This window comes from Fukomys damarensis, unplaced genomic scaffold (genome assembly GCF_012274545.1).
Source record: "Fukomys damarensis isolate Sample0158 unplaced genomic scaffold, DMR_v1.0_HiC HiC_scaffold_18, whole genome shotgun sequence".
In the NCBI taxonomy this organism is placed as follows: domain Eukaryota; kingdom Metazoa; phylum Chordata; class Mammalia; order Rodentia; family Bathyergidae; genus Fukomys; species Fukomys damarensis.
This window is the reverse complement of record NW_022900930.1, coordinates 51,188,115-51,260,203: the sequence shown is the minus strand read 5'-3', so window position 1 is coordinate 51,260,203 and position 72,089 is coordinate 51,188,115. Positions and strand designations below refer to the sequence as shown.

Sequence of the window (72,089 nt, the reverse complement as noted above, 5' to 3'; positions counted from 1 at the left end):
TCTCAGCCCCAGATCGTTGAGCTGGAGCCAGGGCAGAAGCTGGCCACCCAGAAGGACCAAGGCAGGACATTGATCCCTCTCTAACTTCCGGGGAGGGCAGCGGGGCTGGATGAGCTGCTGACCAACAGCAAAGCACCATCATCACAGCCCCACAATGAGGTCCCCACTGAAAGGTGGGCTTCCAGGGCTCCCAGTAGGTGAACATTTGGAGGAAGGCTCTACAGCTTCCAGCCCCTTCCCGCCGTCAGGCTGTTCATCTGTATCTCTTCAGCGTCCTTCATAACTGGTGAGCAAAAGTCAGCAGGCTCAGTGGTCCGGGTCCTGTTCCCTCATCCTCTGATTCAACCAACTGCATGCTGAAAATATTTGAAAAGTTACATCTGCTCTGAAAATAAGCAGACTTTATTTTTTTGCCATTATTCCCTAAATAATACAGTATAACAGTAATTTCTACAGCTTTTGCATTGTTAGGCATTACTCATAATGTAGAGTCGATTTAAAGCATGTGGGAGGAGGAGCACAGGTTATATGCAAATGCTGCACCACTTTACATGAGGGGTTTGAGCTTCTGCAGATTTTGCAATCCCCAGGAGACCCCAAAGCAAACCCCTTGTGAATACTAACGGAGGACTATGAAACATTTCTCTGAATTCCGGGAACCTCTCAGGCAGATTGATCTAACCGGGGGCCTCTAATCAATAGAAAAAAGCAGGTGACGACTTGTGACTTGTGGCTGGAATCTAAAGTGGGGGCTGGTCTTGGGGAAAGAGCCTCAGCCTTGGCAATTGTGTCAGTTACTTTTCTCTCATTGCTGAGACAAAATACCAAAGTTAAAGGAGGAAAGGTTTATTTGGCTTACAGTCTGTAGAGGTTCAGTCCATAACTGGCTGACTCCAAAGCAGGAATGGCAGACGGGCCTCGCAGAGGAGACGCAACATGGCACCCACAAGGTAGCAAAGGCAGCACGAGACCAGTGTCTCTTTCCTCCTTTTATCCTATTCAGACTACCAGGATTAGGGCCATGCCAAACCAGTCACTCACATGGAGTAGTTTACTGATTACACACCCTTAACCCCAGCATCACACAGTCCAGATTTAGCAACCTTCAACGAAGGCTGCATGAGACTTTGGGGCCACAATAGCAGCTGACACAACCTCCAGGGAGGACAGTAGTGTCAGAATGGAACTGAATTAGAAAACACCTAGCTGGATCCCACTGGAGAACTGCTTGGTGTTCACAGAGGAAAATCCCCACATGTCAGGGCCAGTAGTGTAGTGTGCAATGTTGTGAGTGTAGAGGGCTTCCTGTCTACACTGTCACTCGGTCCTGTCCAAGACGCCCCTGGGGTGCTTATGGATCCATCCCCAGCGGCTGTTGGTGGCTGAGACAAACTCCACTGAATGCTACTCCTCACTGAAATGATCTCAAGAGCAGCTTCATGATGGACCTGTTGCCCTTGGTCACATTTCTTTCAAACCCATCTGCATGCAACTGCCAGGAGAACATTTCCCAAACATTATTCACATTGTACCATTTTCAGCCCAGACCCTGCCCACAAGTCCCCATGTCCACCAGTATTGAAATTTGAGTTTCCTTCAACTGCCCCACACCCTGAGCCCCGTTCAGTGGGAATGAGCCAGGAGGACATGCGCTCCTTTGATGCTCCTCCTGGGTTGTTAGGGCCCCATCGCTGTGGATGACCTAAGCCAGCAGTGCCTCCCAAGGCGTTCTCCCCAGAGCACCTGCCTGCACTGCCTTTGTAGGAAAGGACTGAATCCTTCCTTCCCCTCTTTTGTGCCGCATTCACCAGTAAGACTGTGTCCTCGCATCCCAGTGTCTAGCATTTGAGCGGCCTCACAAGCCCTGGCAGGTGACTGGGGGGGGCAGTACCTTTGTGCAGGTCCTTGAGCTTCTGTGAGAAAGATGACAGAAGGAGAGACTGGTGCTTTCTGTGCATCCAGGTAAACTATGACTTTCTGTAAATGCAGCCCAGACGGAAGTCTGACTGCTGAGTAACTGAAACCCTGTCTTATGTCAACTGCAGCTTCTTAAGGGTTGCTCCTAATAAAATCACGAGGGAACTCACTGGTCTACCACTTTACCTTAGAATCTTAGGTTTTGCTAATTGAGAAAATTATTCAGTATCCCTTCCTGCCCAAATACTAGCAGTAGCTTATTGGATGTTTTATAGAGGTTGGTACGGTTCTAAGTATTTTTCTAGCAGTGCATTTAATCTTCACTAGAAATACTATGATTATCATATGTTGTTTTTGTCAGCAACCACCCTTCGCGGAACAGGGTTCAGGGGGCCCGGACTGGGAGGGTAAGGCCCGGAATCACCACGCAGACTCTGGGGAGGTTTCTGGAACACTTCTGCTTTATTCAGGAAATGCACAGGTTATATAGGGTAAGGCAGGGGTGGAGTCAGGATATTTGGTACATCGTTATTGGCCACATGTTGATTTTTGGATTGTATGCTTTAGGGGCTGAGGGAATGGAGTCAGGACTTTAGAGGTTTTTGAGAGGAACAATTTATCTGTCTAAGGTCAGATCTCTACACACCCGAGGGGGCAGATTATTCCAGCCCTAATAGGCCTCAGAGTTTTCTCACAAGAGGTGGGTGTGGTGCTCCTGACTCAGCCAGACATTAACCTGATCCTCAATCATACACATTTTATAATTGAGACCATCACAGCATGGAGAAGTCAAATAAATCTTCTAATATGTCATAGTGTCTTAGTCACTTCTTCCTCACTTAGAAAAGCACCCCATACTTATAATTCAAGGAAGAGGAGGTTTACTTTGGCTTACATTTTAGAAGCTTCAGTCCACGTTCATTGGGTTTAAACACAGAAATAGCAGGGCAGAAGGGTCTGGGTGGAGGAAAACTGCTCACCTAATGACATGCAGGAAACAGAATGAAAGGAGGAGCTGAGGAAGGAGATAAACCCTTCCAGGTCACACCCCATCACCCACCTCTTCTGACCAAGCCTCCTCTCCTAACAGGAAGTCAGCTATGGTGTCCCCCAGGGCCCAATTGTCTTCCCAAGCCCTGACTATGAGCACATGAGACCTTCAGGGGACATTCTTGATCTGAACCATGACACACAGAGCCAGGTTACCAGGGACTATACCTCCCCAGTTGTCTTTGAGCTTGGCCACTCTGCTACACCAGCTTGCTTCTTGCTTAAAACAGGGAAGGAGTTGCCACTTACCTTTATAATATTATTCTGACCAACACTTTTTTCATGTTCCTGAAAACTCATGTAGTTGTGAATTCACTTTCCAAATAACATAGATTAAGCGATGTCTTAAAAGTCCAAATACATAATAACACTTGTTGGATATTTATTATATTGCAGACACATTCCTAAGAACTTTACTGAAATTATGGCATCTAATTCCCACAACAAAGTCCAGAACCATCTCTTTCCTCACATATTTCAGATATCTTAAATCCAATTCTTCATTTTAAATTCTTTGATATAAATTTGCTGGATTCCTCTTTGCAAATGATGAAATGTTCCCTGAAAATATCATCAAAGTTATCCTGCATAATTTGTTTTAATAATAAACCCTAGATTTTTATTCAATTATAGATCAAAGAATAGAAACATCTTTTAAAACACAGAAAAAGTCTATCTTAAAATATAGTAAGGAAAACCCACTTCACAGAGACCAAAAGAAAGAAAAAGCAGCATAGTCAATAAAAGTAAGCAATACTAATTATACATTTTGATCCTTAAAAGCTCTAAAGGAGTAGGGGCAGTGGGAGGAGTAGGGGAAAGGTAAGAAGGGGAAAAAAAATATGAGAAAAGGAAAAACATTGAGACAAAGTCTTTGTAAACAGGGAAGGATGAAGAGGGTGAAGGGAGGGTTGGGGAATGGGGAAAAAATGAGAACCAAGACCTGTCATGTAGAGGTGCAAGATCCAGTGACGAATGTAACTGTACTGTATCCCTAAAATGTACCAATAAACAATAAAAATTAATCAATAAATAAAATAGAAGTAAGCAAAGCCTAGTAAAGACATGAAATCAATTCAAATCTCCAAGATGTGAAGGTTTTGGTAAACATCTGAAAATGCTGTAAGGGAGATTTGAACTAAAACATCAATTTTGACAAAGTTGACAGGTACTAATCAAAGGATCAAGGTTGATTCAAACTAATGAACCATAATGCTTGTGTTTTCTCTGCTCCTGCAAGGCGGTAGGTTCTCAAAAACATCTTTTGATTGGGTTTTGTCCACCTGTCATCCAGGACAAGTAAACTGGATTCTCCCCAAGAAGCTGGAAGCAATCTGCCCACTCATTCTGTGCAAAGACCTCAGCTCCAAATCAACACAACAGCACAACAGCACACCTAAACCACGTGCAGGCAGGGACAAACCCCAGGGCATCAAAATAGGGGAGACTGTAAGAACCAGAGGCATCATAAAGAAAAATCTCACCCAACATGACTAGATTAGAGAAACTCTAGTCCATTGGGAAACTCAGCTCCCAAAAGCCACATAACAAGCCCAGGAAACGAATCCTCACCTTCTCACTCGGGAAACCTTCAGCCACACCTAGAAAAGCAGTGCACGGCAGAACTGAGAGCATCTCACATCCAGAGCTGCGGCCCTGACTCCCTGGCCTCTCTCTCCTTGCAGGGAGAACTAAGACTGAGCCAATTTGAGTCCAGGAAATGAGCCCTACTCCCAGGCTCAGGGGAAGTCACAAAGGAGGCAATTAAAGTCACTGGAGCCTTGTGTGTGCCCTCCTGACTCAGGCAGGGCTGAGGTGGCTCACCTGACTTCACAGAGGCCGGGTGACCCGCCACAGACTCCTCACAGTCTCCTCATAATGAGCTCCTGTGAGACCCGTGCGATTAGGCAAGCCCTGCCTTCAACCACTCTTTAAAGCCCCCCCCCCAGGCTTGCAGTGCATTTTGTTCAACTCTTATTTGAAGCCGCCTCCCTCCAGCAGCTCATTTTCCCCTGGTCTCCTGAGTGGGCCCTGCAGGCAGACTTCATCATCAATGAAGCACACACCGATCAACAATTCTGTGCCCGATGACAAAACCTAAATGCATCTGATGTGCGGCGGACGCGGAGGAGGCACAGCAGCTTGAGAAAGGGCAGAGTTTCCAGCAGCTGTTACAGAAATAGCACAGCCAATTAAGATTCCAGCTGCAGAGACACAAAGATACAATCTGGAGCAATAATAACTCAGTTCTGCGGATTTTTAGGAAAGCAGATTTGCCTCTTACTCCCAGGTTCTGTGATAAAGTTTCAGACTGGAAGGCCAACTGAACCCCTCAGAGGCTCCCCCTGCCAGTTCCAGCAGAAGCTCCCACAGTCGGCGCGTGGCTCCGAAGGCCAACGCGCCTTCTCGTCCTGGGTGGCCCTGGCTGGTCTTCCCAGGGAAGGTCAAAGAGCTGGCTTGAAAGCATTGTCAAGGGGGGAATTGACCTTCATAAAGGGATGGCGTGGAGGAAAATCACATCCCTGGAGCAGCCCAGGCAGTGTGTGAACGTGGAGACTATTTCATGAACACAGACAGACTGCCACGGAGGAAATCGCCACAAGAGTTGCTTTCTGCACGGTTGAGGCTGGAAAGTGAGGGGTTGGATTTCCAGGGGCGTCTCATGCTTTGTCGGAGGTGCATACCACCCTCGTGATACGGCCTGAGCAAGGCGTACTCCCAGGTCAGGAAGCCCCCTCTTGATTTTAAAGATATCAGTTTATTAAAAGAATGAAAAGAACAGATACCAAGATGACATTTCCTGGGAGCACATCACCTGGAGTGAGCCCACGGCTCTGATTCTGCTCTCTCCCTGTCCCTAGGGACACACTGTCTCTTGGGTACTTTTTTAATGTCGGTGTCAATTTATTTCTGGTTTGGGGGAGTCGAGGACACAGAACCCCCCATCCCCTTGACTTCAGGAAACAACCAGGCCAAAGGCCTTCTTGGGAAAGTATCACTTACTAGTTACCTTTGCATTTTGTTTTGACTTACTTCCATTTCTTGTTTGAAGCAACTCTTCTTTAAAATCTCTTGCTGAAAACAAGAAGCTTTTTCATTTTTGCTTACAGACCCTCAGATCGGAAATACTTGGCTGTCTCCTAGCAGGATGATAGAACTTCTTCCCACTTCTGGCTCTGGCCACTGGCTAAATTTTAGTCGCTGAAATCCCTCTTTAAATTTGAGGACATTTGTTGCAGGAACTTCTTTGGATTCCTCCATCTCCCTCTTTGCTGCTATCAATGGGACACTTGGGCAGCAGGGACACTGTCACCTGATTCACTGTCACCTCACTGGTCTTCGGGGTCTAGCGATGACAACGTTGGTGGTCTTGTACGTCTCTTGTCATTCTGGGAATTATTGTGTGTTGTGTCTACACTGAAGTTCTGAAGTGTGTGTCCTTCACTTGTACCCACACATGCACCTACGCTTTTGGGGCTGTCTACACTTGCGTGTGATTCCTGTGTGTGCAGTTTTCACACTTCCGCTCTCAGCACAGTGCCCCACAACAGGCACTCGAGAGGCTCAGAGAGAGGCTGGGGAGGCCCTGCCTGCTGTCAGGGACAAGATCTGCTCTGTACACTTTCTTGATCACCACTAAGCCTCCAACTATCCCACTGCTCACTTGTCTGATTCTGGCCCCTGCTGATGCACAGAAGACCCCTTGTGAGATAACTGTGCTTCTAGGGCATTGCAAGAAAATGAACTCTGTGACCTCCTGAAATGTCTTCCAAAGCAAATGGCCTTGTTCCGACATTCTTTGTTGATGTGCTCTTCTTTTGCAAGCCAGGAAATTTAGATCCAAAGCAGATGCAAATGATTTGCCCAAGATTCTGCAAATGGTGTCAGAGAAAGTGTGTGAATTCAAGATTTCTCATTTTTTTTCCTAGTCTTTTTGCTCCCTCCCTTCAGGCTGCCTAAGCAATTATGAGCAAAGGGAGTGATGTGATTTGGTTTAAAAAAAATAAAGAGTAGGACACCAACCATTCATCAAAAGAGAATAGAAATTGGCATTTTCCTGAAAATACAATTTTTCCCATTAGCCTTTCAAAGATCAAACAAGACAGCAAATGTATATGAAAGCAGGCACCTCTCCACTGGATGCATAAATTGGTCCCATGCCCACGGTGAACAGTTACTGCTTCACAGTATGGGAAGGGTGAGTGTAAAAGAATATTAACTGGAGCATTGTCTGTAATATCAGAAGGTTAGAAACTACACAAGTGTATTCCGATAAGAGAAGGACGAAAAAGGGGGAAGACTTTCACTCTGTGGAATATTGCACAGCCTATAAAGCCTATCGACAAATGAAAATTCTCAAAGCCATAAGGACAAGTGAAAACAGAAAGAAAAATAAATATGTGCTTTTCTTATAGAATATCTTCAAATGTAGGTAGCAGGGAAACAAGGTATCAAGAAACAGCTGATTTGGCAATTAAGAAAGAATAGAAATAAATAGAAAATTAGTTTGCATTAATTTTGTAACTTCTTTATTTTTTACATTGAGTACGTATTAACTGTTTAAAAAATACTAAAATTCACAAGGATTACAGGTGGTAGTAAGTCCACTCATAAATGGTTAAGGGGATAATTCAGAAGCTGTTGTGCTCATTGTGTGCTGATGCTACTGTTCTACACCATAGGAAATGGCATCATTCAGAAGCTGGCTGCTATTGCATATACACAGAAACTCTTCTATTGCTTTGATTTCTTGCCTTTACTTTTTATTATGCCATCTCCTACTATTTAGTTTTGTCCTTTCTAATAAGTTCTCTCAGTGTAAAATCAACACAACAATCAAGTTGATACATCCTTGGTACCATACATATTCCTCTAAACTGTCTCCTAAATACTTACTGAAGGATAAATGGATAAAGAAAATGTGGTATCTACGTGGAGTATTTTTAGCCCAAAGGAAACATTCAAGATTTCTTCTAACATCCATAATCTACTTGACAGTCTTCTCTGACATATGCTATACCATAAATATTCTCGCAAATTGTCTCAAAATATTTTTGAGGATGAAACTCTGTATTTGCAGTTACATATATCCATGAACACTAGAAGATCTGCATCTCTTCTGTTCTTAAGGCTAAACGATACGTATCTTGACCCCTATGGGTGATTACTCAGCTTTGTGCCAAATCTTAGCTATTGTGAATTGTACTGTAACAAATATGTGAGCGCAGATATGTTTGAGATTCTGATTTTAGTCTTTGAGGGACATTATGGAAAACATTAGGCTAAAAAATAGAGAAAAAATAGAGAAAGACAAATACAGCCTCCTTTTACTGACACGAGAAATCTAAAATGGTCAGGCTCAGACACAGAGCACAATGAGGGCTCCGGTGGCTTGTGGCAAAGGGGCTGCTGTTGAGCAGCTAAAAAATTTGTTACATAAACATCTAGACAGGCACTGTGTGACTGACCCTGTGTCACAGCAGACAGTGCTGTTTTGTGTGTTGCCCAGTGTGTTTGGAGGGTGGAGCTCATGCAAGTATTCTTTTAAAAATAAATAAAGAGGACACCACGAGTGAATGAGTTTGAGAGAGGCTGGAACGCAGAGATTGACCTAAATGCCCGCTGTGCTCTCATTTCCAATAAACACATGCTTGAAAGATCACTGGAGCCAGGGGTGTTGCGCAGTGGCACCACGCCTGCCCGGCAAGCACAAGGTCCTGTGGTCAATACTCTGTACTGAAGAAAAAAAAAGAAAAAGAAAGAAAGAAAACTCACCGGGATACTTTGAACCTGGAATGCTGAGAAGACACTAGAATGTACGCAGTACGCAAAGTAGGCATCCGCAAGTTTGCTTCAGCAACAGTGGGTCCACTAAGAGCAATTGTCCAGCTATCAATTCAAATTGGCAAAATTATTTTGAGTGATTAAAATATGCAAAAGTATCCTTAAAAGCAGGAGGCACTATATCAATGTAAGGTGGGTACAGAATTATGACATCTTCACACACCTGTGAGAGAAATGCCAAAGTCCTCGCAGAATATGAAAAGACTGAGCTTGATTTTTTTGTGTGTGAAGTTTGATGAAAAGAACTGACCATCCAAGTGGAAAGAAATCCACGCTTGCTCATTACAGGACTGGGCTGAGCATGCCCTGGGCTGCAGAAGCAGCTTTTATCTCTGCCTCTCGGTGACTGTTCTTCTGAGCACAGTTAGACAAGCATTTTTGAGAATGAGAACACTTGCCTGAACTTTCTTGAAAACAAATAGAGGCACCTCACAAACAAATAGAAAAATGTCTCACACTGTGACTATGACACCTAAAACCCCATGATAGCAGCAAGATAAATCTATAAAGTCTATAATGTACTCATCCATGGCAAGGACTAATGTTCGGTGACTAGAAAACAATGCTGATGGCTTCCTCCTGAATCCCTTCATAATTGTTACTAAATAATTAAGATTTACCAGGCAACTATTTTTAAAAAATCAATACTTTCTATAACATAGAGCATAGGACCGCTGAAGATTAAATTCAGGAAGGATCAGGCAATTTGTCTTTGTGAAGAGGCACATATAAAGCATTATGCATTAAATAAGATGGAAAATGATAGTTCTGATTTCAATGTTTCAAAATCTACTGGAATTAGGAGACATTAACTCACTGTATTGAGCACATTTTCTTAAATCTCTTGCCTCATTCTCTTTCTTAAAATTGTCATGAGGGAGATCATCAGTTTGGTTCAGAAATTCAAAAAGCTTGAGAAGGTTACTCAGAACCACACAGCTCTCAGGGATATCAGCTAGAAAACAAGTGACTGGGGGCATGGAAAGAGGACAACGAAGAGTAGGCAGGAAGACTCCGTATTTTCAGGATAAACTAGAGAAGTGCAAGGAAGGAGACACTAAAGGAATGTGCAATGCGAACCAAAAAGAACAAGTTTTCTGAAACAATTACCACAATCCTTGGCCACTGGAATCCAGTTAAGATAAGATGGGGGGGTGGAAGAGATTATTTTCGTACTAACTGTACAAAACAGAATTTAGAAGCCTTTATTAAAAATGAAAAAATTAAACCACGAGGAATATCAACAGTACCGCTCAGTCACTGGAGAGATGGTGAACTGACTCTTTGTATCTCCCAGCACACGCCTGAGAAATGAGCCATTGCTTTCCACCTTGTCAAGGGGCACCGCCAGCTCTGCTGAAATAGAAAAGTGTGGCGGCGCCGAGTCATCTGGAATTGTCTGCTGCCTCTTGCAGAGAATGAAAGTGAAGAGACTCCTAAGAATCAATATTTACGGAAAATAACTTGGTGAGACAAAAACACGTCTTCTAAATGAGAAAAACAGCATCTTAGCCATCAAGAGTTGATCATGAATTTAAGAAAGACTTAATCAATTATTTCTAATAATGTCCATTTTGAAATACTGTGCACCAAACTGAATTATGTATCTGCAAACACAGTAAGCAAATCTACAGAAAACTCAGGAGAGTTGCGGGCATCTGCAGATGTACCAAGCAGTGTGAGCTGGACAGTCCCGTCCTGCTAGGATCCCACCGATTCAGGACATAATTCTACTCTAAGGGCCATAGCTGTTCCCTAAAATTATAAAGACTTAGACAGCTAATAATTGGTATCTCAAAACTGCTGACGGCAGTGCTTTAAGGTGGTGAATTAAGGGACAACTTATCTCTCTGTTACTTGGGAAGCACACATTTGTTTAAATTAGCCGACAAATATAATCACCAAAAACTGAACTAAACTTACAAGTGTGAGGTCACTTGCTTAGTCTTTCACCTGCACTGGAAATACAGGAGGTTGAACTGGATCCTCGTCCTGCAGGAAGGAGCTCACTGCTCATGGGCTGACACACAGGAAAGAGCACTGAGAGTGAGACCCTGGCCAGCCCACCAGGGAAGAAACCCAGACTGGAGCTAAAGGAGGGAGCCAGGCGTGAGAGACAAGCACGGTGAGCCTCCTCCTCGGGGATTCTCACGGTCAGACTCACAGCCACAGAAAAGGTGATGCTGTCTGTCGGGACTGGAGGGGGCGTGCATGGAGGCTATCGATTCATAAATGCAGAGCTTCAGTTCCAAGAGGTAAATAGTTGTTGGAAATGGGCTGCCAGGATGATTGCACAAGACTGGATATGAATGCAATTGTGATTGTTAACTTCACTGTCCTATTAATACAGCATGTTTATGTACACTTTACTAACATAGATGTGTGTATCTATGTAACTATAACTGATCCATACCTTGAACTAGAAAACTTCCTCAATATTAGAAATTTTTTGAAAGGAAAAGGGCAGGAGAATGGGGGAAAATAAGAATCAAGGTGTATTATGTAAAGATACAAATCTCCAATGATGAATGTCATTATATTGCATACTTAAAATGTATCGATAAAATTAATTTTTTAAATTAAATACTTATTTCAATTAAAATGCATTTTCACTTACAAATTATTTTCCCTTTAAAACTGATTTGAAAATCAATTAAGAAAAAATAAGTACAATAGTTTTAAATTTCTATCTAAAATTTCATATATTTAAAAAGAAATTTTATATATTAATATGCGTTCTCTGTGTGAGCTAAATTACATTGAAACTTGGGAAAGGGAGGGAGGGAAGAAAGGGAGGAGGGGAGGAGAAGGCAGAGAAAAACAGACATCTGTGAGAATATGGACCACTGACAACCTCCAAAACCTCCTTCCCCATAACAGCAATGAGAACACTGATGTAACATGAAGATCAACTTCTTCACAGCACAGGAAATTAACAGAGGCATTTGACAGTGCAGAGAGCGTTTACCAAAGAAAAATGCCATAACCTCTATGAGAAGAGAGCATTTTTGTGCCATTTTAACTCATCCTAAAGGATCATCATTTTTTTAGCCCATGGTTACCAAGAGAAAGAACAGCCCACAGTCATGGTGAAAATCAGCACGTTAGCAGTCATTTGAGGGTATCAATGAGCAGATAGAAATTATTTTTAAAATAATCAAATACAAACTTTGACCCAGCAAATGTATCAGTGAACCTGAAGATAAGGTGATGTTGGCCAAGCTGAGGACTAGCAATAAATAAAAAAAAATAATAAGAACGGGGAAAATGATAAAGTCCTGGAGACCTGTGGGGCCCTGTTAAGCATGCAATAGGGGTGTTCTGGGAGTTTGATAAAGATGGGAGAAAAAGGTAGAGGCAGAAAGAATATTCAAAAAGTACCCAAATCTTTTTTACTGTGATTTATAAAAAAAAAATGTCCAAGTTCTGAAGGGGTCACACACTGACTACATCACAGTCAAGCTGCTCCAAGAGACAGAAGAGCAAGAGAAGCAACTCCTTGGATGCCGGACAACCTCAAAAACATTAGCAGCCTTTCGTCACCAGAGCTCCGGAGATCAGACAGCGGTGTATCACACAGGAACAGAGACAGGGAGGCAGACTGTGGCCCTAAAACACTCTCTCCGGTAAGATCGACCAGAGGTGAAGAAATCGAGACATTCCCAGACAGACAAAACAAATCACTTTTCACCAGAAGAATTTCCCTGAGAGAAATACTAAAGGTCCAGGAAGAAATTTAAAGAACCTGTAAAAGCAAATATATAGGTAGACATAAAACAGTACAAAGGCAATGATGTTTCTGTTTCTAACACTTCCGCTGTCCTGTCTGACTTAAAAGACAACTGCACAAATAGGTATTTACATAACTATGTTTGTGGGTTTAAAATATAGGAATACATGACAATAATAGCACAAATAACAGGAAAGAAATGGAAATCTATGTAGCAAAACTTTGTATAATGTTGAGATTAGATTGTTATTAATTCAACAGAGTGTCATAAAGTAGTATGCTAATTATACTCCCAAAGGAAACCATAAGAACATTTCTCAAAAACAATAGTGCAGTAGAAAGGACATGGGAATTAAAATGGCACATTAATATATTTATATAGCACAAAAGAAGGCAATGAGGGAGAAATAGTAGACAAAAAGAGACATCACTTATATAGAAAAAAATAGCAAGAAGGCAGATATGTCTTACCATGTCATTAATTATATAAATATAAACAGATTGAACACTCTAATCAAAAAATTAAATTGGAAAATTTATTTAACAATACATAGTATAATTAGATGTTTCTATCAGAGAAACTATTCAAAAGCAGAAATAGGTAGAAAAGTAAAAAGTTCAGAAAATATGTACACAAAATGAATAACCGAGAGAGGGCTGCAGTGGCTATCAAGACTTACTAAAAGATAAAAAAGAATGCAATTATCACTTTACTAAGATAAAATGTTCAACTCATCAAAAAGAAAAAGAAATTGTAAACATATATGCAACTAATAACTAAATAATATGGCTCTACAAAACAACCCCTTAGATTTATGATAAACTATTCTACTAAATGAATGCCCAAACCTGAACCAGCCCATGAGAAGTTATGGCCAAGTGAGACAAGCCAGGCACAATGGGCCTACAATAAGCAAATCTATAGAGAGCAAAGTGTATTAGCAATTGCCACATTAGAGAGTACAAAGCTTCCTAGAGAGTGGACAAAGAAGCTCTGAAATCGGGAAGTTGTGGTCACTGAAGGACTTGGTGAGCACAGTGAGAAGCACTGCATTGTAACCGCACATTCAATCAGTGTGTGCTGCCCCGTAAGTCTATCAAATTATTTCTCAATTAAAATATAATTTAAAAATAAAAAAAATTTTAAGAACTCTGGAGCATAAACTTTAAATGGATAAATGCTATGCTATGTGAGTCATAAATATTAAAATTAAAGACTCAGCTGGTGTTAACAAATGTGGCAGCTGTGACTTTGTAACTACTTCAGAATTTAAAAAAAACAAACTCATGTGGGGTAAATGGGTAGCAGAGACTGTGCAGTAGAAAGGGTAGCAAATAAAGAAAGAGGGCTTAAATGTAAAGATTAATAAATTGAGTGTAAAAAAACACTAGGAACTTTTTGTGAGGATGAAAATGTTTTCTAATTTGGTCTGGATGATCACATGTATATTTCACCTTTACCCTTCACGTTTATGCATGGGACCACGTAGAAATTAGACCTCAAAAACAACAGCAGATATAAGGCATAGCAAGGCTTAAACCACACCCACATGCATGTGCATGCAGGCATCCACAGTCTCCTAGGAAAAGGGTTCAGGAAACGTGGTTACTCTTCTGTCTTGGAATACATCCTAATCCTCCTGAACTTGTCTGTTGGCATAAAACAAAAGGTAGGAATAACAGTAGTTTCCAAACCTTTATTAATATGAAAAGTGATATTCTGGAGTCTTTCCTGGCTCTCCAAATGAGTCAGCACTTTAACAAAATTTTAGATTTCACTGTTACTATATTGTCTTCATACTCTTAATTCCCCACTTCCCTTCCCGAATCATCTTGGTTAACAAAAATGAAGAAAATACTTCGCCCAACAAATTCTCTTACTTTTACTTTTTTTCTCCATTTCTCCATGCATTCATTCATCCACATTTTTACCATGGTAGCTGTATTTCAAAATAACCACCCAGCAGCCCCTCCTGGACATCACAAGCTTCAGTCTCTTGCATCATGTAAGGCAGAGCAATGCTCTTCTGGGGCCTCTGCATAAACAGGGCTGTCTTCTTCCCCACCGAGTTTCAGGGGAGAAGGAAGAGGCCTTAGCAGCGTGCAGCTGCCCCCTTAGGGAGTGGTTGGGTGGGCAGGTCACTGCTCCAGAGTGGAAATGGCCGAGACCCACCCACCCTCGGGGAGTTCTCCACTTCCTTCTCCACCGCTCAGCTTCTTGTCTTAGGACTTCTCACTGAGCTCCCACTGCTGCGTACCCGAGAAGGGCCACCCTCTACACACCACTGCTGCCCTTCTGCGTGTGACCCCATCCCGCCCCACCCTGCAGGCTTCCTCAGGCTGTTGCCAATAATCAAGTCTCCTTGTCCTGTGTGGTAAAACTTTTATTCAGAATCAAGGGTGGTGCTGCATTTATTTCTGCAAGACACCACTGTTGTTTCTGATACATGTATCTAGGATTCTAAATCTGCCCATGCTTCTTCTTCGTGGTATCACACCTTTGAGTATGTAGAAGTAGGGTGTCCACTAAGCCGAGACTCCCTGAGTACAGAATCCTCTGTTACCCGACTGTGATCACCAAGGACAAGGCTGCAGCACTTGGCCCCACTCTGGGCGGCCATCCTGACAGTGTTATTTTATCAGTCACGGGTTGTACACACCCCCTCTTATCATGGAGGTCATTGCACTGAGGACACCAACATCTACACAGTGGTGTCTTGAGGTCAGGCTACATTATAAGATTATATGTAGTAATATAACATTTAAAATATACAGAAAATGCATTACAAATTTAATAAGCTCTTACACTTCCCTAGAGGTACAATACTGTCAAGCTTGTTGAGAAGGTTTTACAGAACTAAAGCTAATAAGTGCCTTTAATGTTCTATTTTATGTATTTTCCCTGATCCTATTCTTTTGCTTAATTTCCCAGAAATGAACAAAGGAATTTATCCTGAGTTAGCATTTATTATGTATGTGCGGTCCCTTACGGCTTTATATCTTAAATATGTGTGTAACAGGTAACGACCTATCCACATCCCTAATAATAATAATATATATAATACTATAGTACATAAACTCTTGCAACTTCATATATCCTTAAGAAGTCATTCTTTTTATACATAATATATATTACTATAGTACACAAAAACTCGCAACTTCATATATCCTTAAGAAGTCATTCTTTTTATACATGTAGCTCTGGCTCATTTACATTTATTGCTATATGACTCAATTTTATGAATATACCACAATTTTATCTACATATTACTTTGTAGGTTTTTGTTTTTTGTTTTGGTTTCTGTATTTGCTTTTTTATTTTGTTTTTGCTTTGTCTATACAACTGTTTTTTGTTGTTACAAACACATTGCTGTGGACAGTTTTGCCTTGTGATGAACTTAAGAGCAGCCCTTCTCTGGAATACAATCTAAGAACAGAAGTGCTATTAAATGTCCATTTCTGCTCCATCTTGTATGTTGTCTCCTGTAGGTCTCAGCCTTCTTCCTCAGTCTACTATTGGCTGTACTGACAATGACTTCCTGCCTGCCTGCCTCCCCTGAAACAGCCCCTTCTCTGCTCTGCTACCATTACCTAACCTACAGAATCGTTCCCTTAATTGTATACAGAATAGGAAAACTCAAAGGGTGTCTTACAAAAGGGCTTTGCTAGAACCTCAGACATGATTCACAGAGTAGAGTTACAGCCCCCAGGATAAGTTTACCTGTTCAACCTCCTCCCCTTCTTAGGCAGTTAAGGCAGGATGGCCCCACAGCTAGTGTAACCACCCTTCTCCATATGTGCCAGAGACCTGTTCAACACCTTTGAAACTGTGTATCCCTCAACTGATCCACCATGATCAGCATTCAGCTCCAAGAAAAACTGAAACACACATGGTTGAACTGAGCACAAAATTAAGATGATATTGCATTGTGGAGACATTCTTTATATATAAGGACATACATCAAATGAAAGGTGAAAATGAATAGAAAATACCTATAGCACCAATTCACATGCAAAGGTGATTGATTATCAGGTAAATGCAAACCTAGAAGAGAGGTAAACACCAGTTCAAATGCAGTAGGTGACTGGACAGAGCCACTGTGCTGAGTATTGGCAGCTGGAACTCTCATAGATGCTGGCAGGAGTGCAGCGGAATCTGAGAACTTTGAGTAACTGTTTTGTAGTGCCCTGCACCATGTGTCCCACTAAAAGCACAGCAACTCCACTTCCAGGAATGCAGACAGAAGTGTGCAGGTCAACAATGAAAGAATGTCCGCAGTGGCTCTAGGGCAGCTCCCATTTACTGGAGATTTGGAACAGGCGAGATGATTCTATGGTGACAAAACCAAGAAATGCAAGTACTACTGTGGGAAGTCTAGACAATGACCAGGAGACCCGGAGGAGGTGTCTCATGCACAGAAATGTTTCCTAGCATAACCTCCCATGAATGTTGAGGCGAGTGTGTGCCCGTGTGCCTGTGTGTGTCAATTCACAGAGCTATGCACTCCGTGTTCATACAGATTTTGTATTTAAATGGTATCTCATTGTGAAAATAAGAAACAAAGTGCCTCCGCCATGAATGCAGTTCTACGTCCACTCTGCAGCCTGGACTCTGGCAGTACACCCTCCGTCTTCAGAAACAGACGCAATTCCTGTCCTGCTGGGTGGTTCCTATCCATCTAACCCAGCCTCTGATAACAAGTCCCAGTTCCATCCTTCCCTAGAGGCTAAATGCAAAGGAGTTGGGACACTGGAATCCATGCTCCTAGGTCCCAGGTACAGTTATCCAACTGCAAGGCCAGGATGGGTAAAGAGAGAGTAGTCAGAAGTGATTGAGTTCTACTCCACAGCGCACTGCTTTAAACAGACCTTGGCTAGGTGCACAGAGCACAGGACTTTGGTGAAAGCAGAACCAAGGCCCCTGCCCCAGCACCCCACACATGCCCTTCGAGTTGAAGAAGTAACCGGAAATCTCACAACTGTTCCCTCCCTGACGGGCTTGTCTTTCAAGACTTCAGGATTCACAGGTAAATGGAAGCAACCTACAGAGAGATTGCACCAAGCGCCTCAAAAAGAAGCTTTGCGCCCAAGTCCTTTGAAGTTGTGGCTCAGTGCCAGCACATCTGACTGAGCCTAATGTCATAAAAATCCACAAGCCATTAACTCCAGCCATACTAAATACCTAAAAGTCAATCCGAAGGCCCCGTTCTTCTCCTCAAGCCCCAGGCCTGCACTGGAAGTAACCAAGAGAACCCTGGCTGCTCCCCCAAGGTCCATGACTTGCTACCTGATCCCTCTATAAAGCGTGGCTGTGTCCAGCTGGTCTCTGGACGTTAGACAGTGGTCAATAAGTCTGAAGGCTCCCTGGACATAGGGCTCTGGCAGGAGCAGACCCAGCTCTCTGAAGTCACACCATGCCGGACCCGCAGCTTTAAGGGAAAACCACCTGACCTAGGGGCATCTTTAATCCACTAAAGGGCTTTTCCCATCGTCTGGCTCTCCTGTCTGCTTGGTGCTCCAGAGAACAGGATGCTGTCTTCCCGTGAACGCCCCTGATAAGCCATCAGCAAGACAGCAAGGCTGGAAGGTAGAACTCCCCTCCTCCTTTCATGGGTGTATTCTCATGGAGTCAGGTCGTCATGCCGGCAGTGGGGCCCTGCCACGTGCTTCTGTGTGCACTTCTGCCGCCAGCTCTTCCTTCTTGGTGTTTCTCACCCTACTTACGAAAACTGAAAAACAGGCTCCTCCACCTCCTTCTCAGTCTCCGTTCCGCTCTGAGCATTTGAAATTGACATTTCTACAGCAGGGCCAGTTCAGCCCTGCACAGTGACGTCTGCCGTGACACCAGCCACTGCCTTTCTGCGGTCGGAGCCTTTGGTGTGTTCTTCTCATAGATGAGTGAGGAGAGAGCAACCAGCACCTGCGGGATCTCCAGACTCTGTGTAAATGTGTTCTCCAATCCAGTTTGGTCCCAGAACACAGTCTTTTAATATTGATTCTTAGCATCTATTGGATCCTGATTTTGACTCTGTAGATAATCAATTTTTCTAAATGCCCTTGTCTTCTGAAAGTGTTGTCCATTCACTAATTGTTGGGTGCAAGGTTCTGAAGCAATATAGTAAAACCTTTAAGACAGGGACTCTGAATCTTAGCTTCCACAGTGGGCAGCTGTGTGGTCTTGGTTGAGTTATTTAACTTTTCTGTGCTAAGGAAGTGTTAATTTTTAACACTTTTAACACTAGATTATGTTTGATGCTGCACAAGGGTTCACTATTATAGTACAAATAAATGGAATCTTTTACTGAATCACTCAAGGGTCCTCTATCCTTATTAAGAATTTTTTTTTCTGTTTGATTCATCAGCTATTGAAAAGGAGGTCATTTCTTCTGTTATCTTGATCTTGCTTTTCCATCACAGAAAACCCCAAGGGTTTAGTGACAAGTGGTTGGTTTGGGAGACATTGCACCAGATTATGAAGGAGAGAATAGGGACAAGGGGGGGACAGCCAGCAGATTTGTGCTAAATAATGAACGTGTGTGTATAAATATTTCCACGCGGGGCCGTCCCACTGGAGGCTGAGTGCTGCTCCCCAGAGGTGCCGTGTCCTAACCCTGAGACCTTGTGCACATCCTTAGGGGAGAGGGGCTCTTTCCAGCTGCGGAATGTGAGGGGTGCAGAGTTCCTGGGTTGCCCAGAGGGCTTCCTGAGTTCTTTCTTTCAAGAGGGACACAGAGACTGCAGTGACTCGGCCACACCCCAGGAATGTCAGCAGCCAGCACCTGACTGGCACCTCAATTTCTGCCCTCAAAATGGCTTCTGACCTCTGGCCAAAGCTGTCAGGCACCATATGTGTGCTGTGTGAAGCCACCGCACTACTGGTAATAGGCTACCTGCCGCAGCCCCAGGGAACTAACACAGACCCAGGTGCACTCAGGCTGGAGCCTGAGCCCACCAGCCTCCTCTTCCCCCCGGTCAGGCCAGCGCCTGGGTCAACCCGTCTTCTGCGTGGCCAGTGGGCCCCCTCCAATGCAGAGCAGCCTGAGCTGGACCAGCCAGGTGGGGACTCTGTCCAAGATGTGTCCAGGGAGCCCAAGCAGGAGATGTTTGCTTCCAGTGAAAATACTTTCAGACTCACCTCACTGCCCAGATCCGTGCTTCAGCATTATGTTAGCTACACACAGGCCCTTGGTTTGTTCATCTCCTTCGCAGACCAGTTCTCACGTGTTGGGATGAGGTCGGTCCTTATTCACAAGTGTGCCATGAGCTTGCAATGCTGCTTCGCTTTTCTCTCTATTCCCGGACGCAGCTGCCCTAGAGTGGATGTATCTGGAGTGTCGACTTTCATTCCTGCATATTCAAATGCTCTGGGTCCCTGCAATCCATGTGTGGCATCTCCCGCAAACAGCATTTCCTTAGGTTTTCTTTATCACCCAACTAAGAACCTCTTCTCTCGTCATCTTCATTAGTTCATATTCATTACCTATAACTACACTTCCTGCTATTTTATCATTTTCTACTCTTTACCACAACTTATCTTCATTTTTATCCCTTCTCTTTTCTCTCCTCCACTAGGTCTACCTAGGTTCCCTCTTCTTTGGTATAGAATTAGATAAATAAATGTATGACTTACATTTCAATTAGTATCTCCATAATCACCACCCTCTTTTGTTAAAAAATGTTCAGAATGCTCAAATTATACTCATGCTTTCTACCATTTTTGTGATTTTCATCTAATACTTTATCTTTTTGGGTTTTTTGTTTTTTGGTTTTTGTTTTGTTTTGTTTTGTTTTTTTGGTATGGGGTATCGAGCTCAGGACCTTGCTCTTGCAAGGCAAGCAGCAGAACCACTGAGCTAAATCCCTGGCCCTACTTTATTTTACTTTATTCTGAAAATCCACAATTGGTGTGATTTCTTAAAATTCTCATCAATTTATTCTGACTTACAAAATTGTGCACCCACTTAGTTGCTATTTACTAATCCTTGCATCTCATCTCCTCCTTCTGGGGGTTGATATTTTCTTCCTCAAATATAGTAATTCTTACTGTGAGAGTTCCTGGGGTCCCTTTTCTCAGTCTTTGAAAGTGCACTTGTTTGGTTATCATTCTTAGACACTATTGAATAGCTTCAGAATTCTAAATTTTTGCTTTCCTTCAAGTATTTTAAGAAAGCTGTCATCTGACTATGAGATGGAATGAGAATTAGTCTCCAGGACCCAGGAAATGGAATATGAAGTCAGCCTCATCTGTGCCTGAGGAGCCTAGACTATTGCTGTTTTTATTTATTTGTTAAAGTCTTTTTCTTTGAAATTTCAGTGCTTCATGATGTTGTCTGAGGGTAGATTCAGTGTTGAGGTTCTGAGCCGTGTTATAGCATAGAAAACGGTCAGTTGTCTTGCGGGGAAAGATCAGTTCTTACCTTTGTTCCATTCACTGCACTCTCTCCTTTGGGAAACCTTCCCAGAAAGCCTTCTCTAGATCTCTCTTTCTCTCCCTTTTCCTCTTCCTCTCCTTCCCCTATATTCTAGGTAATTCTCAGGCATATCTTCTACTACTAATTTTCTCGTTGACTTAATTTCATCTCCTTAATTTGTGCAAGGACACACTAGCATGTTGTACCCTATCAAAGGAGTTCACTTGTAGCTCAGCCAAAACCAGCAGCTGGCCCCCAACCAAGCCCAGACCCGTTGCTTCCAGACTATGGTGGCCCACAAGGCTGCCTCCAGACTTCAGGATCAGGTGATCTGTGCTTCTCAGTCCTTCCTGTCTTTCTGGCTATGGAAGCAATTCACCACATGGTGAAGGGGTGAGCGTGGGATGGCTCTGAACCAGCTTTCCTGTGGAATGCTGTCATCTTGCACAATAAGCTACTTGTGTGATTTTTATATACATGATCTATGTAAGTGAAGTTGAAATTGAAATTTGACTGATGGAACTTGGCAAGTGTGAAGCAGGAAAGGACAAAATCCTAGCTCAATATTCCACACTTCCAGAATCTCACCTCAAAGAAGAAACCAAGTTTGCCTTTCCCACTTCTGTAGTTTATTATTCCTTGTGGAAAAAGGCAACATTTTATAAGCTTTGCAAGTCACTAAAATTGTCACGACAGCTCTGCAGTGCCGAAGTCCAAGTTCCAGAGAAACAGAGCTCAAGGCAAAGATGAGACGGTAGCCGCTCCCTGAGACAGCAGTACCAGGAGGCAGGGTGGTGAGGGAGGATGAAGGCGACAGACACAAGGACCCCCATGGCCAAACTGGCTATGGCTCAGTCTCACTGGACATCTCCAGAGAGGCTGTGAAGAGCTGCTGTTACCGCTCCAGCCATCTGAGAAAAGGAAGTGACAAGATGTTATCGTAGGTCCTGGAACTGGTGGGTCTCCAGCCATCCAGGCATGTCTATTGGCACCATAGCCAGTGGTATTGCGGATGGTATTAGGCGCGTCCCTTAATTCCTGGAACAGCACTAGTGAAAACTTTGGGCTTTCCTGAATAATAACAATGGCCTTTTTTTCCAATGACACAATTTTTGGTGGCCCCTAGATGTCATCAGGAGAGGGAATGTTTGTCAGAATGATGAAGTCTTGATCGTAATTTGCAATGTTCACCCCACACCCAGCCTTCTGGGAGGGGAGAAGGGCTGGAGATTGCATCAGTCACAGTATCGATAATTTGATGAGTCATGCCTATGTAATGGATATCTAAACAATGGGGTATGGAGGGTACCCAACTCCTGGATACGCCAGAGTCTTGTGAAGCAATGCATCTATAAGGGCACAAAGCACTTCCTGATTTATGTGCATTACAATAAACACATGGTATTAGACAAGCACTTCCTGAGTTCTGTGTGTTGTTCAAGCAAATTATCAAACATGAGGAGGAGATGGTGTGATATATAGTCAGTCAGAGGTAAGAGGGGCCAGGGCGGTGTCCTAGACTGAGCCCTTACACTGTAGGGTCTGGGCTAACTCCACTCTCTTCGTGTTGGAATTGAGTTGAATTGATGGATGCCTGTTTGGCATGGAAGAATCCAAGAACTGGGTGGTTTGGAAAAAATTCCCCGTCAGGCTCCTGATCCAGCAACATCAGCAGAAAGTCTCAGTGAGGGAGATGAGAAGCTCATGACAGCAGTACACATCAAGGACATCAGGGGGGACCTGCAGGGAAACAAAGGTGACCAGGAGTGACTGCTTTTGTGAGCCCCACAGAAACCTGACCTTACAGCTACAAGAGTAGTCCACGTGGTTGCCGCAGTATGGACACAAAAATAATGTCTCCAGAACTGGCCATACTCTATCTGTGTATGGATGAGCAGAGTGTCTTACTTTTCTCATTGCTGAAACAAAATACTTGACAACCACAAGTTAAAGAAGGAAAGGTTTATTTTAGCTCAGCTTGTAGAGGTTTCAGTCCATAGTCAGCCATCTCCAAGGCAGGGTGGCATGGCAGAGGGGCATCACAGAGAAGAAACAGTACATAGCAGGGTAGGCAGGAAGCAAAAACAAAAGCAGCAGTGAGCCTCCCTTTCCCTTTTATCCTATCCGGGCTACTGAGCCTATTGGTTGGTGCCTTCCCATCATCCACTATGCTGAACCTATCAGGGGGCTGATATACTCACCACAAACCCTTAATCTACATTCACACACCCTAGATCCAGCCACCTCTGAACAGCTCCAGGTGCTTTAGAGGAACATGTAGATGAAAACTACAACACAGAGCTTTTAGGGGGTGTCTTAGTCACCTTTCTCTTGTGGCTGAGACAAAATACCCAACACCCAAAGTTAAAGGGGAAAAGGTTTATGTATCTTACAGGTCATAGATGTTCAGTCCATAATTGGCTGACTCCAAGGCAGTGCGGCCTGGCAAAGGAGAAATAGTTCATGGAGGCCAGAAGGTAACAAAGGCAACAAAGGGGCAGGGGAAGGGCTCTGAACAGTCTTTCTGCTCCTTTTATCTTATGCAGACTACTCAGGCCAGGTAGTACTCACACCCTTAATCCTAATACCCTTGAGCCTAGCATTGCACCATAAATCAATTTCAGAAAAAGCTGTACCTATGACTGCATGCGGCTTTGAGGGGACATGTAAAAGCAAGCCATAACAAGGGGCCCTCAAATTAGACCCTTGCCCATCTCCTCCTGAGGACAACCTCTGCCTTTTCATGTGTCTTTTATGGAATGAAATTCCATAAAATTTTCTTTGAAATTTTGCATGGTTATCCCTTGGTCTGGTGAATATCAGGTTAATAAATATCAAAGAATGACTATCATTTCAAATAAATACATTTGCATGAGGATTAAAACTTCCTGAAACAGAAGCACCCCCAGAACAAAAGTTAGCTGATTCTTTCAAGGACAAGGAAATAAAGTGGGAAAATTATAAATATGATGAGAAAATTGTTACGAGGAAACACACTAGAGTTTCTAGACAAAATTAAGTCAGTTGTATCTGGATTAAGCCACATAGCAATTGATACATAGAACAATTCAAGAACAGAAAATAAAATATAATTCTGCACTTTAAAAATTATTTGATAAAACAATTTAAGATGGTTTAAAGCAGATAGGAAAATGGTTTTAATAGATCTATTCTCAAGGTGTAAAATACTACTTTATAACTAACTAAGAAGTCAATAAATTTTCCCTACATGAAGGGCAAAGCCTTCATTAAATTGTTGCTTGCATTAGGGACTGTCCCAAGATATTGCTGCTTTCCCCCTAGACAAAATAATTTCTCGGTGGAAGACACTATGAATGTGAGGGCTGTAGGGTGTAAGATTTAAGACTAGGTTATCAACTTGGAATTCGTGCGGCCAACTTCAGGATTCACATGTGCAGCCCCGTCCCCACAGCGACAGTCACGGGGGCAAAGCCTTCGGAATTTGACTCAGCCATGAGGATGGAGGGTGACTGGGTTTAGTCCCTTATGAAAGAGACCAGAGGGCTCTTTCCCCTGCCAGCATGAAGACAGAGAGAAGGTGCCATCTGTGGCCCAGGAGGCCCGCCCTCACTGGACAGCACTTCTGGCCATGCCTTGGTCTTGGTCTTCCAGCCTCCAGAACTGTGAGAAAGGATCTCTTTTGTGTCTGAGCCCTGCAGATGTCCGTGTCACTTTGTTATAGCAACCAAAACAGACTGGGCCTGCCCGGGAAGACATAAGGGCCTGGGTTTGAAGTTTCCACGTAATCGTTTTATGAGGTTGAACAAATTATGTGAGCTCCTTTACCCTCAGTACGTTCATCGGTAAAGTAGAACCAGTAACAATGTTGTATTTGTAGGATTTCTGTAAGGAAGGACTCAGTGAGATAATTAATGTATAAAAGGTCACACAGTTCCTGGCACAGAGTTAATTCTAGCGAATGCTTCCTATTTTCAATTAATTAACTTATGTTATTCATTTCAGAAGCAGATGATCTGGCAAAGAAGTTTAAATAAGTCCCATGTAAAGCAGGAAGTTGCAAGAGCCACGAAATTTGTGCTGGGAGTTGGAGGGATGGAGTCTTGTTCCTGTCCATCTGTGTAAGGGAGGAGGAGCTCTGGAAACACTAGTGAATGACCACTGGCATTAGAGATAGCTTTGAATGATGGGCAGGTCTTGGAGGAGCAGGAAAATTATCGGCAACGCTCTGGGCCCGGTGTCATGTGTGGCCCAGAAGGAGGACTGCATTGGTGATGACAGACCCGGGTCATGGAGACGTGAAGCCCAGGCTGTAGATCTGCTACTCAAATGATAGGGCTGCTGGGACAACTTCACATAACCCTGACACCTTTCCTCCCTCATCACCATCTATGAATTGCTGCCTATTGTTGACTAGTGCCCTCAGAATGACTCCTTTATTAGTGAACTCAGGGCACATCAGTTTATTCTGCTCCTGTCCATAATAGCCTCGTAGCACAGCCTGGGAAATGAGCACCAGTGTTTCTACAGCATCCACTGAGCCCGCTGGGTGTGGGAGATGTAACCTCTCTGCCATCTCCAGCAAACCTGCTGGAAAGATTGAACCTGTCTTCCCCACAGAGTCACCACAGGCAATAAAACCACAATTCCCAGAAGAGTGGGACAAGTGGCTTACACGGAGAAAGGAAAGAAGGGCTGGATGGAATCCTCTCCAAGGTGCTGGGAATTTTGCACGTGCACATGTGATTTCTCAAGGTCTGTGCAGGCAGGGATGACATCTGGAAATAGGAAACAGCTGCTTGATGGGCTTTGTACAGGGAACACGAAGAAAGCAAAAATTAAATAGTTATGGAAAGGGTTCATTTTCCCTTCCAGAGCAGGACCTTAGAATTGGTCTGCACTTGCTTCATTTGAATGCACAAATTTTTATGTTTTAATATAGATACCCAGAGGAGTTAAAGACAATTCATAAATGTACTTTTTAAAGATTTGTGTGTAAGGTACAAATAAAAAGACTACGGTTATATCGAGTACCTTCAAAGCACAAAAGCATTGTCAGATTGCGATGTGTAGGGGAGCACTGACACCACCTCACGGAAGCAGTCACAGAGGTACGTTGTCGCTGCTTGTGTCCAGTGACCAGCCACACTGCAGTAAACCCATGGGGTGGTCCAGGGCCAGAGCAAGGAAAGCCCTGGAGGGGCCGCTGTGCCCAGAGTGCAGCTGGGCACAGATGGCTCTGGGTGACCAGGGAGTCTGAGCTCAGCCTTCCCGGAGGAGGCACCAGACCCCTGTCCTCCTGCACCCCGGGGCCAAGTCAGTCTCCCCTTGAGCCGCAGGTCCCCCCAGCTGCGTTGCCCAGGGAGTGAAGAGCAGCTCCTAACCTCAGAAGAGCCTCTGTTAAAGGAAAACAGAGATTTTCCTTTCAGAAGCTAAACAACTCGTGCCAGGAACAACGCTTCATTAGCGCGGTGATTTAGCCAAATGCAAAGACTGCCTCTGGCTGTGTGCTCACAAACCGCAAACCAAAAGAAGAGAAACTTCCGGAAGTCTGGGCCCTCCCCTGCCCTCTCAAGCTGGGTTTCCCTACAGAGTGGAGAACCCACCGTTACTCGATGGTTCAGGCAGAGGAGTCCATCCACCCCGTGTCCGGCCGTGCAAGCACCATCTGAACCACTCGCACGCGTGCTGCTCCAGGCCCGAAAGGTGCGCACGCGGGAGCTCCCTGGGAAGCCTGTGTCCGCATCCCTCGTATTGCTTCTCTCGCTTCGCTCCTACCCTCTGCCCCTCGGCACGGCGGCAGCACGTTTACACGCACGCACTGAGCGCCTCTGGTTCCCGGGTGTGTGCTTATTATATTTCATCCTCAGCTAACTAGGTATGTATCATTATTTCGATCAGCCAAGTAGGAGAGCCCTCTCAGAGTACTGCCAACACCTGCACTTGGTAAGTTTGGGAGCTGTTTGAAGGTAGTTATTTCTGACTCCATGCATGATGGGAGTGGAAAAAAATTAGGAGAGAACAGTTTAAGGTTTTTCCTAGGGAGCATCCAGTCTGCAGCCACCAAGTCATATTTCTCTGGTATTCTGGGGAGACAAAGGAGCCAGAGTGGATCCAAGAGGGGAGGGATTAGCAGATTCTGAGACAGAATTGGAAGATTTAGAGAATACACGCAATCACGACAGTCTGACTCAGACCTCACCGCCTTCTCGAAGCATGGAAATGCAGTTGTATAGAGGAAACACTGAAAGTTGGAGCAGAAGGGTTAGGTAAATCACTGCAGGGAATCGGACATATCCAGAAGGTTCCGAATAAATGAGAACCAAACAGGCACAGGGTCCAGAGAAGAAAGAAAGATAGCAGTGTACCAAGAGACAAGAAGAAGGAAAAATGAGAAAGCAAAAACAGACAAAAGAGAGGGGAAAAAAGTCACTGGAAAATTTGAGGATGCCAAAATGGGATTTTCAGAAACAATAAAGAAAATAGAAATAATGGAATTATCTAAAACTGATATTAAAAAAGCTTCCCAATCTGAATATTGTGGCTTTTCAAATTGAGATTCCTTTATGTTCAGCTGATTTAAAAGAAAAAAGCACTCAAAGTAAAGTACATCGTTGTGAAGTTTGAAAATGCAGAAATAAAAAGAAATAATGACAATCACAGGCTTCCACAGAAAATGAAAATACAAGACCACAAAAAAGTAGGAACCAAACTTCTCAATGACATCAAAAGAAGCAAAAAAGCAGCAAGGGAATTGTCAAGCACCCCAGTCTATACCCAGTCAGACCATCTGTCAAGAGTGAGAATGCAATTTCTAAAATGTTGACATGCAATTTTACCTCTTTTGCCCCTTTGCTTTAAGAACTCACTGGAGCTTTTTCTTCAGAAAATGAGGTTGTAAAACAAGAAGAAACACCTAAGAAATGAGCAAATGTATCCAACACAGAGCCAGAGGAGGAGGTGGGAAGCCAAGCAGGACCTCTCGGGCCTGGCCAGGGAGGAGCAGAGCATCCTTGGGAAGGTGTCCTCAGCAAGAGGGTGGGCCTTTCACTCCCTGTAAAACACCCCTAGGAAGCTTATCACTCTCATCATCCCAAATAATATCACTGATGTTCTCAACAGCCACATCAGATCAAGTTAAAATTCTAAGAGCTCACTGGGCCAACAAAACAAGAGTCCAGAAGCTGGGAGACCTCGGACCTGAACCTGGGCAGGAATTCTCAGTTTTACCACAGTTACAGCACCATTTCCAAAGGAAAGGAGGAAGTGTGTCCATCCACCTCTTTCCTGACTGGCTGGTTGCCACAACTCTTTTTTAAGACCAATCGAACGGTCCATGTGATTTGTCTATAGGCTTCAATTCATGGAGTCATGATGACCAGGACAAAAAGCTTACACTTGCTTCTGTTTATGTTTAGCTTAGAGCTTCCAAGAAATCATGATGACTTAAGTTTTGTTAGGTGGCTATGGGCAGTTGGCCTAGGGTTGTCTAAATTGAGGCCCCGGTTTTATTTTTTTAACAATGAGAGCATAAAAAGTATAGCAAATTGAAGCAAATGTTTTTTTCTCATGGAGTTTATTGGTACTTTTTGGTATACAGTACAGTTACATTCATTGGGATCTTGTACCTTTACATGACAGGTCTTGGTTCTCATTTTTTCCCCTTATGCCTGCCCTCCCTTCACCCTCTCCTCCCTTTCCTATTTACAAAGACTTTGTTTCCACTTTTTCCTTTTCTCAAATTTTTTCTTTTCCCTTATTTCCTTTCCCCGACCCTTCCCACCTTCCCTACACTTTTAGCCCTTTTCTTCCTATTTCACATTGTCAATTATACCATTTGGACCTTATTTACACTTTTAGTTTTTCACAACAGAAACAAACATTTAATGCAGGAAAAACAAATGAAGAGCAGGAGCTCTTTAACTTGTTTGACCACAAACATTAACAAAATAGTGCTTATATTTAATAATATAATGTAATCTTATGCATAGGAAGAGAAAAGTTCTGTGGATGTGGATGAGAATTAAATTTTCATCATAGAAACCAATCACTAAGCAACACTTCAATGGATATTTTTTCAGTAGAGAACAGTGCTAGGAATAAAGTTCCAATTGTCCAAAATCAAAACATTGGCACCTGTTATCCAGGAGGGGACAAGGTAGGTACAGTACAAATTATTGCTAGTTTTTGTTCTAAGACTTTAGTACTAGCAATGTTTGGACTATGGCAATGTACCAACCCAATAAATAGCAAGAATTGCCATATTAAGTCATGCAATGTTATGATGGCTCCTATTTTACATTATCAAAATACGTTTTTATTCCCAAAACCTTCCATCATGAAGAAAAGCTGTTTGTGTTGAAGGCAAATTTAATATATGTGATATGAACCCTGTGAGTTCACACAGCACCCTAAAACTGAGAGAATTTTGTCTTGTGGATCTGCATGTTTATGAAGCACATCTTGGGAGTTCTGAGAAATAATTGCTTGCAAGCTAACAAACAACCCAAGACACAAATTATTCCTGCTTTTAAATAGCATCAAATAACAACTGTATATTAAAGTCTTCGATGTAATGATGCAATTGTCTTTCCATGAACTTTCACAAGTGTTCAATAAATATTTATTGAGCATCTACTCATTTCCAGGCCCCCTGGTAAATACAGCCCAAGATAAAGTTTAAAATGAGCCTACCTTAGTAAGACAACAGAAGCTCGCATGGGCTTCCACATTCTCCACTGGGTCAAGGAACAGATTCTACACCCCCTGTACTGGAATTACCCTCAACTCCCCACCAAGCTGGCAAAAATGTCTAACAGAGAAGCCCACCAGGGAGTTCAGAGTGTGACTGCAGTAGGAGCAATGTTACTCCCAAATTCCTAATGGGACCTGACATGAAGTCTGTGGGTGAAATAGGACCCATGTCACGCTGTTAAATGGAAAACAAATGGGTCTCTGAAGCTGAAATAGAGAAGAGCAGTCCTCTTAACAACCACAGAATCACCAGTGCTTTGTTCTCTCTCAAACTGTTTGTAAGTAAGGACTAAGACCATTCCCTTTTCTTCCAGAGCTAGGGGAAAACAGCCACTTGAATGACTTCAAAGTTATTGTTGACACCGCTATAGTTAAGCTGTGCGGATCTGTGAAGAAATGAGATGAGGTTCCCTAAGCCACATGTAAAAATCGGTGGAATTGTGCTTTGGCTGTCGTCCTGCTTAAGGCTGTCTTTTCTGTATTTAAAAAAAAAAAAGGAGGAGGCAGAAAGCTAAAAGGACCCTTATAAAATAAAAATAAACTAAACAGGACTGTATCTAACATACTATTATCAGCGGTGTCCTTTTTGCACTTCAATATGAGGAGAACATAAAGGACAAAAACCACAATAAACTCACTTCGTTTCAATCAAGATAGTTCTGATTTGAACTGCTTTTATGCAACATGGGGACATAATGGTATGACAGTCTCAGTTTGCTTTACTATATTACTAAGAAAAGGAAAAATGGGTCGATGATGCTACATTCAACCAATCAAGCCTTAATCTTACATTCAATATCGACTTGACTTCAAACTTACACTGAGGAACGAGCAATTAAATCTTCCCCATATGCTAAGGGGGTTGAAGGAGAAACACAGAGCCACGCCCCAAGGGAATGGGCAATGACCAAGGACCATGAGGGCTGCTGACCTGATCCTCACGCACTTCCAGCCACAGGAAATAGGGTTGGTGTGGCTAGAAAAAGCCTTTTTTGTATCAGCTTAACAATCTGTTCACATTAAGAGACACTATTTCCAAGCTGGTAAGGACTCTGGGAATTTGCCTCAATTTATTTCCCTATTTTGCTACATTGTCACCTGAGCGCTTTGAGGTTTGGTTAAAATAAAGGCATAATAAAAATCAGTCATATAGAGCAATGCTGCAAATTATATGACAATACCTATACCAAGCAACTGGTGTACATCAGCAGATAGCACATATATTATCCTTATGATCACTTCATTGTAGCCAAAAAGTTATTCAAAATATGTTACTTTAAATCTACAAATCTATGTTAGTGTTTTATGCTTGTGAGCTGTGCATCTCTCTTACCAGCAGACTTGAAAAAGATTATTTGTTTACAAATATTACTCTATTTTGTTGTCCTTTTAAGGCATAGTTCATTGTCTTGATTGTGTTTCATTTTATGGGTCAAATCTACTATTATCCAATTTTCTAATTTATTAGATGTTGCTTTTCTATTTATTGATTACTTCTAAGTTTTTTATTATGTTGCTTTTCTTAAATTTTTTTTAGCTGAATGATGAATGCATAAAACATTTACAGGAATTACCATGGTATTAACAAATACCTTCCTCACATTTTTCAGAATAAAATGTTAAAAGAGATTTTGCCCTTTCCCTCCTCTTCCCTCTAATGCAGAGTTTATCACAACACAGGAAAACCCTCAACTTTAAACAGTCCTGGTCAGATGTCCCTACCCTCACTCTCACACACAATAAATTATTAGTGGACATGCTGCTGAAAGTAAGCACAATATTTTTTTCTTTTTTATTGAGTTTATTGGTACAATCCAGCACAATGCACAATTTTTTTTAAGGGAGTCATTGTCAACTCAGGACCACAGCTGGGTCCGTCAGTGGCTTTTTAAGTACGTGGCACCCACCTCTGACCAGGGAGACTGTGTTATCAGGAGCCTCCTCATTCCTGTTTATTTCTAAATCTGTAATACTACTATTGAGAAGTTCCCCTATGTGACAGGGAATGGTTAGAATTACTGAAGGTTCCCTGTGTCTGCAAATGTGTTGATGTCACTCACCTTTGCTAGTGGGTGGTCTACTTGGCTTGTTTCGGAGAGAGGTGTTCCAAGTCCCCAGTGCTGCTGTGATTTTAGTGTTCTGTGAGTCCTGCGTCGAAATGCAGTCTGATGCTATGGTATGCTGAAAATAGCAATTTTAGGACACATATTATCAGTGAATTTTTTCACATAAAAGTAAGTGTATAGAGTTAAATAGCAATAAATGTCTAATAAACTCTCCTTCTGCCTTAGTGGGTGACTTTAAACATTCTCTTACATTTACAAAATAGAGATTTGTCGTTTCACTGGGTCTTGCTTGACAACAAAAGAGGTAAATGAGGAACACTCTTGTTTAAACTTGGAACATTAGCAGAATATAATTGTAAGGCTTTACATCTCTGCTTCTGTCACATCACATAACAGACATGTAACTAGTTCAGACTTTCAGGAGGCACAGCCGTCACACGGCGCAGTCGGTGCCTTCCCATCACTTCTCTCACCCCCATCCCCACCGCTAAGCCCCTGATTTCCTGAGTTTAATGCCCAAATTTCTGGTTCTCATTCCTCTGTATGTTCCACAGACAGGTGTAAATATACAGAGTCCACCCAAAAATGCATGTACACCTCAGAAAAAGAAAACCTTGTATAAGTATTTTATTACTAAACTTATGCAGACAAGTCTTAAATCTATTTCAAATTGAGTTGGGTCAGGAATGAGGTTTTCAGTACAGCGTACCCAGCTGTTTAGGTAGAATTTGGGGGGATTCAGCTAAATCCCGCTCGCCAATTTGTATGACTCTGTGTCAACCTCATACTGTTAATTACAGAAATTTTACAAATGTTGTCATATGGAAAAGTAAGGCTCCTCGACTTTCTGTGCTAAATTTTCTCAGTTATTCTTACATTTTGCTCTTCCATTTTAAAACCTCCTGTTCAAGTTCCATTTTAAAAAAACTTGTCACAATTTTGAACAGCATTGTATTCAATTTAAAGAAGAACAGGAGGAGAAATTTCAAACATATTGCACAATCTCTTCATCATAATATACATCATCAGTAGATTAGTCTTCTGAGAATTTTTAATATTTTTGTAATTTTCCACATATGGCTATGATAATAATATGATGTGTTTTAACTTACATATTTTCTAAATGTGGCTAAAAAACTGAAATGCCATTTACTTTTGTAAATTTTTCTTATATCTAGCAACCTTGTTGGATGAGACAATTTAATATTTCTGTCTACAGTGAAAAATGAATACTGCAGATTTCTACCAGGAGGGGAAAGGAGGCTGGAAGTGTGAGTCATTTCTACTTTACTGATCTGACTGGCTTCTTGCATCTCTGCAAACACTCTCTCCTTGATCCTGGGTTATTCCGAAGTTCTAGGAACACTCACTGTGCTGCTTACCTTAGCTGGACTGTATAACCGAGGAGAACCGATGCAAGTAAGCGACATGCTGGCTTTTCACCCCATGTACAGGAACACTGCCTACACCGTTCTCACCGGAAAAGGTCTGAAAGACAGAAGCAGACTTCCTGAGGGAGGGCATCTTCACACTTTCTGTACCATCGCTGGTTTCCTCCCCGCTGCCTTCTACTTTGTGGTGTGGAGATGGGGAGGTAGTAGATCACTCAGTGACATTTTGTCCATTTACTGTTTTACACAACAAAATTAAGGAGAGGTAGAAATTTAGCTAATCATTATATAAAATGCATCTTCATCACAACAGAAAAGCAAAGATTCTTAAACAGGAAACAAAATGTGTTGACCAGAAAGGATAGATGGGATCATAGTGAAGTCAAGAATTGCTATCAAAAGACATGTTTAAAAAAATAAGCAGGAGATGGAGGAGATATTTACAATGTGTGTGTTTGTCAAAAATGTACATAAAGAGATCTTAAAAATCAATAAATGTGGGCAAACAACTCAATAGAAAAATGAGCAAAATATTTGAATTGGCTCCTCAGAAAACAAAATATACTCAATGAAGTAGGTCGTGTCATTAGTATCAGAAAATGCAAATTAAAACTATAATGCGCTGTCACTACATACCCACCAGAGAACTAAAATCATGGACGCAGCCAGGTGTTGTTAACTGTGCAGAGCAACTGGAAATCTACACGGTGATTGGTGACAGCATAATCTGGTAAATTCCTCGGTGGTGTAAACGAAAGCACATAGTGTGATACAGTAATTGCAACCTGAGAACAAAAATGTTTACATGTGTTCCCTAAAACAGGTACAAAACTCCTAGTAGGACTACCTATACCTTATTACTTAAAGCTGGAAACATTGTCCATCAACAACAGAACGAACGCACAAACTAGGCGACACCGTGACGAGGAAGATAGTCTGATGCCAACCAACGGCAGCCCCTGCTCCTCGCCCTGCAGTTATCTGCTTGGTGCACAAAGTTCACGAAGTCATCCTGGCACAATGTTCACGTGTGGTCTCGAGTTGTGCTCACACCAATGCAGCAAAGCAAGCAGCTCAGTGGCAGCTACAGGGTCCAAGAGGCCAAAGACACTCGAAGTCTCATGCTCTGTAAAGCAGCCAATCCCTGTTACACCAAAGTGTGAATTACAACTCAGACAATGTACGGATGGTTATTCTCCCCACACACTGATGAGCAAAAAGTCACGCATGGGCAGAGCTGTTTGACTGTGTAAGTTTTCAGTACAGGTGAGTTAGTCCATGGTATTGAGAGTCAGAGTAGGTGTACACCCTTAAGTGCAGGGGTGTGACCTGGGGGACCCTCGACGCCAGCAATCCCTTCCTTTCTTGACTCCCAACATTGGGTACACTACCATAGGCACTGTGTAACATGGTCAGACTGCACATAGAGTCTGTGTACTTTTCCACAGATATGTCATATGCTAGTTACAGTTATTTATTTTGATGACATTGAAACCAAATTTGCATAAATACTGCTGGGCTTTTGTTATGAAGTCACAAAATAGCATCCTAATCAAAGTTAGCAGGTAATCCTGGAAAAGAATAGCAGATTAGAACACAGAGACAGTTGCTGACCACCTTTCTATTTCTTTCCACAGCTAAAGAAAATAAGCCCAACAGGAGGTATTTGGTTTGTCTACACTAATTAACTATTTTTGTAAGAGGCTAAATTTGAGCCAACGTTCTGGCTCAACGGCCCGCCCACCCCTACCTCCCATCCAGCACAGGGGCAACCTATGAGTGTGAAGCTCTGTGACTTACCACTGCTCATCCTCATAAATCTGCCACTTACCATAAAGCAGCAGATATTACAAAGATTTGCTCCTTCAGGGTTTGTCATTTTTGAAAACATGAGAACATAGAATCAAACATACACAAGCTATAAGAGAACATGCTAATAACAAGTTAGAAAAAAAGCAGGACTTGAGGCAATTTTGGGGCTCACCAGCCAACGAGATGCTTTCTGGTCCTGATATCATGAATTAAAAAATCACTTACATTTTTCAATATTTAGCCACAACATTTATCAAGTTGCATAAAATATTGAAAATAATATAACAGGCACCACTTGGGTTGACTACGTGTTGGCTTTTTGATCTGTATGTTTCAGGTATTATTGGTGCTTTGGTAAAGAATTCGTAGAAGGGCCAGTCACCCACATGCCGTTCCTGCTCTCCCCTAGCTGCCGGGAAACAACCACTAAACTCAGGTCAATATGTATGCATGTTTTATGCATTTTCTTCAAATCCTGTGTGTACCTATGTCATTATATAATACTGTCTTATATATTTTAAATTATGTAAAGGTATGTTCTGAATGTATTTTTACAGTAGGATCATTTAAAATGCAAAACTCTAAATGACTTCCAGATGATTTTTCAAGTGTTCCTGGGACAAAAATTACTTGATTTTCATCCTACAAGTGTTTTGAGAGGGAAATTATAATTGCCCCTTCCTAGTCTGCCCGTCATATTTTATCTCTTCCTTTTAATTAATCACGTTGGTACATTAAAGGTACACAATATAATGACATTCTTTGTTGGAAATGTGCAGCCTTACATAATCAATCTTGGTTCTTATTCATATTTTATTTCTTAAGCTGCATATAGGTAAGTTCAATTGAGTACCTATGTTTATAATTAATTACATTCCAAAATAGAAATGGCAGCAGAGAATAGAATCCTGTTGCTATTGAAAGCACCAGAATGGGTTGGAGGTTTCTTGGTATTTCCTCGTGGTCTATGTGACCATTTCTTGCTTCACAAAATCTCAATAAAAAGAGAGAATTGTTTTCTATTTCCTGACTTCAGCAAGAAGGTCATTACTCTTTTATTGGGTAGCTTTGCAGTAAAGTGGATTTCATTCTTAGAGCTCTACCCTACCTGCCGCATTTTCGCTCTCTGGGCTCCACTGTGGTCCAGGGCCTCTCCGAGTTCTCTGACCGCCCTGCCCTCTTCATCCCCCTGTCACCAGAGGCCTGTGTGGCACTGTCCCTGAGCCTGTGCCCCCGGTGCTGACCAGAGCCTCCCAACCCAGCCAGCAGACCCCTCACCGAGGGGCTGCCCAGTCTGCTCGGTGACCTCTGCCTGTGCCAGCTGGGTTCCTCCAGAGAAAGAGGCCGCCCTCTCTCAGCACCCTCCACGCCCAGCTGCCTCCCACCCCCTGGTCACCTGCCTGAGGTCAGGACTCTGTTGCTATCCAAGCCCACGCCTGCCCGGTGCTGTCTCCACACAGAGCCTCTCCCGCCCCAGAACTCACCATGGCCCCGCTCCTCCCTGCACAGCTGAGAGGCTTGTGCTTGTCCACGCATGGGGCTGCGCCTTCTCTCCACCTCTGATCCGAAGCTCCGTAAGGCCAAGAGCCTTGCCAGGTTCATTCTGTGTGGACGTGCAAATCTCCCCTCGGGGTGGGTGTCCAGAGAACCGAGGCTGGATGTCCAACAGCCTGACTGACCAGAGAGCAGAGAGCAAGTAGCAGCTGCCAGCCCAGGTCAAAACGGCCACCCATACCGGGACACAGCAGAGGATCATGCAGACAGGAGCCAGTTGGCAACCCCTCCGTGCGCGGCTTAGTTTCCCAAGTCTCTGAAAAAGCCAACAGGCAGGCTCTGGGGCCTCAGGCGCTCGGGAGTTGTCATCAGGGCTGGATGCCGGCTGCCTGGGTGTCCAGGGACCCAGGAAGTGCACAGCAGGAGGGAGCTTTAACCCTGCACACAGCGGTCAGTTATGCTCTGGTTAAACAGAGAGGAGCAGAGAGAGAGGTGAGCACACAGCCATGTGAGGTGCACAGCCCTGCCATAGCCTGGGCACCATCCCATCCTCACTGACTACGTTCTGTCCCTCCATCTCTTTATCCTCAGGAAACCATGAGTTGGATCCTCTTCCTGTTTCCATGGTTAACTTATTTAGACCATTGGTAATCAAGAGTCTTTTCTTGGATAAATTATTTTATTCTTATATATTTTGCATTGCACAGAAACAAATTGGGAAACACTTTTGTATTTAATTTTTTTCTGGCTTTTTGATACTGGGACCTGTGTTCAGGTTTGCCTTGGACTTAGTTTGTAACCCAGGCTGGTCTTGAAATCACAGAGATCCTCCTGCTTCAGCCTCCCAAGTGCCGGGATATATTTAACTTATTTAAACCTATAAAGACTTGTGAGTGCATCCATAACCACACCTAAAGACATAGCATAATACTTTGATTTCCCTTTGGTATGTATTCCTCTTATTACTAAAGATTTTAAGAAACAGTCCTAAACATTTTTTTGCTTTCCTGTTGTTTCTAAAGTACTCTATTTTTAAAGAAAATAACAAAGTTAGGCGCAATTTTGACACCTTTTGAAATTTAAAAAATAGTGGCAGTATAGTTGTTAGCTATGAAATAAAGTTCACCCTGGAGGTGAAACACTTCCTGCCTGGTACCCTGGTACCCTCTGGTACCAGAGGGTGTAAAGCAAGTGCGTGGACCATGCAAAGCCCACCACAGGCAGACGAGGCACAGGGCCACTTGGGAAGCACTTGGCCCACTTTGGACCTCGAGTTGCTCCGATTGTCTAGGTATAAAGAGTGGGGGCCCACACTTCCAGGCACCAGATCTGATTGCAAAGTGATGTGAGCAGAAACAGAAAATGGTGACATTTAGGTCCAATAGACAAACAGAACCAAAAATTAACCCACACACCCGCGGGAGTTGGAACATGACAGACAATTCAGAAGAATTATTTTTCATAGTTGCAGGAAATTCACTATCTGGGTTAAACACAGTAGATCAGATGCAGCGGGAACCGTCTCGGTGAGCTCCACAGGTCTCACCCGCCGGTCTCCATGGGCGCTGGCTGAGCGCCCTCCCTCGGCCCTGTGCGTCTGCCCCTGCACCTGCCTGGGAGCTGAGTGACGGGGGAGCAGAAAGAACGCACCCGGCTCCAGGCCCAGCCCTGGGCACCCCACCTGGGCTCCATGACTCCCCCACCCTCAGGGGACTCGGCAGCCAACAGAGAGGCCGGGCTACGGCAGAGGAGCTGCAGCTCTGGGCCACGAAGCACAGCTTACATCGGGCACACTGGTCCGCGGCGGGAGGTCACTGCCTGGGAACCACAGCTGCTGGACTGTGCGTCGGCCAGCGCTGGCCCCTCTAACACACACTTTCACTCTCCACGTAAAGCACAACTCCAACTCCGCAAAGATCTTAGGGGTGAGAAGCCTCGAACGTCTCTAGAACGAATTACTTTTTTAAGCTATGATATTGAGAATAGAATGCTCGAGTAAGATGGTGAAGTGGAACAACCATAAAGAAAAAACTCAGCGATGTTAAAATTAAAAAGACGTTGACATTGTAAAGTATATTATAAGCATCATGATCGGATTCAAACAATCTGAAACAGAGAGAAGAGATTTACAAGAATTTTTGTTTTCTCGAAGCCTTTGTAGCTTCAACTAAACTGAAGACATGGTTAGGCAATGTGTGACTCTTTTCATTTGATATTCTCTGGGTTAAAAGGAACATGAGGTAAGGGGCTGAACACCGTGCCAGGCAGACAAAAGGAGCCCACTCCACACACAGGGTGAGAAACGGAGGCCCCAGCCTGGGCCGGGTACCCTCTTCCAGTTATCTTAAGAGGAGCGATTGCCGGCTGAGAGCGGAGTGAGGCTGGGACTTACGTCTGGGAATGCGCATCCGACCCTGCATGGCCGGGGCAGCGCAGGCCAGGGGCTGAGGCCTGGAGCCGGCTGGAGGGGGAGGTGTGGGCTCCACCCAGCCAGCAGCCCGGCCCAGCCAAGGTCACACTACAGCACATGGCCTCCGACTCCGCGGTCACCGTCTGCACCGGGGCGAGATGAACAGTCTCTGCGGGAAATCCGCCAGCAGGGATCACCACCAAGTGGGCGACGGGCACAGGAGGGGTCGCCCGTGCTCCGCAGGGGCTGGCAGAGCTGTGGCCGAGACCACCCGCTCATCTCAGGGCACCGATTTCCTGTGAACGAGTGCTTTAAAACCGACTGTGGCCGGCGACGTGCATAGCAACCCTGATCCCCCACCGGCTGCAAGGCCAACTGGCTCCTTGGTCCGGAACTGGACACCCAGGGAGAGGTCTCACTGTCCCACTCCTTTCTCGGGCTCATTCGAAGGCAGAAAGGCATCTAGATGCCGAAGATGTCCCTGCAGATAATCAACAGCAATCCTTGACCACGATTGCTGCTGCCCATAGAAGTAGGAGAAATGTCTGCTCTGCCTGCTGCTACCGTTCTCCGCCCTCCGGGGCTATTTTTCTGTGTTGATTATGCTGCTTCTGACCCTGGCCAGGATCCAGGCCTGGACGAGATGCCTGGCAAAGAGCTTCACAGCAGGTTTGGGGCCGCATGAGGTGCCTCTGCCTCGTCAGGCTGTGCAAATCGAGTCACTAGCGAGGGCCGATTCTTAAATAGACGGAGAAGAAACAAGAGCTTCTATTCAAGGCACAAGAAAGGAAACACAAATTCAGAAGAAGAAACCTGTTGGAAGTGACTGCAAACAGACCGGGTGAGGCCCCCAGTGAAGACAGGACAGGCGGAGAAGGAGGTCCCTCCAGAAGCAGCAGGACTCAGTCTCCCCTCACCCCGAAGTCTCCTGCTCACAGTACCTCTCGAGCACCCTGCCCGTGGGCTTGTTTCTGTTCGTGCCAGAGGTGGGGACAGGACTGCAGTCAAAAGATTTGACACAAGCTGGCGGGACTTCTCCTACAGGAAGCCTGGCACTGGCTGTCTGCTCAGGGACCACAGAGCAAAGCTGCCTCTGTCACTTCCTCAGCGGGGATGTCCCCACGCCCTGACCCCGGGGGTCCCAGCGACCGAGGCTCCAGGGAAGAGCACTGTCTTCCCCATGGCTGCAAGCAAGTGGAGCTCGCTGAAAGTGGAAGAGCAGGACACAGTCACTTCTCAGTGAAAGCGAAGAGCTCATCTGGGTCCAGGGATAAAGCTCAGTGGCACCATGCATGCCTGTCTTACAAGTACAAGGTCCTGAGTTCAATCCCTAGTACAAAAAAAAAAAAAAAAAAAACAGAGAGAGAAGAGCTGATCTGGAAATCAAGAGGTGGAAGAGGGAATAACACGGAGGCTGCCCTGTCTGTTTTGAGCTTTCTTTGCATAATTATAATAAATGACCATTTGTTTGGCAGGAAGCATTCGTTCCATTATCTTGCTTTGGTGAAGCCAAGAAAAGCATGTGTCTTCCCCAAGGCATAAATTCCATCCTTAAATGTTTTGTCTCTTTATCTTTATATTACTGAAGGCTGATCTAGCATTCTAGTAAGATGTAACCCTTTTCCATCTAAAATGTTCCGATGTATTCTCAGCACAGGTCTGACTGCACGTTCGACACCTCCGTCCCGTGTGAAGCTGGTACTGCACCGTGACCTGTTCAAGAAAGCTGCTGGGCTGTGCAGTAATTCGGCAATTTTAACAGACATATCATCCGGTCAACCCCCGATATCACAGGGGTGCTGCAACTGCTCCTGCACCTGACAGCTCTGACCTGTTCTGATTCTCGTGAAGGAAAGCTGGCCTCCAACAGGAGTGGCCTGGGTCCAGCCACATCTGCCCTTAGTTGTGTTGGTGACAGACATGGCGTCCCATGGCCAGGAGACTGGCTCTGCTACCCGGCAGGGCCTAGGGAGGACGCGCATCCCCTCCATTCAGAGGAGCCCATCCTGAACCTACCTCCTTATTTATTTTCCTATTTCCCACAGCTCTTTGAAGCCTATTTAAAATCTGCCTTCACAGCCAGTGGTTGGTTTTTAAGATTCTACAACAAGGATAGAAATGTATTATCTTTGATGTAAAAAGGCCCCAAAATGACACCAAGCTTCCACTACTAGGAGACTCCGGGCTGCATTTTTTATCTTGTTGCTAGAGCCCAGATGCATTTAGACTTTGGGAGACACCTGCTGGCCCAGGCCTCCCCTGGACAGGAAGGTGCAATGGCCTGCGAGCTGTGCCGGTGCAGACCACGGAGCTTCAGGAGGCTCGGCCCAGCTGGGACCTCTAGATGTTCTGAGACTGAAAATTTATGTATTTCTTTTGAAGCACAGATTGATTATGCAAGGTTTGTAAGAGGCAGAAGGAAAAAGAGTATATATTTGGTGTCTTTCTTTCTGGTAGAAAACTACAGTCTTTAGCAGCTCAGTATCATTATTTTTTTATCCTCTTTCCCACCCCTCCCTGTATCTCTTGGTCCCCTTCCCTTTTGCAAAAGCTCTGTCTCCCTGTTTCCTATCATCTATCTTGCATTTTGTTTTTTATTTATATTTTGGGCTTCTCATATAGGTGAAACTATATTGTATTGAAGCTTGTGAGTCTCATTTATCTCACTTAAAGTTATGGTCTCGAGGTGCATCCAATTTCCTACAAATGCCTCAAATTTACCCTTCTTCATGACAGAGGAGATCCACGGTGTGTAAATACCACAATCTCTTCATCCATTCCTCTGTTGATTGACATAGAATAGACCTTGAGAGGCACAGGAGCAGCAGGCAAAGAGGGGATGGAAACGACAGCTCCAAACACAGAAGGACAGAACACACGGGACACACAGAGAAAGCAGAGTATTTGTAAGAAGGGCCCTGGAGGACATGAGTGAAAATGGAGTTAAAAAGCCAGAGGGGCTGAGTGCTGAGCCTGAGACAGGGAGAGATTATTATATGTTGTGATTATGGATTCGAAGCAAAAATAAACATAATAAATTGACTCTGCAGAATCATACAGAATACGTTCAGAGTGGGGAGACCTGAACTCTGATTGCCAAAGCAAGCCCGAAAGAAAACCAAATCCCAGAGACATTTTTAAAGAAGAACTTTCTAACGAGCCTCTGGTGACATAGGTATGGGGTAGGAAATACTATTCCCACTCATGCCTGGGGACTGCCCCAAAGAGCAGGTCTGGATTCATAACACTGCTAATGGGAAACTTGCTAACTATACCCTTGTTTTCCCTTAGCCAGCCAGGTACTAGAGCAAGATGGTTCTTACAGCTTACTGTGGCTTTGATCTGAAATGTTGCCCAGGTCTCACGCTTTGGGAGGGTTACTGGGTCATAGGCTTTCCCTACTCCTTGGTGAGCCCATCATCGGTGATTTCACCACCGAATATGTGGTTAGGAGGCGTGCCTGGGTGGAGTGGCCCTGGGGGTGATCTGAAAGGGTGCAGTCTTGGTCCAGGCTCCTCCTTTCACTCTCCCTGCTTCCTGGCCACCATGGGTTGAGTGACTGTCCCCTCCCACGCCCTTCCACCATGTACATCTTCCTTGGAGCCAGCCAACTGTGGACTGGAGCCAATGGAACTGCACAGCTGGGGTTGTCGGCTTGTGTCTCAGCAATGGGACAGTGACAACACGCATATTCTTCATCTTGCCTATGGGCTTCATATTTGCCACACTTGTAATATTGCATCAGAAATTTTCCAAATTAGAAGTTACCTGAAAAACAAGATCCTTTTTCCCCAACTTATCTACCAACAATAAACCCAGTATATTTATATCCTCTCTTCTGCTTTACTTTCAAGAGTTTGCACCTGAACATTCACAACTGTTCAATCAACACGAGCTGGTGGGTGGGAAATTAGATGTCATTTCATGATACATTTGAGAAGACTATTTTCTCCCTCAAAAATTGAATAAGCAGCACACCAGGACATCCAGCTCTGATTTTAAGTTAAAATTATAAACCTGTTGAAATATATATAATATATGTGGCATTTCAAATATAACTTAGATTATTTCTTTCTCTTCATTTTGCAGCATTCCTCCAATTCACATCATCACAAGGACCTTCAAATGACAACTCCGTGGAATCTTTCAATTCCAAAGTTAGTGGAAACGATCATATAAAATATCTTACAGGAAAGGCAGATCTAAAATGGCCCATGGTTAGATTTGCTTCTGACCTAGCCATCAGTGGGAAACCTGAACATGAGGAATTTTGCTGCAGAGATGTTTATGATAATATCTGGATTCCTGCAATTAACCATTGAGTAACGTTCCCTTTGTAACTCAAAGATTCAAAGCAGTTTGCTTGCATAGGACTTTGTTTCCATCCTGAACTTGTCACAGGAAACACAGGTGATAGGGCAATAGTAACAGTGGCACATTGTGCTTTATCGGAGCTCAGGACTGGTGGGCACTGAACAAAGCACTCCGTGTGCTTGTCTCATTTAATACCCCAACAACCTGGTGAGGTGGGGGCCCTTTTGATCCCTAGTTTACAAAAACACTCTAACCACAGAATGCAAGCAATTTGCTCTGATTGCTACCAGAAGCATACAAAATACTCACACAGCCCCGACTAGAGGGAGCTCAGCAGGAAGGAGCTGACAGCTGCCAAGCCCAAGAGGAAGTCCTGGGGTAGGGACAGCAGACAGGGTCCCCGCAGACTCTGAATGCTAGAGAGTCACATAGGAGTCCAAATCTCACATTGAAAATGCTTAGAGTCCTATTCAGAGAAGAAACACAATTCCCCTGACATGCTGGGTAATGGGAAGGTGTTACGCCCAGGAACACTTACAAGGGCCTCCTATGACTTGCTGGCTAAAATCTCTCTCTGTGTGTCTCTCTCTCTGTCTCTCTCTCTCTCCCTCTGCCTCTCTCTCTCTCTCATTCTCTGTCTGTCTCTCTGTCTCTGTCTCTCTCCTTCTCTCTCCTCTCTCCCCCCTTCTCCTGCCCTCTGTTCCATAAACTGCCCATGTCCTGGGGTCTAAATGCCCACGGTTTTGTTCAAGCAGCTTCCTTTACCTCCTAATTCCCCATGCACTGCAGTGTCCCCTACCCACATAAACCCTTGTTCTTCTGTCCCAAGGAAAGGAAGAAGAGATAATGCCCTGGATAAAGGAAGATCATCTTCAAAGGTGTTACAACCCAAGGAAAGTAGCTCCAGGAGTTGACGGTGCTGTTAACAGGAAGACCCCAATCCATTTTTTCCAGTACTGTTTTCCATGCTTCACATGCACCTAGGATTGAGAAATTATAATAATTTTTTAACATTTTGGATGAAGTATTCAAATAATATACCCCACTACGTGTTCAAGTTAAGTATTTGAATTGTGCTGTGACGGGAACAGTTCTCCCTGTAGTGCTGCCTGCTGTGTTCACACCGGACTTAGCTCAGGTTCCCTAACACGAGCACAGCAACCCAGAAAGGCAAACATTCGCTGTTCCGCCCATTACCTCCAGGACCTCTTGAATTCATTAGCATTTTTCACAACGTGGTCACAGTGAAACGGTTTTCATTTATAAATGGCCTTTGTAACTTTACTACGTCAAGCCTTCACAGCTGCTGACCATAGTCAGAGCCAAAGCTCCATGATTTTCGGACATTGTTTTTACCTCCACCTATTTTCTCTCCCACCACCATGCCATCGAAGTGTCTTCCTAAAACGTCAAAATACCTGACTTATCTTCCTGCGTGGAAATTTGGGTTGGATCCTCTTTGTGTACAGCACACACTTCTGAGCCCGGCTTTAAACATCATGTGTGATCCGGGCCTCGTGCATTTGCCATTTCCCTCTCGGCTTCGTGGGGAAGCCACCTGGAAATATGGATGCCAAGCTGGCTGTTTCAGCCTTGCTTGCCTGGGCTCCTTGTCCTCATCACACAGAGCCCTCAGTCAGCCTGTGAATCCCCCATGAGAGCTGGGATTCATCCCCCAGCATAAAGCCTGCCCTGAAGGTTGGACTTGATCTTTCCGAATGGATTCCATCCCCCTCTTTATGATGGATTTTCTCTTCTGAGCTGTGCGGAGTCCTTTGCGTTCCTGGAGAAGCCATGAAGAGCTTGCAAGTACTCCACACACTGTGCCCGACTCTCAGCTGGCAGTCAGACGTGGGCTTGGCTCATTCTTCTCACGGTGGAGTGGCAGCCCTCCCAGTCAGAGATTCCCGAGCACTTGTTGGCCAGTTGCACCTCTTCGGTCAGTGAGAAGAGTCTCGGGGACAAAATCCATCTATTGACTGTTGTCGGGCCACATATTCAGCCCATCTGTGCCAGTTCCATGGACAGCTTGAGTAACATCTGTTAGCCAAGCACGTTAATGAGACTCTATAGCCACATATCCATCAGAATCAGGAAGGCGATGAAGCTAATTTCATACACTGCATTCTCTATCCAAAGGCCTGCTAACAATGAAACCCTGAGATATATCGTGCTCTCAGTTAATTCCTTTCAGTTGACTCTGGAACTTTGAAATAATCCATTCCAACTGTCTCATAAAAACTAAGCTGTCTAAGCTACATTTGGAGATGGCTAATGATATATTCATTTCATGATGGCCCCAAACACTCATTTAGTTTCATCTTTAAAGAGCCTTCCAAATCCCCATACTTTGTTTGGCTACCTCCTGTTTCCTATCTTCTAGATTATCATTTCTCTGCTCCTGAGAAGAGTAATTTATTCTAAAGCTTTGCAATTATGTTACCATGCAACTCCCAGAAGGAAGATTTGGTCCGGATCATTCCTTTAAAGAATTTAATTTTTAACTTTCATGTACAATTTGAACTACCGTCCTACATTGTTTCTATTGAAATATTTACTCTGGCATTTTTATACTAGCCTTAACAGAGGAACATAGTTGGAGAAATTTTAATCTTATACTATGATTGATTAACAAACAAATATTTCTCTATCAGCAGCAGAATTGTTGTTGATAGATGGGATAATATTGCAGCAAGCAGCAGACTGCATATATCAGCCTGTGAAACGGGAACGTACGCACTGGCCAAATGTCTAACAGCTGAGGCTGGGCCCACGGGGTGAGGAGCTCAAACACAGACAGATAACTTCGGGGAAGGATTTTTTGTAGGAAGATTTTTTTCTGTGTTAAAAAACTCTTCACTAAGTGACTCAAGCAAAACTGTGAGTAGCAATTTCAGAAACTCTGGTCGGGTTTTAGTGTTTTGTTATGCGTGGTTTTGCTACCTGTGTTGCCTATATAAGGAAACCAATGAAGACACACTATAGTAAGCAAAATTCAACTAGAAAATAGTAAAATGTAAATTAACCAAACTTCCATATAGACAGCCTCAGTTGAAAAGATGAACCACAGGAAAAGAACCACTCACATTAACTTAATATTAAACCACTAGTTCATTGAATGATACGAAACCATAAATATTTAGAAAGATATAGTAGTGCTCACCAATATTGAAGAATTAGAAAATGAAAAATAATATAATCTCCTTCAGCCTGAAAGTTTGAACCCATTCCCACAAATCAAAGCAATCATACTCATCAAGGCTGTAGCAAATCAAAACTGAATTATCATAAATTGTATTTTCATTAAATACAATTGGATTTAGTTATAAAATTGGGATGTGATGGAAGAATAAAGTTTTCCCAGAGAGAAAATGATGAATTATGTTTAGGCATGAAACATATGCATCAGCTATTTCTCCCAGTGGACATTTTACCACAGTGGCACACTTTGTTAATAAAAATATATGCTATTATCTTTTAAAGATTCTTCTAAACACTTTAAGTAGAAGTACTAAAATTATCTGTGAGATCATATGAAGATAGTATTAAAAAGCAATCTTATACACATTTTCATAGGTTTTTAAAATGTGTCAGAAACTCCAGCCCTCAGATTGAATAGGCTGAATTTATGTAATACACAAGCACCTTGGTCTATAAAATTGGAAATACTTTGCTGGAAAGGAAGCTCGCACATGCAAATTTCAGTTGTATTTTTATTTAACACAGAAGCTCCATAAGTACAATTTCCATATTGCCAATTGCCAATCTATGTGAACTGTACTTTTCCATCTAGAGTTCTCCAAATCTCCCTACATTTTTGAAAGCTGTTATCATTTCTTTTTTATTGTTGGCTATAGAGTCATAAAAATATAATGATTCTGTGTTATCAGAATGGAAGTTGGTTTTATAGCCTCTCCAGAACTGTTATAGCAGACAGCACTGAGGAACCATGGTGGAATTTGAAGTTTTAAAGGACAGGCTGTGACAACTTGATCCTTCACTTTTTTCAAGTAAAGATTTCTTACAGTGTTTACTCCTTGTGTGCCTTGTTTTACTTTAATCATTTCCTCTTTTTTCAGTTTCCTTCTTTCCTTCTTCTTTTCCTTCCTACCTCTCCCCCCGCATACACACCTGCTTTTTCCTTTCTGTGTTTTCAGAGGGTCTGCACAACCCATCTAGTCAAATGGTCACCGCTGAGCAGCACCCCCAGCTGGTAACTTTAATAAGAAATCAGAAATGATCCTTTGGGAGCTAGAGCTCAGATTGCTATTTTAAATTGTGAAAAAGATTGGTGCCTTCATGGGTATAGTGGAAGTGTTTGTGTCCAAACAGAGCAACTAAAACAACTCCAAAATCGTGCTTCATGCTCTGTCCGCATGCATATTAGTGGGTGATTCTGTATGGGGATTTTATTCTGGTACAGTGGCTATTTTTCCAGGCCCTTGAAACCTGCCTTCATCCCAGGAGCAGAATGCTATGCTGAGGAGCATGGGGTGTTGCATCACCATGGTCTTAGAGAAGAAGCCAAGAATACAACATTTTAAGGAAAAAAACACCTATAGGAGAGAGCATCTAGTGAGTGATATAGCAAATGTTGTTTTTCACCAAAGGGAAAATCTGACCCTAAAAGAGCGTGTCTTGAAGTTGGCTGCATCTTTGCTTACGGCAGCGAGCTAACATGCTAGTTGTTAGTAGGAAAGCAGAAAGTGGGGCTTAAATTCTCCCATCTTAATGCCTGATGACGTTTTTAAATTTCAGGGCTGAAAAATTGACATTACAGCCCATTCTCCATGGTCATCACCCACTGGGAAATGTTATAGTCCTAGCAGCAGCACCTACATGCAGTAGATTGAGGGGCTGACCCCCAGCAAGATCGCATTAGGGCGTGGCATGATGAGGGTGGAGCCCAGGGCGAGACGGCTCCTTACACAGGAGACCAGAGAGACCCCTGCTCCCTTTACCATCTGAAGCCTCCAGAGCAAGGCAGTGCCATCTACAAAGCAAGACCCAGGGCCTCCAGGCACTGAATTTGCTGCCACCTTGATCTTAGACCGTCCAGCCTTTAGAACTCTAAGAAATAAAATTCTGCTCTTTATAGACTACCTAGCCTCAGATATTTTGTTTCACAAGTCCAGATGAACCAAGACACACCATGTTTTCCAAACAGCATGCATCAGCAACATCCATTTAAGGCTTATTCATAACACATCACGCGGCTGCACAGGATCCAAGTTAGAAGGTCAGGTTCACCCTCTGAAAGCTCCAGGAAGCCATGCACATTGGATTGTGTCTGCCTCCTGCAGAAACTCCTGGAGCAGAAGACGCTGTGTCTCCCAGGTCTGCAGCAGAAAAGGGCAGCTCTGGCTGTGCTGGGGAGACATGGCCGCCTAAATGGAATTTAGTGCCAATGAACCCCAGTGATCTTTTTCATGTTTTCAGAGGAATGACAACTCAAATTACTGGAAAGAGTCAACCTGGATGGTAGAAAAAGGACCCCTAAGTGGTCAGGTCACTGCCAGGACCACGGAGAACCCTGCTCCCACAACTCAGTCCTTCATGGCCTGCGGCTGAGGCAGTGCCCCATGGTGACCTGAGGCCTCCTTGTGATGCCCTGTTCTTCCCCCACATCTTCATAGGCTCCTTCAGGTGCATTTTCTTCTGTCGAAACACAGAACTGAGTGGGCTGACCCACACATTCTTACTTGGGAAAGATGTAGTTTCACAACCAATTCAAAATCAGCATTGTGGTTGACACCCTCCATCCCTGCGAGGCCGGGGGAGTCACGCACTGAACTGAGGATGAGACCTTCCTTCAGGAATGGGGACTGCACCACACCACGAGGGAGCCACCCTCACATCTCCCACACATCTGCCCATCCCTACCGATGCTCCCGCTCGTTCTCTGGAGGGACAGGTTCTGAGTGCCTGAGTGCTGGACGTGGTGCTGGAAAGTCACAGCCGAGATGCTTGGCCTGATCCTTCCTCCCATGAAGGTGAGCATCCAGTGAGAACAGTCACTCTTTTGAAAAGTACAAACTTAAACCCAAAGGACCTGGTGAGACTTATCCAGGAATCTGAGAGCGGAGGCTTCTCAGGTGTTGAAAAGGGTATAAACAGCCTGGTGTGGAGAGGTGTCAGATGCACACACTCAAGCTGTACTGTTGAGATCAAAATTTTTAAGCTAGAGTTGCTTAAAACGAACCACTCATACCCAAGCAGCCCACAGGCCCGATGCACCCGCTGTCCTGAGACCCCTGTGTTGGCCTCTCGCTGATCTGCCTCTCGAGCTGTACCATCCCAGTCTGCTTTGTGTGACTGACAAACCCCACAGAATGGGCCCTGAATAACGAATAGAAGTATGCGGGCTCGGGGTTCTGCAGCCTGGGAAATCCAAGACTGGGAGGCTAGCATTTGGCCTTCCTACTGCATCATCCATGGTAGACAGCAGAAGAGAGGGTGAGGCAGGAAGATGGAGCCGGACTCATTCTGTTATAAGGAACCCACTCTGAAGGCAACAAACCCACTCCCGTGGGGGCAGCATTGATCCACTCCTGTGTGGCATGCACCAGGCACCATCTCCGACCCTGCGCTCTGGGGAGTACGTCTCCACTCCAGCCGCATCAGGCTACAGGGGCAGTCACCTAATTCCACGGAAGGAACCCAGGGAGAAGGAATCAGAAGCCTTACTCTCTCTAGTTCTCATTTCTTTAGAAACGTTACTCAAAGATTTTCTGCAGTTTCTCAAGTTGTGTAAATGAATTTGCAGCCATCACACCAGTGCTAAAACTAGAGACACAAATAGTGGCGACTTTTCCCAAATGTCACCACCATGAGCACCCTTGCTTGGGGAGGTGAGCAGAAGCCAAGCCCGAACTCCCACCAAGGTCACTCCCTCCTGAGACACACATTGCTTTTCTGTCATGCTTGGGATTTTTCGTGAGCAGGAAAAGAAGCTTGAAATGGACCATCTGTCACTGGAGACTACGCTAGAGAAACACATTTTCAGCAGAACGGAAAGTTTTCAGAAGTGATTTCAAAGCCCTTGGCACGGAGTGAACTTGGGAGTGAAGCACAGAGGAAAAAACGTGTCAGCAAGATCCGCGGGGGGAGCCGCACGCCTCCTCCCCACGGCAGTGGAGAAGCAGGGCAGGGATTTTCAAAGCAGCATTCCAAAGTAAAATGTTTAGGAAAGTGAAGCACAAACATCGAAGACGAAGAGCATCGTGCAGCAAAGAAAACAGGAGAAAATGTATGCAGTGAGGCGCCAAATGACCAGCGTTCATGGAAGATTATCAAATTCTCGCCCTCGTCAGACAAAACGACGTAAGGTAAACACCACACACGAGACTTACGCAAACATCGGTCTCCATCTTTGAAGGAAAAGGCTGCATGTATCAAGTGAACAAAACTGTGCCAGAGGGAGTACCTAAAACTGCTGTGAGGAATGGGGGAGAGACGGTGTAGTTAACAATCACTACACTCCAATTTCAGGAGGCGGGATAGGTGATAGCCCTGAATGTTATGAAGACAGAAAAGGAGCCACAGGAGAAAATAAGAAGATGTTCGGAGACAGGCACCAGACCCTTCTGCTGACAGTCGGATTTTCCTTTGCAGAAATGATTAAGAAAATCCAGTTGTGTGAATGCTCATGGCCGGCTCCGTGAGGGCAGCGATCCCTTTGAAGTCTCTCCAGTTGGAAGCCCGGCCTGGCTCCCGATCACCTGCAAGCTCGCAGATAACCACAGGGACGGCCTGGGGAGTGAGGGTGAGCAGGCGGGGCCACCCCTGGAGGTCACCGGTCTCCTGAAGTGGCTCTGACCACAGAAGCTGCACATCCCAGCCCAGGCCACACAAGGCCCCTTCCCTGTACTCACCGCCGGTCCGAACCTCAAGGCACAGCTGCCAGGAGCCCCGTGTGCTGCCCCTGTGGGGCTTCCAAGTCCAGTGCGAGGCTCTGCAGGCAGCTGTCAGCTGATGAGGGAGAGAAGGGACAAACCCTATCTTATTGGCGAAGCACAGCATTCTCCTCCTTCTGTCACTTCTTTTCACAAACCCTTGAACCAGTTTTTTTTCCTATTACTAACACATGAAATGCAGACAGTGCACTGAAGCCTAGCCACGGCTACGGGCAGTGCTGGTCTGGGAATGGGGCAGGGGCACTTAGAGGTCACCGTGCCACGCGGGCGCAGCCTGGGTGGGAGTGGGAGCCCAGCCCCGCAGCCTCCTCTCAGTCCACCTCCGTGACGTCACACCCAGCAAGGTCCCGGGTGGGTCGAGGGTGGAGCAGGACCAGGGCAGAAGGGCAGACGTCTCCTCTCGATTTTGGCTTTGTGGAGAGTAGCTATCCTCAAATCAACAGGAATTGCCTCAGCCAATCCTCCAGGATGTCTTCAATTCAGCTTCCAATAATGGGAAGAGACTTCTTTCCCAAGGTTAAAACACAAAAAGAAAATAAAATGACATGGTTTTGCTGCTTTAAAAAAATGCTCTAAAGGTCAGTAATATATTTTTCGAACACGACCCGAAAATTCAGCATGCAACGTTAAATCACCATTAAACCGCAGCACAGGAAGACTTCTCGGCACTGTGCCCAGGCAGCGCAGGGCTGCGGATAGACAGTGGAGCAGGAAAGACACCCCTGCCCCCAACCACGCAGGAGGCAGCACCCTGGAACAGCCTTCCAGTTCTCCTAATGGGTTAGTGCTGTGGTCAAAACCCCGGGGGAAAAAAGATGATATTCAAGAGTTCTTTCCCCTTCCCCAAGAAGTCTTTATTAAAATGCAAGAAAAAAATGTATTTTCTTAACGAGTTCCTGAGAAATCCAGCATCTCCCTTTCCTCTCCAAGGGCAGCATCTCGAAAGCGGGTGTCCAGCGCCCCGGCCCGCCTTCCACGCCCTCCCTGACGTGCGCACTGCTCTTAGAAAGAAGCCACCCACGATGTTCCAGGGCCAAAGTCACCATTGGAGGGATGCGTCCCGCACCCATCAAGGCTCTAAGGGAATTCACTGAGGCAGGCAGGTCCTGGCCAGAAGCCAACTTCACAGCAGCACAAGCCTCTCCCCGGCCTGCCCTGGTGTCCTCCTTGGCCTTCATCTTCACATCAGGCAACAGAGCAGCAGGAAAGGGAGGATGGAGTCCAGGTCCTACAAAGACAGGCGCCTGAAGACTGCCCACGGTGCTCTGTGCAGCGAGCCTGCTTTCCGCTCTGGACTTGGCGGGAGGAGGAAGGGAGTTTCCAGACCCGGAAGAGGCTGTCCCGGAGGACATTCTGTGGGAGCCGCCCCAGGAGAAAGCCCGGGAGAGGAAGTGTTGAAGACTCGGAGCTCTGCAGCCCAGGTGGAGGTGTCCCTAGGATAACCGATGCTCCAGTCTCAGACAGACTTTGCTGGTATCCACACAGACCAAACTCTTGTTGTAAAACTGATTGCTCCCAGAACTGTTATCCAACTCCCTGTCTCAGAGAAGCAGTTCATTTATGAAAGACCCAGAAGAATACCTGGGAGATCTCAGCTGTTGAAGAACAAGTTGATACTCAAAAGAATTTAAGCCTTACGCCCCACCTCAGCCATGGAGACAGATGTTACTAATGTGAAGAACTTAGGTGTGAGGATGACATTTGGGTGTCTTGGTGCTCAGTGTGAACTGTGCTTCAGAAGTGGGAGCAACTCCTGGACCACAGCACCTCAAAGCTCCCTCTGCAGGAAAGTGACACAGAGGGATTTGGAAGAACTGAGGGATTTTTATTTGTGCATAATTATGGGGTGAGGTATGAAGCCTCAATACCTGCATATCCTGGGTAATATTTAATTGAGAGTAAATATATCCATTCCAGAAATGCCTGTCCTGTCTTCATAGCAAAGCCAGACTCCTTTTTTCTGGCTCCTCTGAAGCCTTCAGTCCGTCATTGTTATTGGAGGCAAACAGAACTCCCTCCTGCCCTGTACCTGCAACAGAGCCACCGATCAGCCCCGGTGGCCACAGCCCATCCCACTCAGCCCCTGGTGACTGCTATGCTGCTTAAAAGAACTGAGCTTTACAGTGAAATTTCCATCACAGAAGTCCAGGCTCCACCAAGGCTCAAATCCATGTCTTTGAAGATGCTCATTGGGCATTTCAATCATGCTCCTTTGCTCCTTGCATTGTCTTCTCAGCACATCAATTTTTTTTCTCTAATTATATTGATTTTAGCAAATTGTGGTGTCCATCTGAGCTGATTTTCAAACATGAGCAGCAAAAGCTTTCAGTGAGAGTGAAAAACATGTGCACTGTGCACCAGTCAGGTGCATTATTACCTCAAACTTTCTACAGGAGGGAAAAGAGGCCTTACAAGGAAAGCAAAAACTGCCTGATGAAACGATGGGATTCTGGAAAATAAACAGCCACTTCACTTCCTGGCAATCATCCTTACACCTCTGAAGTGTTCATTATTCTTCTTGCCTCAAAACTAGGTAAAAAATCAAAGGTGGAATCTATATTTACAATTTCAAGTTTATGTCTTGGAGGGTGATCAGGTGACAAATCAAAAACTAAGTGATGTTTAAAATCAAACTATGGAGTACTTTCACCAGCCAGAGGGCACAGCCCGCACACACCCCCGAGGACACCTTTCCGTGTGTTTTGCTGCCACCCCAAGCTCGCCCCTGCATCTGGCTGCAGTGTCCTCTTCCCGCTACAGCAGCGTGCAGCCCTCCCATGCCACGCTTCTGTGCGTTCATTCACTCACTCATTTTAGAACGTGTGGCAAACACAGGGGATGAATCCTGTGCTGCCCTCCAGGCCAGGAGCCGTGACAGTGCATAGAAAAGCACAGCCATCATCCCCTGAACTGGGTGCACACATTTCTTCTTTGACCCATTTGGTTTCTATGGGTGATGTCCCCATTCTGTTGGAGCTACCATGGACATCAGCTTCCTCCTCTGCTCCTATGTCCTAGCGGTGGCCAAAGACCCATCCACTGCCCCTCAAGGACACCCCAGCCCCGCTGCCTTTTGTGTCATCATTGCAGAGAATCCCTTGCTGGTGTCCAGCTTCTTGTCCCCTCACTGAGCCTTGGTATGAGATTGTTGATCACAGAAGGGAAAAGCTCTCCCACTGCCTACCCTTTGCACGCAATTCCTGGAAACTCTTTGACCCCCTCCTGCATGTTGGGTGAAAGTGGGCTGTGTTATACCTGGGGCAGGGTGGGTGGGGAGACACAGACACACTAACTTGCCTCCAGAGGGGCCCTGTTGTCCTGCCCAGAACAGCCCAAGACAGGACCTGTGCTGCAGCCGAGGACCAGGCACTTGCTGGACAGCAGGTACCAGCCCCACACATCCATGGACACTGAGCCCCTCTACGTCCACACTCAATCTATTGCCTGGCCTTGCAGGAGAAGTTGCAGGTGCAACCCATGCAGCACCCAGCCGTGCTCGCTGCTGGCCACTCCGTAACTAATGGAGGACTCTGTTATGTGCAGGACCTCTGACGGCCCCGCCTGCTCCCAAGGTGAAGCCTGACTCCCTTCAGGGGCCGGAAAGCCAGCTCCCAGAGAAGTGCATGCCAGCCTCGAAGACAGTGCCGAGCAGATTTAGAAGGCCCTACAAGCACTGCTGGGCTGTGAGTGTGTGAATTAGCCAAACCTTTCTCCTCGGTATCTTTCCCACATTTCTTCTACCTCCTGCTCAGCTGAAAAACTAAAATATAACGATAGTGAATACGAACATGCTAAATTGCTCTCCCTCTTGATGTCAAGTTCAGAAAAACTCTCACATAAAACATATAAAGATAATCAAACACAATTTGATACTCAAAGATCTTTGCATGAATTAAATGTGTTATAGAAAGCACGATACCAGAAAGGTTCATTGCCCAACTTTCTATTTTTTTCTTTTCATTAAGGTTATTGGTACATTTTAGGCAAACAACACAGTTGCAACCATCACTGGGATCTTGCGCCTTTACATACTTTATCTTGATTCTTATTTTTTTCCCATTCCCCTGCCCTCCCCTCACCCTCTCCACCCACCCTATTCTGTTTCCATTTTTTCCTTTTCTCATATTTTTTTCTTATCCCTTCTTTCCTTTCTCCTACCCCTCCAGCTTCATCTTCCCCTTTAGAACTTTTCCTTTTGTTTCACATTATCTATTATACATTTTGATTCTTAATTACACTTTCAGTTTCTCACACCAGAGAAACTATTCTGTACTTACACATGTGTGTCCTATTTATTTCACTTAACGGTATGGCCTCAATGTGCATCCATTTATCTATAAATGACACTAGTTTCTCATTCTTTATAGCTGATAGTACTCCTTTTTATTAAGAAAATCAACTTTACCCAGTATCCAGTTAATGGGCAATTGAGAGCTGTTTCCAAGTTTTAGCTGTTACAAATTGTTCCACTATAAACATAAGTGAGCATATATCAATGTGGTATGATTCATTTAATTCTCTTGGGAAGATACCCAGCAGAGGGATGGCTGGATCTGATGAGACCTCTAATCCTAGTTTCTTTAGTATCTCCATATCGATTTCAATAGTGGTTGCACCAGTCTGCACTCCCACCAACAGTGGAGAAGGGTTCTTTCTCCCCATAACCCCACCAGCATTTGTTATTAGTTAATTTCTTGATAGAACATTCTTTGTGGGGTGAGGTGGAATCTCAGTGTTGTTTGCATTTGCATCTCTCAAATGACCAGAGATGTTGAACATTTTTTCATATGTTTATTTGCTGCTTTTCCTTCTTTATCTGAGAAATGTCTGTTCATTACAGATGTCCATTTTTGAACTGGGTCCTTATATTTGGGTGATCTAATTTTTTAAGTCCTTTATATATTCTAGAGCATAGTTCTTTGTCTGAGGAACAGCTGGTAAAAATTTTCCCCATATTATAGGTTATCTGTAGCTCTGTTGGTATTTCTCTTACAGTGCAGAAGCTTTTTAATAGGATGAGATCCCAGTTGTTGATTGTATTGCCTGACTTTCTTACAAAGCATCTTCATAGTTCTCTCAAATGATTATATTAGAACTCAATTAGTAAGCTTTCCCCTTGCTGGAAAGAATACCTGACACCCACAACTTGGAGGAGAAGTTTAATTTGGCTCACGTTTCAGAGGATTCATTTCATGGTTAGCTGGCTCCAAGGCAAAAACATCATGGCGGAGCAAAGCTATTCAGATGATGGCAGCCAGGAAACACAGCAGGAGGAGCAGAGTCAGAGAGGAGGAGCCGGAGACAAGTACTCAAGGTTACGCCTGCATGATCCACTAAGACACACCCAGACGTGGGCTCCACCAATCCCTTGGGTGGCTCCTATCCCACTCAAGTTGTCGCAATCAAGATGAACCATTACAAGGACACTAACGCCCTTGGCTGCCATCTCATCTACTTGGTTGTCACTTGAAGAGCTACTGGGAATTATTGCCAGTTAGGTACAGTGATCCTTGGTCATAGCACAAGCCCAATCACGGTAATACCCAATACTACCAACACCAGCAGAGCTAGGAACACTCCATCCAGTTGGGAAGCTGTGGCCATGCTTGGATTGCCTACAAAGAACAGTGGCCTCCCTGAATCAGTGAAGTGTATCTTTTTGAATACTTTGAGAACATGGACCAGTGTTGAGTCTGTTTAGCAGCAGCACTCTAGCAATGATTGCAAGGAACCTCAGCCCTCCATGAGCACAGAAGCTGGAGTGTCTGTTCTCCTGCTCATGTCAATCGTGCTCTGTACCTATGGTGGGATTCAGCATGAGCTCCTGACCCTCAGCAAACTCCTTTGGTCCCACTCTCCCTGCTGGGTCAACTAACCAGCTCAAAGTAACACAGCACACCTCAGAAAAGGTCCTCCTCACTCACAGAGGCCAAACTGTACCATGAAGTAAGGTCAACCAGAGAAAGGGAGAGGGTCTTTGTCATCCTCTTATATAATGATGTCTGACTCTGGGAATTTAGCTCAGTGGTACTGGGCCTGCCTCACAAGTGCAAGTGGTGAGTTCAATCTCCAGTACCAAGAAAACAATGGTGTCAGAATCTCTCCACGTTGGAAGGGAAGAGGTAGTGATGTCCAAAGCTCTCACACCAGTGAGCACCAAGGTTCAGGCAGTGAAGACCTCACATGATTCCAAAGTGGGGATTTCCTCAGTAGTACTAGACATTCCTAGTTGGTTATGTTTCTTATGATTCAAATTCACTGAAACAATTCATCAGCCAAGAGCAAATGAAGTCAAATAGGACAAAAAAATGAAATACAAGATGCTGGGAGGAGGAGAAACAAGCTCGGCCCAGTCCCTGACGCTGAAGCACTTAATTAACTGTGTTTCAAAGACTAAGAAAATCATCTAAAGCATGAAAGGTGAAGGAATCAGAGTTTTGCTCCTAACAGTCAGCATCATGCACTGAACAGGCTGCCTCCTCGTGCATGAGCCTCTGCCAGTGGCAGATGTTTGCGATCCAGCAGCCCATCTACTCTATGTATCATGCTTCTCTTGTGTGTCTGGAAAAGTAACAATTGGCCGTTTCCCTTTAACATATTTCACAGTGGTTTTGGGGGGGACATGAATAAACCTTACTCCACACGTGTACTCAGCTGTTCCTTGTCTATTTATTCAAAAAATGTTAAATGCCTTTCAAAACCATGTGTAAAAGCCAGACAGGTCATTCCAACTGCAGTAGATGTCAAAACCACATGTGCATTTGGGTCAGGAATCTGAGCAAAATGTTGCTATAGCTGGGTCAGGAATGTCCCCCAAAGCCCTGTCCCTCAAACCCAGCTGGCTGCAGGTAGAATAAGGAAGGGTGGTGGAAATATTGTTACATCCTCGAGGACTGTGTGGCCCTGAGATGGTTTCCACCATGTTCTACTGCCTCACCCGAAGCCATGAGGCCAACCCCTCATGGGGAACCCAATCTGCCCACTGAAGCAAACTGTTTTCTCTTTCTAAGGCAACTGCCTCCGGTATTTGGTGTAGTGACAGAGAGCTGACTAACGCAGGTATGACTCGGGCAGAGCGAACAGCAATGAAATTCAGAGAGACTGCACAGTAGCAAGAAAGTACATTCCTCACCTAAAGGGATTCAAATACAATTTTTTTAAAGGTGATACAGAAAAGAAATCACACCTCTGTGTATTGTGTCAGCTACCAGATGCCAATTTGTAATTTCCCAGACACATTTAAAAGATAAATTTTGACCGAAAAAGGATAATGTTTGTGTGTGAACAAATCTTTTAGCACATGTAGGATGGCAATAGATTCCAGTTTTAGATGATAAATAATAGCGTTACATAAATATTCAATATGACATTTACTGTTTGGTAAAAACTTGGTATTTCAACAAACAAAAATCTTCACTAATAAAATTTTACACATTTTCTTTATTATGTGACTAATTGCACTTTTATTTTCAAAAGACAGCTGATAAGTAGGTTTCATTTAAATACAGTTAAATTAAGAAAACATAAGGACTGTTGGAAATGCAAACTAGTAAGTAAAAAGAATCTTATTCAAATTAGGTAAAACTGGCATAAGGGACCAGCACAATTCATGCCAGGAATGTGTACCCCGTCATGTCAACCTGTCCCATATGGTTCCGGTGGTCTTTGTTCCCTGGGGTCCCTCTTTCCCAGCCTGGCTGGTGAGACAGGCCACACTCTGCTGCATCTAGACTCCAGTCCTACAGTGTCTGCTCTGAGAGTAAATCAAAACATCAGAGAAAGGCTCACGGCCCATCCACAGGTCCTTCCTGAGCCAGCAAAGGTTTGGCTTCCGTCCTGGCTGAGGTGGAGAGAAGGTGACATCTACCGGAAGATCCACACTCCAGGATCTGGAAGATGGCAGGTCTTCATCCCAGGGGTCTGCCAGAAGGTGATGGCCTCTTTCGCATGGGGCTTTCACCAGCCTCTTTGGAGCTCCGTCGGGGGACCCTTCTCTGCAAGTCTCACTTGGGGACAAAAGTCTCAGGCAGTCTCTAGGCCAGAAGCATCCCCGCACCTTCACCCCTGCCATGGAGGGATCTGTGCAGAGTAAGTGGTGGGATTTCTGAGCCTCTCCACAGAAATGCTCCAGAGAAGACCACTGCACCCACAGGAACTCTCCGCGGCCCTCACCAGCAAGGGAGGGAGCAGTGAGCACCTTCATTCTCTGCACCAGGTGCGGCCACCCTGTGAGCCTCCCTCATCTCTCTTCTGAGCACAGCTTCAACAGCACATCTTCAGGTCCCGCACCCTCTTTTTCACACTTGGGACCAGCTATTTTCTGGGCTCCGACTTCCAAGGGTCCACCGTCCCAGTGTTGCTGTATTATTTATATATTGCTGCATGACAATTTACCTCAAAAGCTGCTCTCTAAGCAATGACCATTCACTGTCTCATGGTTTCCAGAGTCACAAATTAAAAGAGAGATTCTTGCAAAACTTCAGGTGAGTTTGGCAGGACTGTCTTCTTTTTAAGGGGCTCAGGAGAGCGCACATGACAAACTGAACCTGGAAGGGTCCTTTTGTGTGTTTTGTTAGTAAACCTGGAAATTTTGTTAGTAGGTCTGGAGACCTAAATAACTTTGATGCCAGTGTTCTTATAGGAAAATGCATTCTGTATTTTAAAACTTAACTTACAACTTAAAAATTAAATTAACTCTGGATATGTGATTCTGCAGAACTTCAGCAGGAATTCAAATACACATAGAAGCCAGAAGGTTACCATGAGTCAACCCAGCCTTGTGTCATAAAAAGCACTGGGAAACAATCACATGAAAATTCCTAGCTGTATCTGGAGTTTCTCAGTAGGAAAAGGTGGAATGCAAGGGAGGGAGGGGAGGTTTGGCTGTGTGGTCCTCCAGACGCCACCCCACGGGGACAAAGAGATGTTTCCTTGCTTTCCACACAGGGTCTGGCTGCCGAGATGTTCCAAGTGAGGTGCTATTCTCGCTCATTCGGCCCCTGGGGTATTTCAGCACTTCATAAGGGATCTGAGTAAGAGTGAATTGAAATACAAGTGCTTATTACTCGGTATAGTTTATTTTACTAAGTGAATTTCAGGAGTTATAAATGATACACTGAAATTTCTTTTTCTGCATATCTGAATGTCAGCCTGCCATGAATCCTCCTGGGAGGGCACCGTGCCACGGTAGCAAGTCTAGAAAGGTCTAGAAGCATCCACCACGCAGCATCCCATGCCCCTCCCCAGGTGCCGACAGGCCTGCAGACATGCAGTCAGCTCTTGGCATCCGTGCAGAATGGTTTGGGGACCCCTACATGTGTATGTGCTCATGTGTAAAATGGGGTGCAGCACTGTGTGCACCTGTGCACAGCTTAATGCCTACCTCAGGTCATCGCCAGAGGACTGGGAGTGCCTAGTGTAGCGTGAGCGCTGCGTGGATAGCTCTGGAGCACACGGCCCAGGGCAACGGGGTGCAGCCAGCGGAAGCCTACAGTGTTCAGCACAGACACTGTGTTTTCAAATATTTCTGATCAGCACTGTGAATCCTAGGGTGCAGAGCACGTGGACACAGAGGGATCACCGGAATGCAGTCTTGCAGGAAATGGAGCAACTGATGGGAACCGTTGGCTGTCTCAAGGTGCCCACGGGTTCCTCGGAGAACAGCAAGCAGGATGAGCTTTGCTCACCCAGCACCTGCAGCTGCCTTCGTGCAGCGCCAGTGACACAAGCTGTACACGGTGTCTATCCGGGTCGGTCTCAGAAGCCGGCCAGTTTCAGAGGAAGTCCCAGAAACAGCCGCTGACCCCAGGCCCTTGAACTTCCTGCAACATCCAGTCCTGCTACCTCAAAGAATGAGAGAGCAAAATCAGAGAAACAAGAGCATGGCTAGAACTACCGTGCCAGGAAGGGAAAGTGTCGAATGTTGAAAAGAAGTAAAGATGGCCTCTATCCTACCAAGGGGGTATCGGATGAATGCTGCTGCTCTTTCTGCCTGGAACACACACTTACCTTTCCCTTGATGCCTTCATGTTCTGTTTATTTTTATTTTAGTGTCTGTCATTCTGGCCTGCAGCCAAAGTCATTTTACTTAGCCAAGGATTAGTTCATCCTTGTATCATGTTCCAGGGACCAGTGATAAATCCACATAAATTTTGCAAGAAACTGCCTGCTCCCGGGCCCCACATTTTCTCAGGAATAGTTAAACTCGACCAAAGCAGCAGCAATCCTCCCCTCAGCCAACCAAGCTGTGAGCAGTCTTCTTCCAGCTCTTGGCCCCGGACCCCCTTTCCTTAGAGCACAGCCTTTACAAAACTTGCCATTTTAATCTCTTTCTCTGCCCCTTTGAGATATAAATCTTTTTGCAGCCTCTAGGCAGTTTTATAACTCCATGCTGCATCTCTCCAGGACCTGAGAGCCGCGCTGTGAAATCTCCTCATCCAGAATGTTGGGGAAGGCAGGAGTCTGACGGCAGCAAGTGTCAATCAGCAAAGTGATGGCCCAGTCACGCTGCCCAACCTGTCCACTGCTGTGCCCCGTACCTGCTCCCAGCTTATCCCACTCCTTACAAATTCCTACTCTTGTCCCAGTAGAGCTGACTTCTAGCTTCCTTCCATTGCGATAGCCTGTCTCCAAGTTGCAATGCTCCTGAATGGAGTCTTCCTTGCTTGTTTACTTCCTTCTGGTCTTTTTGTTTTCACAACTGCGGGAATCAGATGTGAGGAGATTTGTGGACACAGCTAGAGGTGGATGTGTGCTGAAGCTACAGGCACAGGAAGCCAGAGCTCTTGCTCTGCACATTGCGAGGCCCCGTGGTCATGCTTGCTCAGCCCAGTGCTCCTTACAGTGTCTAGGATTCCACTGCGCTCCCTGCCAACACACTCGGGAACAGGCGTGCTCAGGCTAAGTCCCTACCTAGCTTATTTTCAAGCCACAGTGTATGCCAAGTGCCTTGAGTCTTCTTGTTTGTAAACCTGCACCACATATCACCAGCAGGGACACTAGTTGGCACAGTCCCATCATTAGCTTAGATCGAGAAAAGAGAAATTGGAGACTGGATAAAGAAGATGTGATTCTTCTATAAAATGGAGCGCTACTCAGCCATAAGGAATGAGAAACTAGAGTCCTTCATGGGAAAAATGGGTGCCCTGAGGCCACACTCTTAAGTGAAATAAATAGGACATGTGTGTAAATACTGAATAGCTTCTCTGGTGTGAAAAACTGAAAGTGTAAATAAGATCCAAATCGTATAACTGACGATGTGAATTAGGAAGAAGAGGGCTAAAGTGTAGGGGAAGAGGGAAGGGTAGGGGAAAGGAAATAAGGGAAAAGAAAAAATATGAGAAAAGGAAAAAGTGGAAACAAAGTCTTTGTAAATAGTGGAGCCGGGAAGGGATGAAGGGAGGGCAGGGGTGTGGGGAAAAATGAGAACCAAGACCTGTCATGTAAAGGTACAAGATCCCAATGATGAATGTAACTGTACTGTACACCTAGAATGTACCAATAAACTCAATGAGGAAAAAGAAACAAGAAACAAGTATAGAAATCATAACTAGGGCATAGTGTAAACAGAAAATAACAGAGAACAATCCAGGGGAAAACAACCAAGTAAAAAAGAAGAGCGAATAGATAAACAGAGGGATAAGGTGAAGAAAAGGGGGTCTCCCTCCCCTTCAACCCCCAAACACACTGCCTTCCACGGGCACCACGGGAAATGCTTGGTCCACTGTAGGGGTAAACGAGAGCCCTCTCCCTCAAGGACTGTGAACACATCTCACGAACACACTGCTTACTGCATACAGCCAAAAGATAAAAATAAGAAAGGAGAAACAGTGGCCACTCCTGCAATGGCCTGGGAACACCGGACAAGAAAGCAGGACTCCCGTTTGCCCTCCAAAATTTCCTCCATGACCCACACACCCATACATAGCAGAGCTGGGCACTGACCCTGGTGATCACAGTCCTCCTTCCGATGGTTTCAATTACATAGGGCGTCCTTTCTCCAAGTCGAGCTCTTGCCGATTATAAAATGAAGCACCTCTGATGATAAATAAAACTTAATATCTAGACGTGGAGTGAGGTGCAGTCTGATCTCCTAATGACTTCAAGAGCCCCAGAGAGTCCACTTAATTCCCTCCACTGTGCCGCAGGAGGACACATCTGTGCAGAGTGCGGTGGCTTCCCCACATCTGAGCTCGTCCCTAGGGGGGCCTCTGAACACATCCACGACTCCCCGGGCTTAGGTTGTATTGTCATCATTTTAAAACACCTATTACATGGACATTCCAGAGTCAAGGCAAAATGAAAAACTCAATTCAATTGAAGAGCAAATGAATAAAACTCCCCCAAACGATGGGTTGGAGCGATAGGGCGGTGCAGGAATAAAAGGAGATTGAAAATGGCCCCAAGAGGTGAGGAAGATTAAAAGCAAGGAAGTTCAGCTTGAAGAGATCTGCAAACCCAGACAGGGCTTTGGGAAAAGAGTTTCCACAGAGCCCCTGACTTCAATTCTATAGCTCCAACTGGGACCCAGGGCCCATTCTGAGCTTGAGGGTCACCAGGGAAAGGTGAGATCTGGGGTTGCTATGGCAACCTTCCTTTGCAACACTCGCCTCTCGTTTTCCTCCACTCATTTTCACTGAGGTGCTTATCTCGCCTCTTTATCAAGTACTAACTCCTCTTCAATTAGTTTTTAAATTTGAGCTAAAGTCCCAGCTGTATTGTTAGGGGTTCTATACACATTAGTAAAATAAAATCACTTCCTGTCATAAACCACTGGCTCATGGTGAAGAGCTTTATCAAAGAGCTAGCATGGAAAGCTCATTTTAATTGTTAGTTGACGTCCGTGAGTGTGAGTGTGCGCGTGTGTGTGTGTGTGTGTGTGTGTGTGTGAGACAATGTCAAAGAGGAGAATTCTAGCTAAATGGCCCGTTCACTTAAATAGACAGTTCTACTAAGTTCAATTTCAGAATTTCTGTAAATGCTTCTTCTCCTCTTGGATTTCCGAGGAAAGGTGGAGGAGCAAGGGCATCAGCTCAGGAGCAGGGCCCCCATTCGACGCAGGGGGAGCGTGGAGTCCTCTCCCTTGAGGTGGCGTGACTCTCCAGAGAGATGCTGATACAAAGACACTACTCCAACACAACCTACTATGATATAATTTGGAAGCTTTCCACACTCGTGGAGCTCACTGCAGCGGAGGGGCTGCTCCGTGAGGGCCACGTGTCTGCTGGGAGTGTCGCTGGGGACTGAGCCACCGCTCCCTGCAGTGGGTGCTTCTTGTTTGTGAAGACGCTCCCCACGTGTGGAGTTCTCCACACTTTCTAATTGGCTTCCAATGCAAGTGAAGAGGCTGCTACTGACAGTAAATTAAAAGTGCCTTCGTTTCATTCTTTTCAAAGCCTTGTTTACCCCAAGCCTAAATTTAGTTCTTGTTCAACATTTTTAAAACACTTTTTCAATTATGTTAGGCCGTAAAGGTATGGAAAAGAAGAAAGGTTCCATGCTTGAGCTCTTCTGATGCTTTAAGTTCCATGACACTGCAGTGTGCATGGCCTGTGTGCGTGCTGTGTGTCTGAAGAATTTTGTAACACTCTGGTTAGCTTTAAGGCTCTTTCACACAGCCGTAAAGGGATGCTCTGGGACTTGTTAAGAGCTTGGCTACATCTGCTGACTTTGGTTCTTTTGTGTGTACCATATTTTCTCCAGGGATTTACGTGATTTTAAGCTTAAATGACCACTACCATTTACAAGCTTTGGAGTTCAAAAAATGTTTCGGTCTCTCTAAGGCTTGGTGTCCACGTCCTTACAAATAGAGCTAGCATCTCCTGTGCTCAGTTTCTGCTGACAGATCCAACATGATGAGCCCTGCCCAGCACCAGGTTTGCAGGTGACGCTGGTCCGATCCCTCAGCTCTGCTCTCTCTGGGCTCCGCCTGCCCCCATGGAAGGGAAGCAGGATCCCAACCTCTACCACACCCCAGAAACCGAGTCAGAACACACCTGGTCTCCTCTCAGCTGAGCCCTGACCTATCTCTCAGCAGGCCAGCAGATCCTGGTCTAAAGACATTGACAAGAAAAGGAAATGCCACTGAACAATTATGCAGTGACATATGACACAGCCGCAGGTACGGAGGCCGATATGGCCGTGATTTAGGTCGGTCATGCACACCCCAGGCCTACACTGGAGCTTTCAAAGCTCAGACCCATGGGTGTGGAAATGCTGTGTCTTACTCTTCCTAGACAGAAGAGAATTTAAGACCAAAAGTTTGGCATCATGAGAACATTAACTGAACAGAAATTACCCAAATCAGCCACTCTGGAAACAGTCATAACAAACAAATTGAGAATCTCCGCTTCAAGTTAAGAGGGAGCAGGTGCAGGGGGTGCTTGGGACTGTGGGCTATGGACTCTGTTCTTGGTCCCCAACCCAGGCCCACAGTTACCAGCAGTGAGTCCAAGCCGCTGGCAGAGCTGCTCAGCCTCTCTCCTTCAGGTTATGGAACCTGGGAGGAAAAGCAACGCAGCAGGCGGATGCAGTGGGCAGGAGTCACCCTCAGAGAGCAAGAGCTGCAGCCTCCACCTCTATCCCAGGGCCACTGCACAGTGGCACAGTGCGCTGCAGGGGACCTCAGTGTGGACGCAGACAGGATGGCCGGGCCCTGCGCTCCGGACCGGGCCAGAGGCCAGAGACAAGGGCCGTGACAACAGCTGCATCCCCAGGGCCCCGCAGACACTGTGTGATCGCAACTCACAACCACCTGAGAGTGGGACCTCCTCTTCCCGCTCTACCTGAATGGGCGCAGGTTCTCACCACAGCCACTGCGGAGCGGGCTCAGGCACAGGATTTAGTCACGAGACAGTGCAGATCTGGGCTTCCTTCAGGGAGGCAGAGCCCAGAACTCTGAGCCCAGGGAGCACTGAGTCCAGGCTCCACTGTGGAAGGGCCAGTGGCTGCCTCGTGACCTCAGAGCCCCTCTGTGACAAGGCCACGCTCAGGACAGCTGCACTCCCTGCACACCAGCAGGCGCCCTCTCCTCCCTTCCCTCCATGTTTCTCCCTCTGGAAACTGGTGCAATAACACATCCCCCTGCCTTGTGGCCAGAGTTCTGTGACAGTCGAATCAGTCCTTGGTTAGATATTTTTCATTTGGTGCTGGTGGAGGTGGTAAGTTTTGGGTTTGCTTTGTCCTTCCCCTTTAATTTCTTAAGAGTCTCAGACCCCAGCACAGTGAGGTGAGGGACCTTTGGCAGGTATTGCCCTGCAGCTGTCCACAATCTTAATAATCAGACATCCATGGACCCTGAGCTGACCACAGAGCTCAGAGCAGAACAGAAGAGTAAACGTCTTTCTCAGCCTGTGGCTTCACTACAGAAATAAGACAGAAGGCACAAAGATGGCATCCTAGCCACGTAACAGATCAAACTCGCTTGAACCCGGGATCACAGCAAAAGGAAATCACTCCCTCTGGATGGCCCCTTCCTGTGCTCTCCGCTCCTCTCTAGGCTATTCTGTTCCAAAGCACAAAATTAAACCTTTCAGAAGCTGAGCGCGGTGTGCTGAGAGCAGAGGCCTCCGTTACAGGAGATGTGTGGGGCCGGGACGTCTGTCTGTCCTCGGGCTGTGCAGCCTGTGAGCTGGGCCAGCAGCTGGCTTCTCGGGCACTGGAAGCAGCACCCTCTCTCTGGGAAGCGTCACCCAGGATGGCCCATGAGGCTCCAGGGCTCAGCTCCCACCAGCGAATGTGTAGGGTGCAGAGTGGGGAGGGACAGACCTGGGCCTCAGGGTGCTCTTCAAGCCTCAGGGTTCCATGGACCCCACAGAAGTACCTCGGGGCAGTGCCTTCCCCAGGCATCTGCTCTGTGTGTGCCTCCCTTCTGCGGCTCAGCTTGCTTCCCGTGGTGTTGGGTTTATGACTGGGGCTACTGGAACGGGTGGCATCAGTCCTGTGGGCTGGAAATCCAAAGACAACGCATGGGCAGGACTGGTCTTCCCTGGCCCACAGCGATCGTGGCAGAACCCGGGCTGTCCTGCGCCCTCACGCTGCCTTCTCTGAGCACACATGTGCCGCTGCCCACTCCCTGGCAGGTCGGCCCAGCATCGCGGCCTCACCAGACTCCCCGCCTCTCTCAAAGTCTTTGTGCAAACACAGCCACGCTCCGAGGCACTGGGACCCTGGGGATGCTGCAGCCCGTTCAACTTCACACTCCCGGGGTGAGGCTCCGCACCCTGCTCTCCTCCGAGGGGTGCAAGGTGCATCTCACACTGGTGGAGAGATGGCCCTGGGCATTTGGGGACCCCAGATGGAGAGGGCACATTCTGAAGCCTGGCTGTTGCTGGGACTTCTTCCACAGAAAGATGAGAAGAACAGTATCAATTCAGAGGTTTCCAGTGAGCGACCCAAAAGCTTAATGAGGGAAATAAAATGATCATTAAAAGTAGAGACAGGTTCAAGAGCACATTTCACTAAGTTCATAAATAAGGCAGCGAAGTCTGGGTCATTACTGTGTGAACTTGGGTGTGAATCGCTATCTGCCTTCCTAAGAGGTTAATATCTGCACGCAGGTGGCTGTGACTAATATATTACCTACCACAAGTGAATGCACAAGGAGAAGGGAGGGCCACCTCTCCCAACTATCTTTTAAACCCTGTCTCACTTGATGGCCACTGATGCCCTTTGTGTTAATTTCAGGGCATTCTGAAGAGTGGCCAGAGACAAGAAAAGCCAAGCACACTCCAGTAAAAAGCGAAGACGTCCTCGTTCTGAGAAACGAGCCATGGGCCACTCCCATCCGGACCCTAAACATCTCTCTCCAAGGCCTCAGCTCTGGCCTCCTCTCTAGCCTGGCAGAGGCCACACTCCGCCCTCCCTGGGCAGCCATTCGGACTTCTGGACTTCTGCTGTAGTTCTTAGCCAGCTGCCTCGTCTTGTTGCTTCATTAGTAGATTTGTCCCTGCGAGAGACAAAAGCCGAGGACGTCAGAGAGGGCAAGGCCTGGGTGCTACTGTGTCCGTAAAGAGAAAAGCCTGAGGCCCGAGAGGCTGGGGGAGATGGGCAGGGCCAAGTGGCCAGAAGGCAGTGGGGCCAGGCAAGAAGCCCAAAGCCTAGGTAGGCCCAGCAAAAGCAAGCGTGCTGTGTCGGCTCCCTCACGCCCGCCCCTCCACTTCCACACAGGGACAGTCAGGTGGGCGCCTGCCTCCGGAACCAAGCTACCCACAAAAGCCAGTTGGGGAGACCTCTGTCCCTCTTGGCCACCCCAGCCTCCTTGCTGGATGCCAGGGGCCTTCTGGTGAGCTTCCTGCCCCTGTCCCGCCTCTGCATCTGGTCACAGACTGACCGCTAGGCCATCAGGGTCTGGTCAGGGAAGACTGCTTCACTCTCACAAAACATCTGCCCCCAGCTAACAAAACGTGATCGCAGGAGAGATACTGCTGGTCAGGGAAAGTTCTTGAGCAGGAGAGCTATTCTCCAGGAAGGGCCCAGAACGGGTCACTGCCCACCATGTCTTTCCAACAGCGTCCCTTCAAGAGGAACCAAGCAGGTAGCAGGTTTCACGGCTTTGTGTCACCCGCCTCCCTCTGGCAGTGCAAGGCCGAGCGAGCTGGGAAGCACAGTTGCTTCCAGAGGGGTTTCCAGCTGGAGAGGCCTCGCTAAAGTCAGGCTGTGAATCCTTTTGTCCCTCCATGAGTGAGTCTGATGATAAGCGTGCGAGGACATCGCACACACATCTGTAACAGCTAGGGTGTCTGTCACATGTCTCTTACAGGGGAGCAAGGGGTAAAAACAACAGGAAACATACTAAAACTCGGTCCCCTAACGTACACAGCACTCTACATGTCAGTGGCTGGGCTTTGGTGACTGCTGTGGGAGGTTTTACTTTACCCCCGATCTCTCCCATCTTTCTGTCCCTCATTCTCATTCGTTCCATCCACACGTGAGCTTCATCAGTCCCACCAGACTGTCGGCAGTCGTTCCCTAATTCCATGCAAGTAAACTGAGTCTACTCACACACACAAGGCCACGTGAAACAGCTGACAGCCCACTCCACCACGGCCTGTGAGGTCCAGCCTGCGGCTGGAGCCTTTTAGTGTTCATCTGTAGGAAAGGGGTGGCAACACCTTTCTCGGGGTTTCTCTGGGGACGGCACGAGCGATGAACAGTGCTGGGCACACAAAGGGCTCACAGAGACAGCAGCAAAACACTCTGGCCTTCCTTCCTGACCTGCTGGGCTGTTGCCTGGCTGACCTGTCATCTGTGCTATCGCTGAATAAGAATCCAAGAATTCATCTAGGGCCGCGGTCCTCTGAGCATCTACTGAGAGATTTCTGTTATGGAGAAGTAAGTCTTTGATGCAAAGGAGGATCCTAAATGGGTAAAAACAACTGCTAAGTGTGTATTGGACCAAGCAGCAGGGCTCACTTGTGGCCCAGCCCTGAGGCACCAAGCACAAGTTAGAAGCCACAACCCCAGACAGCAGATGTCAGCAGTTCAATTGCCGAGACCCAAGGCTTTTGGAAGACAAGGGCTGTACTGTGCGACTCTGGACAGGATCACACACATTTAACCCCAAACTGATGCTCAGATGGTGGGTGGGAGTGGGACCAGTGACAGAACAGATTAAGTAGAGGAATGGAGCAAGTGTGACAACAATCCCCCTGACCACCTGGCCTGGGCTGCAGCCTCCAGGAGACTGGAAAGGAAGCTGCAGTGCCCAGAGCCAGGGCAAGTGAGACCAGGAGAGAGGGGCCCGGAAAGCAGCACCCGCCAAGGCACAGGGTGAGAAAGACAGCTTAGTGTTCAGGACAGGAAGGTCCCTTCCCACGGGCGTCAGCCTGAAAAGATTTCAGGAAGCTTTGTCAAAAGTCAAGGGTGCGAGTCCAGCCCCAGAGGCTTTGGTATGGGGCCGTTAGCATGCAGCATCTGGAGGCTGTGAGGGAGGACATAGGGGTGCCAGGTGCTCCGGAAATCTGGCAGGGAGCGCTGTGTGAGGGCTGAAGTCAAGCTCTAAGCTTGGGCCAAGGCATTGGAGGGCCAGGAGCGGGTCAGAGCACAGACTTGAAGGGCAGAGGGCAGCCACAGGTGTTCCTATAGCGCTGGGACACGCCCTCAAAACAGACGAGTTGGGAGACATCTTGGCTGTCACCATGAGAGCCACATCCACACCCAGAGTTTAACCTCTCTGAGCCTGCCCTAAATGGCTGTCAGTTTCACATCTGACCCCTTCTGTGTACAGTGGATACCTGTAGGTTGAAGCTCAAGAAGGCAGAAAATGGAAAGGTCTCCCTCTCGGAACCAGGGAAGACATCAGGAAATGGGAAGACCTCCCTTTCTCATGGGTCAGCAGAACTAATATTGTTAAAATGACCGTATTACTGAAAGTGGTATACAGATTCCATTCAGTCCCAGTTAAAACACTGACATTTTCCGCAGAACTAGAAAAAAGCCATGAAAAAATTAATATGAAAGTAAAAAGATCCAGAATAGGCAAAGCAGTTCTGACAAAAAAGAGCAACACTGGAGACATTACGATATCTGATTTCAAACTGTATTACAAAGCCATCATTGCAAAAACAAGATGGTACTGGCACAAAAGCAGATGTGGAGATGAATGGAAGAGAAGACACAGAAACAAGCTCAAGCAGCACATCTATCTGGTATTTGACGAAGGGGTTGGAATATACACCAGAGGACAGACAAGGTCTTTAACCAATAGTGCCAGGGAAACTGGATGCCCACATGCAGAAGATGGAAACTAGGCCTTTATCTTGCTCCCTGTACCAAAATTAAACAAAAATGGATCAAAGACCTAGATATAAAAACCAAAGTTTGAAACTGCTGGAAGAGAACATGGGAAACACTTGAAGCCATGGCAATAACCTCTGAGTGTGACCCTGAATAGGGTTGTGTTACCAGGAAATCATAACACAAAGAATAAGCAAATGGGACTGCAGCAAAGTAAAAACTGGCCAGGAAAGGGAGCAACAAAGGGAAGAGGCAGACCACAGGATGGGAGAAAACCTCTGTCAGCAGCTGTTCTCAGGAAAGGTTAATATCTTGAATACATAAGGAATTCAAAACACATAAAATACATGCACACACACACATACATGCACGCACACACAAATTGCCCAACCAACAAATGGGCAAATGAAAAGAGATTTCTCAAAAGAAAATTCATTCATGGACAATCAGAATATTCAAAAAGTGTCCAATATCTTTGGACTTTAAAGAAATGTAAATCAAAACTATCCTGAGATTCTATTTCACACGTTAGAATGGCTACCAGCAAGAATACAAAAACAGTCAATACTGGGCCGGCATTTAGCTCAGTGGCACTGCACCTGCCTTGCAAGTACAAGGTCTTGAGTTCAATCCCTGGTACCAGAAGGAAAAAATAAAAAATAAATCCAAGAAGGTGGAAGGAAAGGAGAAGTCATACCCTGTGGGTGGGAAGGTAAGCTGTACGACCTCTATGGAATTAGTATAGTGATTCCTTAAGAAACTGAAGATAGACCCAGCCACACCACTCTTTGGCATATTCCTTAAAGAATTAAAAGTAGCACACTGCCGTACCCAAGTTTACAGCTAGGTAATTCACAACAGCTAAACCTAGATGGCCACCAGCAGATGAACGGATGAAGGAATTGTAAATACACATGATAGAGTATGATTCAGCCACAGAGAAAACAAAATCCCTGATGTGCACACACCTGGGTGGCACTCTGGAAGGTCGAGGCACGGGATCTAACGTTGAGCCCAGCCTCAGCACATAGTGATGCAGCAAGACTCTGTCCCAAAACTGAAACATAAAAACAATTGGGCACGTAGCTCAGGGGCAAGGCCCTGGGTTCAATCTCGAGTACCTCAAGAGAGAAGAGGAGGAGGAAGAGAAAGAGGAGGAACAGGAAGATGGAGCAGGACATGGAGGAGGAGGAGGTGGAGGTGAAAGGAGGAGGAAGAAATGGAGGAGGAGAAGATGGAGTTGGAACAAAAAAGAGGGGGAGGAGAT

General features: G+C 45.4%; 1 long non-coding RNA gene across 2 annotated transcripts; it reads right to left on the bottom strand.

The window, feature by feature from the left end:
• Positions 1–21,661: 21,661 nt before the first annotated feature.
• LOC104859674 lies at positions 21,662–52,339 on the bottom strand. Of its 2 annotated transcripts, XR_779451.2 has the most exons (5): positions 51,047–52,339; positions 36,439–36,910; positions 33,134–33,239; positions 31,746–31,866; positions 21,662–22,692 (listed from the first exon to the last, which is right to left on the bottom strand). It is a non-coding gene; the product is annotated as an uncharacterized LOC104859674 (long non-coding RNA). The 2 variants fall into 2 exon arrangements; XR_004517900.1 differs by lacking the exon at positions 36,439–36,910.
• Between the last annotated feature and the right edge of the window lie 19,750 nt (positions 52,340–72,089).